The sequence below is a fragment of the Parasteatoda tepidariorum genome, chromosome 7 (assembly GCF_982258835.1).
Source record: "Parasteatoda tepidariorum strain Cologne lab strain chromosome 7, Ptep-v5.0, whole genome shotgun sequence".
NCBI classification, from domain to species: domain Eukaryota; kingdom Metazoa; phylum Arthropoda; class Arachnida; order Araneae; family Theridiidae; genus Parasteatoda; species Parasteatoda tepidariorum.
In genome coordinates this window covers 30,632,555-30,704,643 of record NC_141761.1, presented here as the reverse complement: position 1 = coordinate 30,704,643, position 72,089 = coordinate 30,632,555, and the positions used below count along the sequence as shown (strand labels likewise).

Here is a 72,089-nt window from a genome sequence, read left to right as displayed (position 1 = left end):
GGTAGTCGTTATCGTTTCACTATCGTTTTCTAATTTTAGTTTCTAACTCTTGCTGGTAAATAAAAGAAAGAATATAAACGCTCTTTTATAGTTAAATATATATCGATAACAATAGTTTATTAATTGGGAAATCTAATTTGAATATATTCTCATATATAATTTTAATTTATTCTCATATATTCTCATCGTTTTCTCATTTTGTGTGTTTTATAATAATTCTTGCCGGTCGCTATCAAGCAAGCTGATATTTGACTACTACTGTTAAATTTTTGCAATCGGATGAAAAGAAAATTTCCTCAAAATAAAATAAAAAGTTTTTTATTTCCTATGAGCGCACAATCAGTCTTCCCTATGAGCAGACTTAGTGCGTTCTCCAGAAGCGGTATCCACTCTTTCAGGACCACCACAATGGGTGAGATACCGTTGGCCATGCTAATTTGGACGTCTAGTTTCTGACACACTAGATGGCATCACCGAGACTCTATTTGGCTGCTAAATTGCACTAGGAATTTAATTTTGCCGGAAATGCCAAGAGCCAATAAGGCACTCTAGGGATCTTTTACATGCCGCATAATCACACGACATGGCCGCTGAGGATTTTCTGCATTTCGAAAATCCGGTGTCTGGGCAGGAGATCGAACCCACAGACTTGGTCTCAGAAGGCCGACGACAAACCAACTGCTCCATCCAGCCACATAAAATAAAAAGTATATGGAAAACAATGAATGTATTGAAATAAGCTCTAAAAAAGAATTCTAATTACATGTAAAACAATTTATTTTTAAAGCGAAAAGTTGATGCTACGCAGCCGTGATGTCACTGACTGAAATCAGAAGCTCAGAGTGGTGCGTGTCTCTTCAAAGGAGTGACTTAGCCCTTCTATTCACTCTTTAGCCCTGGTTTATACTAGCAACGATTTACGAAGAATCTTACGTATCAAATGGTTCCATAAAATTTGTAACGCAGAAAGCAAAATAGAAACCGATTGATTTAGAAAAAAAAACGTAAATGGAAATGGATTGGTCATATTCTGCATAAACCTAAAAATTTTAAAGTAAAACAAGTTTTCGTTCGGAACCCTCAGGGCAATAGAAAAAGAGGAAGACGTAAAAAATACTTAGCTCAGGATGTTTGAGAGTGAATTGCAAAAAGTAAAAGAAACATGGAGAGAGGCATAATATCTGGCCACAAATAAAGTAAGCTATTTATGAAAGAAGCACTATGCTCCAACTCTGAGTGAAGAGGAATATGTATGTATGTAAATTTACCGAAAGCATATATCAGGAAACGTCAGCAACGTAGCTATATTTGGTGTAAATATTCAATGCAATCCAGCAAGTTTTTTGTTGTCAAATAAATTTTCCGGCGTGGAAGACACAATCTCAAATTTTCAAATTTTCTTAAAACTGTCGTCAATATATTTCAGTAGGTTAAAACAGGTTTTGATCAGAGTTAAAACATGAGATTATATTAGGTTTCCTCCCCTATTAAGCTTCAAAAAGAAACAGGGGGCTCCACGATAGATACACCGAAGAGTCATTACATTATGACCACTCTCCATCTATAACAAAGAGCTCGCCCAGGTTTTCATGGTTTCTCGCCCAGGGACAATGTTTTCATGAGGCACATTAGGACCCATAATCCTCATAGAACAATCCCTGACGTCTGTAAGCTACTTGAACATAGTTGCAGACCAGGTTCACCCATTCATGACAACTGTTTTTCCTGCGGGGGATGATGTTTACCAACAGGACAATGCACCATGTCTAAGGGTCGAATCGTCATGGATTGGTTCGAGGAACATTCCAGTGACTTTCAAGTCATGTCTTGGCCCCCAAATTCACCTGACCTTAATCCAATAGAGCATTTATGGTCCTACTTGGGAAACCAAATTCGTGCTGCCACTCTACCCCCTCGCAATGTGAGGGAATTGTAGGACCAGTAAGTGAGCGCTTGGTACCAGATACCTCAGATTACCTATCAGCACCTTGTGGAATCAATGCCACGGCGGGTGCTAGCAGTTTTGAGGGCTAAAGGTGATCCCACATGTTATTAACAGGTAGGTCATAATGCAGTGGCTCTTCGGTGTATGTCCGTATGGTATATCCGTATATAAACGCGATAAATAAGTTCATTATCGAGAATTCGAAAAAGCATCCATTGCTGCACATTGCTAGAACCTAGGGCATAAATTCAATTTCGATAATGCCAAAATTGTTCTCATCATAGTCTTAGCAGCGTACCTTGATATCCTGGAATCTTGTTTTTTCCATATGAATGCTGATTCCCTTTTTAACGACATTAGTTCCCCACCACCTTTCCATAGTAAGTGGAAATGTATTTTATCTGAATTTGCTAGTCTCGGCCACTCTGGTTTTTCTTGTTCTGTTTTTCATCTCTGGTTCTCTCTGCTACTGCGATTTTCTAATTTTGATAATCACTTTTATTGTTCCAATTTTCATTGGCAACTTTAAATTTTATATTTAGAATTACTTTTTATTCTTCTCATTCAAGTCCGATATGTCTTCAAAATGGGTGACTATTTTTGAGAGCGCTTGAAACATGTCGACTGTAATTTCCAATTTGTATTTTTTTGAAGTTTCTAAACAAATAACAATTCATTTAGTTATTTTTTTTACAAAAAACATGGGCTTCTTCAATTTTTTTAATTATAGATAATACCAATAAAGTCGATAGTGAACTCTATTAATAAAATTCATATAATTTAATATTATTTTCATCCACTAAAAGATTAAATAGTCTTCTTCAATAGTTATACAATTTTAAAAAATTTTCATCTGAACTTCTATCAAATTTAATAAATGTAAACTTAGCGTAAACTATTTTCTCCTTTAACTTTATATAAATCTTTTAATTTTAAGATTCTGTACCAACACAAAAAAAAATATATATATTTAAAAAAAGATAAGGAAAAAATGTGGAAGTTAACAATGCCTGACCCGACCTTCTAGTGCATGAGAAATGAGGTTATTTAGAATTGCTTCGTTTCTAAGAAAATAAAAAGCTTATGTGTCTAAAAAATACAATAACGAAGAAACAGACAAAGAGAAAAATAACATCATTAATTTCTTTTCTTTTTTCCAGATAACCAAAAAATTCTTCCATATACTTTACGATAATAATGCACTTTTTCAGCATTTAGGCTTTTTTTAAAGATATTGTTAATGGGTTTCGGGTTAAAGAGGCATTTAACGTTCGTTATTAAAACTCGTTATTTTATTTTATTCCATTATTTCGATCCTTTCTTTTGTTGAATATTTGAAAAATAAATTCCTTTTTTTTTCTTAGTTTTTCTTCTCTTTTATTTTTTTGCAGTTATTCTTAATAAACTTTTTCCTTAACGTACGAAAATAAAATGTCTTTTTTGTGTAACGATACGCTTGCAGCAAAACAAAATAAAATCGCATAGCCATTTTATGTTTTTATAATTGACAACGCTAGTTAGACGGTAGCCTATTATCTGTTTCCGTATATATTTTTATTTCAAGACATTGGATTTAATTCGTTTTATTCTTGCCATAACTATTGTACTTCACAAAATATTCCGTAATAACCATTTTCAATGTACAGTCAGTAAAAAAACGGACTTTCCAGAATAACTTTTGATCTAATGATCGGATTTTCGCGTTCTAGAACTCAATCAAAATGGTTCGAGGAGGTGACTTCAAATCTACTAATTAATAAGTGCAGACGATATTAAGTTTTGAAATCAGACACAAAAACGTTCTTTGAATAAACAAACCTTTTTTTCGACTGTTTCGGATTTCTGATTTCCAAGATATAGGGGGAAGCCTCTATCATGGCTTGCTGGTTTAAATTTCTTCAAAGACGGTTTGATTTAATACAAGTCTTAGTATCCCACCCAACCTACACCCAATACAATACCTACAATACAACAATACCTACACCCAATCAGCATATAAACATAATTTCTATTATAGACTTCGTTTCAATCAAACACTTTCAAGAGACAGGAAGTAAAAATTGCGTTTTATCTGGAGTTTCTGGAACTGTTGCTACGATATGTGCTATTGTTTGTTTATCCGTGACTGAAGAATTTTCACTGTCCTCCATATCACTATTAAAGCTGCTTGATATTAAATCACTAATTATTGATAAATAATCAAAGATTCATCACAACATTGGATGAAGGAAAAACCCAATTTGTGTATATGAGAAAAACAGGTAAAAAAGGAGTTTGCTTAAAAGAAAATCGCTTTTAGTAGGGAGCATGGTTTCCCCGTACAGACGGCAACGTTGAACACCTTTGAAGCATCGAGTCAGTTGGGTTATTAATGATGGTCTGGGGTATTCTGTTCCACTCCTCCAGAAGCGCTCTTTCCAGTACTTGGAGAGTTTGTATGGGGTAGGCGTCCAACAAATCGTCAGTCTAGAATGTCCAAAACATGCTCGATTGGGTTCATGTCCAGAGAACACGCTGGCCAATCTATTCGTATGATTCTTTCCTCTTAAAAGAAATCATTTATCAAGTGAGCATGATGTGGTCTGCAATTGTCGTATATTAACATGAAGTCATCGCCAATTGTTAGAGCGTACAATAGGTCTCAAGATCTCATCTCCATATCGGTGACAGATCAGAGCTTCATTTCAAATGATATGGAGATCGATGCGGCCATTAATGGAGTTGCCAGCATAGACCATCACTCCCCCACCGCCAAATTTTACACTTTCGTGCACGAGCGCAGTATTGTTTCTAGTGCCACGTTCCTCCAGATGAAAATACGCCTATTATCAGGATGAACAGAAAAACGGGACTCTTCAGAGAAAAAAATATATTTTTTTCATTTCCAATGGCAAGGCATATTACATTTGTAAAAACAAGCCAATGCGAAATAATGAGCAAGCAATTACAAATATGGAGAAAAGAACATTGCGCTATTTATTTTTCCTCCACTTCACATGCCCACTCCATGCGGGCGCGACGGTGACTTGTCGTTAACGTAACACACACCATTGGTCTTCGAGCATACAGATCTGCAGCGTGAAGGTGGTTTCGGTCAGTTGGTGTCAAAACTGTGGTGCCAATAGCCAAGTAAGGGTGTTGGTGAAAACGAGTGGCATTCATATTTCAGTGTCTCTGAGACGTTAGCGTTGCATAAAGGTCTTCATTGGACGTTGTTGCACGTCTACTCTTTTGCCCTAATCTTCGACCTGCATTTCCAGTCTCCAAAAAACGGTTCTAGATCCTGGAAATCACACTTTGTGATACTCCAACGGCTTCTGCTACTTTGGCTTGTGTTCGACCCCCCTCTAACCACCCAACAACCCTCCAAGCTTGTGATTCTGTTAAATGACTTCGTTGAAAGATAGCACTCATCGAAACAACGCGCTTACTGAATGTTGATCATTCTTTTCCACTTTGTGTATCATTAAGTTAAAAGCCAAATTAAATTAGCTGCCTCTAAAGCGTCATCTTCGACGTCAAACTCAAAATTTGTATGCTGCGAAATTTGAAAACATGAAAAATTTGTATTTAGGAATCTCTTCTTCCATTTTACCAACATTTTTTTACCATTTATTTTCCTATACCGTTATTTTATACAAGACTTACAATATCCTTTAATTGTTTTAAGCAGTTTATATTCTAATTGTTTATTTAATTGTTTATATCTTAATTGTTTTAGCAGTTTGTATAAGAACTAAACTGAAGTGAAAAATATCGGTAAAATGAAAAGAACTCTGAAATTGTGCTGTTTTTTTATTAATTATCTTTATTATTAAATACTATGGGTGATAGTCAATGAATGCTTTCTTTTTGTGAAATCAACGCACAGTTTACGTGTTATTTCTATTTAAACGTCAACAAGACAACGAATCATTCTGCTTTTCACTAGAAGTCGATATCTGGCATCTGCGAACTTTAACAATCGAGAACAAAATTTATTGGGGACAAAAACAAACACATATTAATGTAGTTTATCTGGAGTATCTAAGGAGTGCAGGTATTTTTAAAGACATATTACAGGTATTTTTAAAGACATATTACAGATTAATACATATTTTATTTCTATTTAATCTTCAATGTTAATTTTAAATTCAAGACGTTTAAATATATTCAAGGCGTTTAATTTTATTAAATTTTAATATTAAAACTTTTTAATACAAACTATTAACATTAATAACTAATTGTTAACATCGTTTTCGGCTTATTCCTATAGTATACGTTACACGGTGGATTTGGCGACATTGGCAATGTTTTGGAAGGAGATAAAGTATGCAATCTGTAGTTGCAGATTTGATAAGATTCAGATGGTTATCTTTTTTCGTCATTTTGCATTCGCATTTTTGGAATTCATGGTGGTTTTGAGATTGAGCTTGAGATTTGTAGATTCGTGAGCTTAAAGATGGGCTTACATGCTTTTTTCATGGTATGCTTATGCATTTACCATATTCAGGTAGTAATTTTCGATGCGTTTGCTTACACTAATTCTTGGCGAGAATCGTAGACACGCAATTTCGACGTTGCCAACAGTTTGGCTACAAGAACCAACGCGCCATTTCATTGTTTGTGACATTTTGCAAAATCGCACCAACCGGGCCGGGATAGCCTGGTCGGTAGGGCGCTGGGCCCATATCCAAGAGGTCGTGGGTTCGATCCTCGCCGGCCGAAGACTCCCCGTGTAGTAAATGGTGACTGATGCACGTTAAATCTGTCGAGTCTCAAAGTCCTCCATGTTCCCACAACAAATCAATACCTCTGGGGGTACTGATCCAGGAGTTTCCTTGTCTTCTGGATTGGTTCAAAATTACAAGGCTACGGAGTTGAACGTAAGTTGTCGTAAACCCATGAAATTGGGTCGGCTGTTCAACGACGGTTATAAAATAAAATAAAATCGCACCAAGGGTGTAACGTATACTAAGATTTTACCTCTTTCTTAAACACGAAATTTAAATTCTAAGACTTTATATTATTATCTTTTAAATATAAATATCATAAATCTTATTAAAAATAAACGAGTATTAATCGGTTGTAATCGGTACCTTTCACTAAAATTAATCGGTTGAGCTAAATTCGCCAAAAAGTAGAACACTGCCACTATTTCAGATTCATTTTTTTTTTTTCTTTTAACTAAAAGAAACTTAGGTATTATTTCAATAGGCGATCTACCTGTGTAATAGAAATCTATTTTTTAAGCGTTCAGTTACTTTTTTTTTTAGTTTTGTTCTTGTTTTATATAAATGCGTAATAAAATGTGTAATTATTTTCATGGTTTCGCTCATTGAAGTACACAATAAAATAACGCTTATACAACAAAATAATATGACTTTAAAAAAAATTTATGCTAATAAGTACTCCAAATAAAAATTTAAAATTAGTTTCTTTGTTTAAATGATCTAGTTATTCAGTCTAGAATTTATCGTAAGAAACTTTTCTTTTACATTTCACAGCTTAAATGAATTCCTTAGTGTAATTATTTATAAACTTTATTGCACATTAACATACGTACTAACATTAATATGTTCTCCCGCCAAAAAAATAAATAAATAAAACTATAATGCCATCTCAAATAATGCACAGTGTACAAGCATTTCTGAGCTCTTTTGATCTTTTAATTAACTTTAGAAGGATACCTAAAGTTTCATTAACTTCAAACAGTCTTCATCAGAGGAAATTAAAAGTCCTCATAATTAATTATCACTCTCTTTTAAATTCGTAGAAACGATAAAACTTACTTCTCATTTAAACATGTTTTGAACTTTAAAGAAGTTCTAAGAAGAATACACAAAAGTAGACTTTTTTCAGACAATGGGTGCTTAAAAAAGAATTTACAAACAAAAGTAATTCACTGATAACAATTATATTAAAATTTCATATCAGCTTCAATTTTATTTATATTCTTTAATTATTAGCTTAAAATTGTAATTATATTCTAAAGTTTTATTTTCGCATTGCATTTCATATTTTTTGGATATTCTAACTTTTTTCCTCTCTTTAAAAACTTTATAATTGTAATTGTTGTTGTTGTTGACGTATGCCTGTTTAGGCAGAGGGGGTGCGATTGTTCTTGTCTTCCAGTGGCGCCATCTATGACCAAAACTTCGACTTCTGCCACACCATACGTCGCACCTGTTTATAGAGCGGGCCCATTCATACATCCATTCATCCACAGATCATAATTTTCACCTGAATCAGAGAACGATCGATCTCCAATTCAGTACCCCCAGAGGTATTGATTTGTTATGGGAACATGGAGGACTTTTGCGACTCGACAGATTTAAGGTGCATCAGTCACTTTACTACACGGGGAGTCTTCGGCCGGCGGGGATCGAACTCTCGGACATGGGCCCAGCGCCTTACCGACCAGGCTATCCCGGCCCACAATTGTAATTGTGTTTATAACTAATGAAAGCGAATTATATTTTCGATGTAATGAAAACGCGATTGTTTCGATAATTAGTATCTTCATGTTTTGTTTAGAGACTGGTGATAATACTTTATTGCTTCAAAACAGTTGTTTCATATACCGCATTAATGTTTTGCTATAATACAAAATATATTCATATTTTCATGTTACCATTAAAAATCATGCTAAAAACGTTATTAACACTAGAAAGACGGAAAATTAGTATGTACCTATATTGCCGAAAAGCAGTCAAAATGACTAAATTGTGAATGCGTCAATAAATTTGTTTAAAATTAATTTTTAACATTTTTTATATTATTTGCAATTATGAAACGAGTTATTAGTAAATATTAACAATAAAAAAACTTATATGTTGTTCAAAAAGGCACAAAATTCTTAGAAATTGTGTCATTTTATACGTCATTGTTTTTCGAATTGAAATTAAAAACAGTCAAAATGACTTCCTTAGGCAATCTAGTGTTAAGTACGTGTACATTGCCCAAACTAAAAAACAGACCACCATAAATAACTTTTGATCAAATGATCAGATCATCACGTTCTATGATTTAATCTTAAAGGCTTGAGGCTGAAACTTCAAATTTGCTAATTAATTAGGGCAGACGATATTTTAGTTACGAAATCTAACACAAAAGCGTAATTTCTCTGAATAAGCATACTTTTCAAAATGTATGGGGCAGTTGCAATCTGGGAAGTATGGTCCAAATAATTATGTTAGGAGATCCAAAATTTGGACACTTTAATATTGATTTTACTTTTTGTGTATTTCTTCATATCTCGAGAACTTTTTAAGCGAATTAAAAAGAAATTTGTCCAAAATTATAAATATCGTTTATCTAAACATAATTTCGTGCAAAATATAACTTTAAATATTCATTATTTGATTTAAAAATAGCGGAAACAATTTTTTGCATCATTTTAAAGAATACAATCTTGAAAGGCAATTTACAAAATTTAAGCGAAATCGGTCAAATAGTTGTTGAGAAAACGAATTTTAAAAAAATTTTATTTTTAAAATTCAATTTTCAAGAACTATTTGGCCAATTTTGCACACATTTTATATTTTGCTATTTAAAATTGCATTCTGTAAAATGATGTAAAAAATGCATACAATGCAAAATTTTTCCCACTATTATTAAAAAATTAATAAATTCTTATTAAAAGTTATGTCTCACGTAGTATCTTTTTGAATTTTATATTTTGTGCAAAAATTTTTTAATTAGCTTAAAAATTTCTCGAAATGTGATAAAATATGCGAAAAGTAAAATTAACAGTAGGGGTCCAAACTAATTTTAGACCACTCTCCTGGTGGGACTCCTATTTTCACTATATTTACCTGACTGCTGCTACCCCCTATATTTTGGGGGTCAAAACCATAATCAGACGAAAAAACACACGTTTATTCAGAGAAAGTACGTTTTTGCGTTTGACTTCGTTCAGTGCCATACATAGACTTAAGTGCCCCCCCCCCCCCGCAGCAAGAATTACAAATAAGTCATATCTTAAACATGACATTTTTAAAAAGCATTATAATATGAGACAGGAACGCCTTAAACACCTTCGGATATTTTAATTTATAATAATCAAACTTTAATTTAAGCTATTTTATAAGGAATTGCGACGCAAAGGCGGGATTTAGGAAAAGTACTAAATTGGAACAATATATACACTTACTGACTAATCACATTGAAATGAAATTTATTTCAATAATACTAGGAATATCTTACAATGATTCTATTCAAAGTTTAGTTAAGGGTTTTGTTTTTATTTGTAAAGTGAATTAGAAACTATGTTATAAAATATTAAAGTCTTTTTATTGAAATTCATATAATAGGGTGCACAGATGTCTTGAATGAAAGGCCACGTACCCAAGTACTTAGTTATACTGACAGCAATTACGACAATTTTAATACAAACATAAGAGTTTTTGACTCAGTTCTTTTTCTCAGTCAACTAAGTAATATATTTGCATAAAAATAAATTCTTTTAAGTACTTATAATTCATTCAAAGCTGAAGAAAACCAAACTGATACTTCTCGAAATAAAAATATTTCCTATTTAACAAAAAAAATATGTATATATTTATTGAAAAAAATATATAAAAATGGGAAAAAAGTGATGGTTTTTTATCACATCACGTAACACAAAAGTGTACTTTAAAATATATTAACTGTAATGTTCTTGAATGAGAGTAAAAAATAAAAATATATATAAATATTCAAACATTTTAATTAAAGAAATCTTATGGAGTCTAAAATAATTTAATGTAAAACAAACGCATTATACTTCAAAATAAGATTCAACACTCAGTTGAGATTAAGTTCCCATGCATTTTTTACCTTAAAATATTTATATTTTTTGAATTATAAAAGATTTTAAGAATGTTAAATCTTAAAGCAGTTTTTTAAGTACTTTTTTAACTTACCAAAAATTAGAAACAAGGATCAATAACTGTAAACAGTTTTAAAGTCACATTCGAAATTTATAACAATATTGTATTAGAAAAATCAAAATATCTGAAAAAAACGAGGAAATATATAATATCAACTGCAAAATAAATGAATAAATTAAAAATATTATAACAAATAAACTACGTCAAAATTAATTATTAAAATACCTGATTCAAAAATCGCAAGTCGTTATAATACTGGATTAAAAATATCAGGATTTTCGAAAAAACCTGTGGAAAAGCCTAGCAACAAATGTTGAAAGAACTATAAAATAAAAAAAATAAAAATAAAAAAAAATCTATTACATTTGTGATGAAAAAAAAAAGCTCACATTTAAATGTACGTTTCGAGAGTCGCATTCATACATACTAAAAATATTGCTGTTGGGACAAAAAAAAAAAGGATATAAAGATAACTTGGATTTACGATGAAATTGACATAAATAAAGCACGTCAGAAGTGATTACTATTTGCACGATTTGAATGTCGCGAGTCGTTAAAATAACGCGATCGGGATGTTAAGATACAGGTGAAAATCCGACAATGACTTCCTAAGTTACTTAGATTAACTATAAATATGAAATGAACTTAAATAAAGTGCTTCAAAAGTTATTACTAAAATGCGAAATATACACATTATAATTTTGCCGTATTAAAATTTTTGGTGCTTTTAAAACTTCGGAAATTCATAGTGATAACCACCGAAAAAAGCGTTTGAAAAACTACATTGATTCAGATTTGGTGCTTCAAAAACTTAAATGCGCTATTTAAATTATTTTTTTATTTTTTTTATTTTTTATTTTTTTTTTTTTCCAAAATAAATTATAACAGTTTTTTTATTATATTCAGTAGCTCCTGCTAGCCGTACATCAAGAGCTAGAGGGCTGCAGGTTGTGCACCCCTGTGTCTTATTTCTGGATCGTGCGCCACCCCCACACCACGGGGGTTGTAGTGGTGTTATTTACGCCACTGACGGTAATTAGCATATTTTAGGTCACCCCCTCAAACTATTAAGATTGAGTCCTAGAACATAAGGATCCGATCTTTAGATCAAAAGTTATTTAGGGTGGTTCTTTTTCTCATTTATTTGTTTATTTTTATTTAAATTTGTATTTTATTTATTTATTTATTTTTTTTTTTTTTTTTTTTTTGCGCACCGTGCATACACTTTACATTATGCTACTTTATAATGAGACTAGGGGGACTTTTCGTTGCCTCTTACCAACACCGATAATTGTTTCGCAATAATTGTTGTTACTTGGTAAAAAACAGTTTTTTCTATGAAAGTTGAAATTATTCTCCTACAATACAAGTACTAAAGGAATTTCATTTACTTACACTTTTGCTCCCCTCTTTCCTCATCCAAATACTTCCCTTATGATTCTATCAGATCTGTTAGTGAACATAAGTATTTTTTTTAGGTAATGATTTTTTTAAAAAACATTTAAAAGTAACATTTAAATTTACGTTACAACAAAAAAATTTAAAAAAAAACATTTCTCTTAAGTTAGGAAACAATCAAAATCGAAAACGTAATAATGTCAGTATAGATAAATACTTTAAATTAGGGATACAAAAATATTTATCGAAAAACATTACCTTTATTCTTTTTATTAATTTTATGCTGATGATAATCTGAACGATATGGAAATCAAAGAGGGAAAACTAAAGCCTATCATGTAATTTTCCGGCCAATGAAAATCGACTGACAACAATCGAAATCTTTGTCATGTCATTACGTTTTTATGTTATATAGAGAAAAGTATAATTATTAAATATTAATCATCCTAAAAAAAAAATAGTAACCTGATCTCATAATAACTTATTGCTTTTACTATCTTAAAAATATACATGTTGCCTTATCAGTTCGTGTATTCTTCTTTAGCGAAAACATCATATGATATGATCATGAATCAGCATTTGCTTGCTTGCTTGATTTATAAAAACTGGGAACTTGGGCCGCGCAGCGGCCCCTATCCCATACATCATGAAATTACAATGAGAAAATACAATGAGGTAAAAACATTTTGAATTTAGCAACATTGGGGTAGCTATAAAAATGTCAAGCATTTTGCTTGATAAATTAATATCTAGAAATTTACAAATTTAAAAAGTGATAACAATTTGAATTAGGCAGTCGTTGAGGTAGCCAATACAAAATTTGCAAGCACTTTGCTTGGATAATTAAACATTTGAATATAAAATACTGAATTGACACATATAACATGATTTGAGATATATACATAAGTTGACGTAGATGAAAACAGTAAATATAACATTTGAGTATCGAATCAAAATTGATACATGTTGACATATATATAAATGTAAACATAATTTGTGAATCAGCATTTATAGTATTCAAATATCTTAGTCATTAATACTAAATTAATAAAAGTTATAACGGTATTTACCGGTAAATTTTTATTTGTCTTTAATTTAGTGACATTTACGAGTTATATTAATGGGATAATGTTCTTATCTCACAAGGTTTTTACTCTCCTTAAATTTTGTTTTTTTTTTTAATTGGTTTTACTTTTCCCTTTGAACTTTATTTTGTTTTAAATGGGTTTTTGCCTTAACCTCGTTAACTTTCAATTTTTTCAGTCTTTTAAACTTGTTCTTAATCTGTGTAATTTAACATGAACATGTTCAACTTTTGCATATTTTATTATTAATTATCCATAACATTTACAGATTGTTATTATGTTTTATCTGCATGTCCTTGCTGTATATTTATCATCTTCTTATTCAATTTATATATGATACTCAGAAACATGTTGCTACTCTAAATTTTTAATTGTGCAATATGAATCTTTCTTTATTATGCACTTTATTTTATTTTAAAATTGTACAATATTATTGCTTATTATCCAGATTTTATTTTACCCTACTTTTTTAGTCATGCAGTGCCTTATTTACCGAAAGATATCCTTTCCCAAATTTATATTTACTCTATTTTGTAAGCATCCTCTGTAAACCGAACTGTGCAACCGAAAATGAAATGCGAATTATTTTTTCATGTGTTTTAGTGGGCGTAACCAAGACCTCGTTACCGAGTGGGCGTTACTTAGCAGCAAAATCAAGCCTTAGTGAGAGCAATGAGTTTTTTGAAGAAGAAAAAAATGTAATTGGTTGAATCTGTTATGGTAACATTATAAAATTATTAAGTTCAAATTTTAATTGCATGGTAAACTACAGAAAAAAAGGGTATTTCAAAAGAGAAATTACTGCCCAAGATATTTCTTGACAAAAAACTTTGTTATTTTATTAAAAATAATACTTTTAAAACTCTCCTGTGTAAGCTTCCTCACTCTTTTTTTTTCTTTTTTTTGAGAAATGTAGGTGGTGATTTGAGGGGAAGAATTGAATATTTTTTATATTTTTTACTTATTTTTTTAAAATTTATTTATTTTAAAATTTATTTATTTATTTATTTATTTATTTATTTTGAAATTTCTTCTCCTAAGAATTAAATTTCGCATCTGACATAGCTACTTAATAGAAAACTAAATCAGTGAGACATTTTTTATGCATTTTTTCACGCTGATCCAAATGAGACTATATACTCAAGACAATAGAAAAAATAGTTCGAAAGTGTCAAAAGTTTTTATGTATAAAAAGCACTGCTTTTGACACATACTTATGTATACACTTTAAATTAGCTATGGAGAAACTGCCTAAACATGTAAAGAATACATTTTCGGATTTAATATTTCACTCTAAATTGAAAAAAATCTTTCCGAAAACGATTGGACTAATTATTTAGAAGTTGTAAGTCCAATTTTGTTGTTACATTTATTTACCCATCTTACACTGCTATACAAACGATTAAGGTATTGTTTCTTACGTGTTTTTCCCCTTTAATCAAACCAAACACAAATTAAAAGAGCTAATATTTCGTGAGTTGCATTTTTATTTATTAAAAAAACACTGTATTTGAATTGCACTTATTTAGAAAAAAAAAACTTTATAACTTTATCAGTCCTATCATCTCGCAATTGGTCAGAACATTACATATTCGGATAGTTCCTATATAACAATGTAAAGTGTATACATAAGCAGGGCCCCGCTCTAAATATTTTACCACCTCACCGGTAGATGCATAATTTTTGGTAGATGCACAGCATAACCAATTAGTTTTGAGTCCAAATACTATAACTCTGAAACAAACTACAGTAAAATAGTTTCCTATACGAAAAAAATTAAGCCTAAAAAATGTTAAGATTTGCATTTGGCGAAGACGTTCGAAAATTTGCGAATACTTTTGATAATTGGATAATTTACTGGCTAATAATTTGAAATCCTTAGCGTGGGCCCAGCATAAGTACGAATCAAAAGTAGTACCTTTTATGCATAAAAACTCTTGCAACTTTTGAACTAGTTGTTCCATTGGATTGTACATTGTTTCATTCGATTCATCTTAGCAATGCCTCACTTGTTTAGATTTCAATACCAGATAGACACAAAATTAAAATTTGTACTCGTTATACATGAAACTCATATAATTTCTAAACTACTAATCCAATAATCTTATAATTAGTTTAATTCAAATCAGCGTGAAAAAGTGCAACGAAAACTATACATCACTTGACTGTCTAGAAGCAACTCCATTATTCCCTTCGAATTTTCCACATTTCTCTCAAACAGCTGAGAAGAGGGCCGGGATAGCCTGGTTGGTAGGGCACTAGTCCCATGTCCAAGAGGTCGTGGGTTCGATCCTCGCCGGCCGAAGACTCCCTGTGTAGTAAATAGCGACTGATGCACGTTAAATCTGTCGAGTCTCAAAGTCCTCCATGTTCCCACAACAAATCAATACCTCTGGGGGTACTGATCCAGGAGTTTCGTTGTCTTCTGGATTGGTCCAAAATTACAAGGCTACGGAGTTGAACATTAGTAGTCGTAAACCCAAAATTGGGTCGGCTGTTCAACGACGGTTATAAAATAAAAAATAAAATAAAACAGCTGAGAAGAGGGCCGGGATAGCCTGGTTGGTAGGGCACTAGTCCCATGTCCAAGAGGTCGTGGGTTCGATCCTCGCCGGCCGAAGACTCCCTGTGTAGTAAATGGCGACTGATGCACGTTAAATCTGTCGAGTCTCAAAGTCCTCCATGTTCCCATAACAAATCAATACCTCTTGGAGTACTGATCCAGTAGTTTCGTTGTCTTCTGGATTGGTCCAAAATTACAAGGCTACGGAGTTGAACATTAGTAGTCGTAAACCCAAAATTGGGTCGGCTGTCCAACGACGGTTATAAAATAAAATAAAATAAAACAGCTGAGAAGGAGGCGAACCGGGTTCGAATCCCAGTCGATATGAATTCCGCATCCGACTTGCACCGACCACAGTGCTGACGTGAAATATCCTCAGTGGTAGACGGATCATGGGTCAGTGTCCCCTTGCCGTCAGGCTTACCGTGGGAGGTTCTCATGGTCTTCCTCTCCATGTAACGCAAATGCGAGCTATCTCCATCAAGAAGTCCTCCACGAAGGTAAATTTCTCTTAATACTCGGTCCAGGAGTTCCCTTGTCTTCTGGATTGGATTCAAAATTAAAAGACTACGGAGTTGAACATTAGTAGTCGTAAACCCATAAAATTGGGTCGACTGTTCAACGACGGTTATAAGAACAGCTGAGAAGCCTTGGTGGCCTAAGGGATTGAGCACTCACGTCCCAATGAGGTGAAAGGGTAGAAATTCGACCGATGACAACTTACTAATGGATACTAATGGCAACTTTTTTTGTCAATTAAAAATCCCCTCATTTGACTTTTTGGCTAATGAAAGTTAACCCTTTATATCTCAACATCTCTGATCTTAATGAAAATTACTCATACATTAGAATACATCATTCTAAGCATGTAAAAAATAATAAAAAAATGTACAACATAAAATTAAAAAAATTATTGGAAAAAAATTTATTATTGCATTTCTGCAACCTTATGCAAAATGACAAAAAAGTGCTTGTTGCATTCCTGCACCATTGCGAAAAATGGCACTAAGATTGAAAGATTCCAAAATTTTAATTCATATGAAAATTTTTAAAACAGTTGTTACTTTTGTTGTAACAAAGTCCTACACCACATTTCTCACAAATAGTTTGTGTAAATCCTTTGCATTTTAGGTATTTGCATTTGATTCTTTTGTTAGCCCAATTAAGTCAGTGCCCAATTTTATCTTGGCGCACTGGTTTGGGCCGACAATCACCGAAATCGTCCTTCAAAATTTGTTGGGGCAAAGACATAGGCTTTTTGTGTATGTTGCAGATATGCAACAAGGTGATATAAAGGGTTAACCTGTTTAACCAATGAGAAACTGTTTTAGGTATAATTTTTTTCTTATGTTGTATAAAATGTTTTCTCATTAAATCATGCCGTAATCGATTTTACGAAAGCTTCATCAACCATTCATATTGAATAGAAAATATGTGCTTCTATAAGTATTTCTAAATATATTTAAAGCACTCTTTACTGCCGAAAAATAAATCGATACAATTAACTTAGATGAATCAATCATGATTGATTAATTATTTAAACAATGACTTTGAATGACTAGAAGAAACATTTCCCAATTTTCATAGTGTATTCTGCTCTACAAAGCAATATCCATTAATGCGTTATTACCCACCATTAGTATCCGCAAATTCTTTCAAAAGAATTTTAAATGCCCGATTCTTTGTTTGGTGGGAAAATAAAAGCTAGACCTGCAATGCATTGAGTGTTAATATTCTAATATTTTATCAATAGGTACACAATAAAATAAATCACTTCCACACAATGCATTGTGAATTAGTGTTTAGATATTTTATTTATTCATTAACGTGAAGCACTCCAGTACGATAAAGTGTGCATTAATTTTTTTTAGGTTTTTACTAATGTAATTCACTACGGCACAATGCATTATACGCAAATATTTTCATATTTTATTTATAGGTATTCACTAATGTAAAAAACTACCACACAATGTAACTTGTGCCAGATATTAATATTTTATACATAGGCATCCAATAAATTTAAACACTTCCACAAGAGATATGAATTTAAAAACTACAAATTACAATGTAACTAATGTAAAAAACTACCACACAATGTAACTTGTGTCAGATATTAATATTTTATACATAGGCATCCAATAAATTTAAACACTTCCACAAGAGATATGAATTTAAAAACTACAAATTGCAATGTAACTAATGTAAAAAACTACCACACAATGTAACTTGTGTCAGATATTAATATTTTATACATAGGCATCCAATAAATTTAAACACTTCCACAAGAGATATGAAATTAAAAACTATAAATTGCAATGTAACTAATGTAGAAAACTACCACACAATGTAACTTGTGCCAGATATTAATATTTTATACATAGGCATCCAATAAATTTAAACACTTCCACAAGAGATATGAATTTAAAAACTACAAACTGCAATGTAACTGATGTAAAAAACTACTACACAATGTAACTTGTGTCAGATATTAATATTTTATACATAGGCATCCAATAAATTTAAACATTTCCACAAGAGATATGAATTTAAAAACTACAAATTGCAATGTAACTGATGTAAAAAAACTACCACACAATGTAACTTGTGCCAGATATTAATATTTTATACATAGGCATCCAATAAATTTAAACACTTCCACAAGAGATATGAATTTAAAAACTACAAATTGCAATGTAACTAATGTAAAAAACTACCACACAATGTAACTTGTGTCAGATATTAATATTTTATACATAGGCATCCAATAAATTTAAACACTTCCACAAGAGATATGAAATTAAAAACTATAAATTGCAATGTAACTAATGTAGAAAACTACCACACAATGTAACTTGTGCCAGAAATTAATATTTTATACATAGGCATCCAATAAATTTAAACACTTCCACAAGAGATATGAATTTAAAAACTACAAACTGCAATGTAACTAATGTAAAAAACTACTACACAATGTAACTTGTGTCAGATATTAATATTTTATACATAGGCATCCAATAAATTTAAACACTTCCACAAGAGATATGAATTTAAAAACTACAAACTGCAATGTAACTAATGTAAAAAACTACTACACAATGTAACTTGTGTCAGATATTAATATTTTATACATAGGCATTCAATAAATTTCAACACTTCCACAAGAGATATGAATTTAAAAACTACAAACTGCAATGTAACTAATGTAAAAAACTACTACACAATGTAACTTGTGTCAGATATTAATATTTTATACATAGGCATCCAATAAATTTAAACACTTCCACAAGAGATATGAATTTAAAAACTACAAACTGCAATGTAACTAATGTAAAAAACTACTACACAATGTAACTTGTGTCAGATATTAATATTTTATACATAGGCATTCAATAAATTTAAACACTTCCACAAGAGATATGAATTTAAAAACTACAAACTGCAATGTAACTAATGTAAAAAACTACTACACAATGTAACTTGTGTCAGATATTAATATTTTATACATAGGCATCCAATAAATTTCAACACTTCCACAAGAGATATGAATTCAAAAACTACAAACTGCAATGTAACTAATGTAAAAAACTACTACACAATGTAACTTGTGTCAGATATTAATATTTTATACATAGGCATCCAATAAATTTCAACACTTCCACAAGAGATATGAATTTAAAAACTACAAACTGCAATGTAACTAGTGTAAAAAACTACTACACAATGTAACTTGTGTCAGATATTAATATTTTATACATAGGCATCCAATAAATTTCAACACTTCCACAAGAGATATGAATTTAAAAACTACAAACTGCAATGTAACTAATGTAAAAAACTACTACACAATGTAACTTGTGTCAGATATTAATATTTTATACATAGGCATCCAATAAATTTCAACACTTCCACAAGAGATATGAATTTAAAAACTACAAACTGCAATGTAACTGATGTAAAAAACTACTACACAATGTAACTTGTGTCAGATATTAATATTTTATACATAGGCATTCAATAAATTTAAACACTTCCACAAGAGATATGAATTTAAAAACTACAAACTGCAATGTAACTAATGTAAAAAACTACTACACAATGTAACTTGTGTCAGATATTAATATTTTATACATAGGCATCCAATAAATTTAAACACTTCCACAAGAGATATGAATTTAAAAACTACAAACTGCAATGTAACTAATGTAAAAAACTACTACACAATGTAACTTGTGTCAGATATTAATATTTTATACATAGGCATCCAATAAATTTCAACACTTCCACAAGAGATATGAATTTAAAAACTACAAACTGCAATGTAACTAATGTAAAAAACTACTACACAATGTAACTTGTGTCAGATATTAATATTTTATACATAGGCATCCAATAAATTTCAACACTTCCACAAGAGATATGAATTTAAAAACTACAAACTGCAATGTAACTAATGTAAAAAACTACTACACAATGTAACTTGTGTCAGTTATTAATATTTTATACATAGGCATCCAATAAATTTCAACACTTCCACAAGAGATATGAATTTAAAAACTACAAACTGCAATGTAACTAATGTAAAAAACTACTACACAATGTAACTTGTGTCAGATATTAATATTTTATACATAGGCATTCAATAAATTTAAACACTTCCACAAGAGATATGAATTTAAAAACTACAAACTGCAATGTAACTAATGTAAAAAACTACTACACAATGTAACTTGTGTCAGATATTAATATTTTATACATAGGCATTCAATAAATTTAAACACTTCCACAAGAGATATGAATTTAAAAACTACAAACTGCAATGTAACTAATGTAAAAACTACTACACAATGTAACTTGTGTCAGATATTAATATTTTATACATAGGCATCCAATAAATTTAAACACTTCCACAAGAGATATGAATTTAAAAACTACAAACTGCAATGTAACTAATGTAAAAAACTACTACACAATGTAACTTGTGTCAGATATTAATATTTTATACATAGGCATCCAATAAATTTAAACACTTCCACAAGAGATATGAATTTAAAAACTACAAACTGCAATGTAACTAATGTAAAAAACTACTACACAATGTAACTTGTGTCAGATATTAATATTTTATACATAGGCATTCAATAAATTTAAACACTTCCACAAGAGATATGAATTTAAAAACTACAAACTGCAATGTAACTAATGTAAAAAACTACTACACAATGTAACTTGTGTCAGATATTAATATTTTATACATAGGCATCCAATAAATTTAAACACTTCCACAAGAGATATGAATTTAAAAACTACAAACTGCAATGTAACTAATGTAAAAAACTACTACACAATGTAACTTGTGTCAGATATTAATATTTTATACATAGGCATCCAATAAATTTCAACACTTCCACAAGAGATATGAATTTAAAAACTACAAACTGCAATGTAACTAATGTAAAAAACTACTACACAATGTAACTTGTGTCAGATATTAATATTTTATACATAGGCATCCAATAAATTTAAACACTTCCACAAGAGATATGAATTTAAAAACTACAAACTGCAATGTAACTAATGTAAAAAACTACTACACAATGTAACTTGTGTCAGATATTAATATTTTATACATAGGCATTCAATAAATTTAAACACTTCCACAAGAGATATGAATTTAAAAACTACAAACTGCAATGTAACTAATGTAAAAAACTACTACACAATGTAACTTGTGTCAGATATTAATATTTTATACATAGGCATCCAATAAATTTAAACACTTCCACAAGAGATATGAATTTAAAAACTACAAACTGCAATGTAACTAATGTAAAAAACTACTACACAATGTAACTTGTGTCAGATATTAATATTTTATACATAGGCATCCAATAAATTTCAACACTTCCACAAGAGATATGAATTTAAAAACTACAAACTGCAATGTAACTAATGTAAAAAACTACTACACAATGTAACTTGTGTCAGTTATTAATATTTTATACATAGGCATCCAATAAATTTCAAAACTTCCACAAGAGATATGAATTTAAAAACTACAAACTGCAATGTAACTAATGTAAAAAACTACTACACAATGTAACTTGTGTCAGATATTAATATTTTATACATAAGCATCCAATAAATTTCAACACTTCCACAAGAGATATGAATTTAAAAACTACAAACTGCAATGTAACTAATGTAAAAAACTACTACACAATGTAACTTGTGTCAGATATTAATATTTTATACATAGGCATCCAATAAATTTCAACACTTCCACAAGAGATATGAATTTAAAAACTACAAAGTGCAATGTAACTAATGTAAAAAACTACTACACAATGTAACTTGTGTCAGATATTAATATTTTATACATAGGCATTCAATAAATTTCAACACTTCCACAAGAGATATGAATTTAAAAACTACAAACTGCAATGTAACTAATGTAAAAAACTACTACACAATGTAACTTGTGTCAGATATTAATATTTTATACATAGGCATCCAATAAATTTAAACACTTCCACAAGAGATATGAATTAAAAAACTACAAATCATAAATCGCGTTTAAAAAGTGTGTATTTAATCGAGATAATTTGGTGCTCAATGCAAGGGTTATGCCTTAAAATTGGTATTTTTTCCGTTTTTCGGAAGATAAACAAGACAATACAAGAATGGACATCTGATTTTCTTTTCTTCGTGTTACATACTACTCCGTTGCTTCAAATGGTGGTTATTTTAAAGGAATTGTTTACATAATTTTTTCTGAATTACAGAGTCAATTTTTTGTCAAACTCTGAAAATTGGTGAAAGTAAATGCTTTAGTTTCTGAACGCAACATTTCTTCTCTTCCATTTTAAATCATCGGTTATTTTTGGTACAATTAGTTTAAGATTTATGCTTATAAGAAGCATGCATGGATATTTTACTTCTAAAGTTGTTGCCATAGAAAAAATAAACTGTCGACAATTTTGAATTCAGGTTTTAAACCTTAGCAGTTAAATTCTTTTCCGATCTGTTAGTCAAAGTATTAAAGTCAAAGGATGTTTGGTTTAACTATTAATCTATAATAAGTATGTAAAGGAGTATAGCTTGGAAAATTTTTATCGATTTTCTAAAAAACTGTATTAAAAGAATCATTCTGAAATAATATTGACATTTTTCTTCCATTATTATTATTAAAATTTGAATATCTATCATCAGTTTAACTGGTGCTCAAGTATATTTGAAAAATCATTTCAAAAACAAACTACCTCATTAAAAATATATTTAAATATTTATTTCGTTGAAAAAATTATAATTCAGGGAATTTGATTCTTATTTTTTAAATTAATTTGACAAACCAATATTAAATATCAACTGAGAGTCAGGTAATAATCAAGTAAACAAACCATTTAAAGAACTTTGGAGAGAAATACACTGCAACTGCTATTAAAGAATGAGAAAATTTCATAAAAAATCAACTATTAGAGAAAGAAATTCAAATGTAGTACGCCATTGGTTTTTCTACTTTTTCTTTTGTGCTTACTCAGTATTTTGTCTGTCCTTGTTGCGGAACGCTACTTTGAATCTTTTATAACTCTAGAATCATTGACGTTAGAATTCTGAAATTTGAACATCGTCTACGAGGAGAAATTTTTATTATTGGAAAAGAATTTTTTTTCACTTTACTTAAACATTAGGAATTGATATAAATAAAACTGTAAGCGATTCTGTTTAAGATTTTATTGATCATTATTTAATGTTTAATTATTTTTTACAAGTTCAGTTATCAACGTGAATGGCTTATGAATTAGTGTTACGTCGCTGAATCGGCATTTCTAAAGTAATCTGAAACCACAGGTTTAATTTGCTCATAGAACATGCTAATGAAACGTGTTTCAGGGGGGGGGGGAAATATGGTGTGATTTGTTTCAAAGACTTAATGAATTCTACGACAGAAAAATCTGAAATAAAATTATTTTAAAAGTTTAAAAAAAACTACACTTTTTTAATAGGTTTGCAAGAAAACTTTATAAATAAAATATTGCTTGTAACTTGTAAGAATCGAGTTTATAAGGTCTCCACAAATTTTTCATGTGTTAGATTAATTTTATGTAAAAATTTTGCAAAAATGTGCACTTATATCAAAATGTGCTTTTATGTTAAAATGTATTCTAGCGAATTTCTTATAAAATGTTTAAAGAAATCTGATGATAAGGGGATAATTTTCGAATAACAATAATAAATATATATAAACCCCAGACATCCATTAAAAATCTTATAAGGAATTCTTACTACACATTTTAACTTAAACTTTACATAGAATGAACATAATTCATTGAAAATAAGGGCGAGGCTACAATACTGGATTTTTAAAAGTTACATGCAATATTCTATTGATTACTTTTTCATGCAGACCCACAGAAAAATTATTTTCTTTCAATTTTTTATGCATTTTAATCTAAATTTTCTATAGATAGCAAAAAGTCATCGATAGATTCAATTAAACCATAGATTCAATTAAAATAAAAAGCATAAAATGACAAGTTATTTCTAAATAAATTAATTGCTCAACAAAACTTATAATTTAGTAAATAAATACTATAATAATTTTATATGTTTATGATTGATTCGCGTTGTCATATGAATAGATCAATATAGCTAGTTCCTTAGAAGCCTTGAGTAGATATATGTTTATTTAAACTTATTATTCACAAATTTCAAAAATTCAAATTAATAGTATCTTTTAAATTATTTTATAAGCCTCCAAATAAATTACATAAAAACCGAACATAACAGATGATTAAGATCTTATCTCCTGTCACAAAAAATAATGAATACAAATTGTTTAAGGTGACGATCAAAAAGCAAATTAAGAGTTCCTTTTTTCACTATAAACACGTTGTTTAATAATTGTCTTAATTCGATATAATTTTTTAATATAATATATAATTAATATTTCATAAATTAACGTAAGAAGTTCCTATTAAACTATTAAAATATTTTTCTAAAAAACTTATTAAATATCAACTTTTTACCATTTTTGAAATATTATTTAGCTAAAATTAATTAACCAAAAGAATAAAATAATCACATAAACAAAATGTCGAAAAAACAATAAAAATTGATAAATTTTATCACATATTTTCCTAAACATCCTCCCAAGCTTATCGATTTCCTTTAAATTCTCTATGAATTTAAAAATTCATTTTTCATAAATAAACTACATCTTCATGAATCATTATTTTTTTTAAATAATATTAATTTAATTTGACTTTAATGCACCGTCTCAAAATCAGCTGGCCAGTTTAATTACAAACTTGTATTATTCTCTAAAAAAGGCACACGCTATGACTTAATTCATTTCGCAGGAGCACTTGTTTTAAATTTAATACTGTTTATAAGTTATTTAATTAAAAAAACACACTTCGACGTGTGTGGAAACTAAAATGTGGTAATTGAATTTTATTAAATAACTCAACCCACTCCGCTGCTACAGGTCGGCAATAAAAGTTTTTTTTTTTAATTAATGAATTTAAACTTTGCTGAACTATTGTTAACCAACCACCATTTTTTGCCACAATTGACTGATGAAATTATGAGCGAAGTAATAGAAAAATATAAATTTATAACAAAACCTGATAGGGATAGTAAAATAATATGCCTCCAAGTTAGAAACGTTACAAATGTAAATGATAATTAGGATATCAAAAACAGTTTCATTTTCTATAATATTTAGATTACATTAAAGATTGAACATACTTACGGTCTATGTATTTTCGTAGAGGATGTAGAAATTTCTATTTCTCTTGGTTATAGCTCCCTTTCATATCCATGAGAAAGCGTAGAACGAACTTTGAGATCTTTCGAAGGGACATTATTAGACAACTTCACACTGATGAATCAACAATAGAAACCGGCCTACACTCCTAAATACTGGAAAATTTCATAAGGGTGATACAGAACAATGAAAGAAGATTATTAAGCAAGGGCGACAACATCTGTCATAGATACTCTCTTTCTCCCTCTCTCTCTCCCTCTCTCTCTCCCTCTCTCTCTCCCTCTCTCTCTCCCTCTCTCTCCCTCTCTCTCTTCCTCTCTCTCTCCCTCTCTCTCTCCCTCTCTCTCTCTTTCTCTCTCTCTTTCTCTCTCTCTCTCTCTGATTCCCTCTCTCAAACATGGAACATCATTGCACATTCACCCTTAAGTCCGAACATGTCACCCAATGACTACCTTTTGTCCAAAACAGGAAAATTATTAGGCCGTGCAATAAGGTTTAAGATGAGGTTTTATGCACCCCTAAACATAGCGAAGAGTTGGTGTGACATGGACATACAAAACTGTCACAGTATTTACAAAAATATATATTTACCGAGTGCCGATTATGAAGGAAAATAGCCGAATGCTCAAACTATAAAAATAAATTAGCAGTATTTAAAAAAAAAATTGAGGATGATTTCTATAAAAAATAGAAATTTCCAAAAGATGAGTGACCTGACTTTTATGAATACTCTCGTAGAATTAAATCAGAATTGAATTTTAGAAAATTAACTGTTTCACAACGTTTCAACACTGGATAAGTTATATTTAGCCATCACAGTTTTACATACTGTTACGGTGGTTTAAAGACACAAACTACTACTTATCATTTTAAACCAGTGATCGTTTATTTTATGCATATATTGTCGAATTAATTTACATACTTCAACTATTTAAAGTACTCAAATTAATAATACTTTAATCAATAACAAATTGAAATAACAAATCAAATTAATTTAAAATACTTTGATTAATAACAAACTAATTGGCATGGAGAGAACTTACCCATACTGATGTTCATTATGAAAGTTGGTGAACCTCTAATGACTCGGTTCTACTCTCTTCTCATTTGTTGTCTTTTTTTTTTATGTTTTATACTATATTTTTTGTTCTATAAAACTATTGATAAATTCTGGAAAGGTCACTTAAGAAATCAAACCTGGACAATAGACTTGTTATTAACCCTTTTCGACACGTATTTCTTAACTTTAATCAAGAGTGTTTATTTGTATTTGCTAAGGTTCTATGTACTAAAGGAAGTTTCCACAGTATTTTAAATCTAGTCAATTATTTTGCAATTTACGATAAATCTATTTTAAATGTTTTATTGTGATTCTGAATTAAGTGACGATAAGCGTAACAATACTTATGTACTAACATAAGAAGTAGGCAAAAATGGCTGCAGTCTTGACATTTCAAAGGCAGCAAGAGAATGACAAAGAAAAGAATACTGACCTCAGAGTCGTTGAGAAGAATTCTAATCTAAGAAGGGCAAGTTACTGCCGCACTTTTCAAAAGAGGGAAAGAAGCTTCAGGGCTAAATTACTGCACCAGGCAATGAGTAGCTTTTTGTTTCTTTAATTGAATTTATAAACATCCTGCGTTAAAGAAAATATCTAAAAGTTTTCAATTCCAGAACGCTGAAGAAAAAGTTGGATAAATAGGCTTAAAACAAGACGAGCAATGTGAACTAATTTTAAAATTTGTACCCCAATTAGAATGAGTTTAATTGGTAACGTAATGATTTGTAACTGATAAAAAAAAGAATGAATTTCAGAATAAAAGATGTTTTTTTAAAAGTAAAGACCACAGTAGTAATAAAAAAATATTTTTTCTAAGAATTCAAATTAAATTGCATTTAAGCAAACTTTTAATCGAACTTATTTTTATGAAATGTATGGACAGATGTTTTGAAGGTTGAAGGTTACTATTATTAGAACGGCTCCTGTGGGAAAACTTCATTAATTTATGATTATTGACAACTAGCTCTCTCTGCTGATTGCTTAGTATACTTAATAAAATTTGAAAATCGCCATTTCGACCAAGAGTTAATTCATACTCAAACTATTTTCTTATAGAAGCAAGTACGAAATTACCTATTTATGTAATGTTTCCTTATAAATGAGTATCAGTGAGGCATTAATAGTGTTTTAATTATTACTGAAATACTTAAAAGTGTGCTTGATAAGCGTTATTTAATCATATTAACAATCAAAGGTAGACAACGTTAAAATGATACTAGGAATAAACTATCCAGTATAGTTACCAAAGGTAGACCGTCATTAATGATACTAGGAATAAACTATCCAGTATTGAACGCGAATTGTACCATTTACACATCAGTGTGCCTAATCTAAATTCAAATTTTGACGCAATGGAAAAATCGTCTTGGAATAGGGCAACCAAAATCTCTTCAAAACATAGTTTAAACCTGAATAATAAGTTGAATGAACTCATCAAAGTTAATGATAAAAAACCTGACGTTAGTTTGCCTGTTGTTAATCAAAATTCTGTAGTTAATCTCTCAAATACCACTCTTACTGATGTTCAAATTAATGCTTTAAAACTTAACAATAATTTTGCTATTTCAACTCGACCTTCATTACCTAAACTCATTGCTCCTATCGAAAGATCTTTTAAATTCAGTAAAATTAATGATGCTCAAAAAGATTCTATCAGACACCTTATTGCCAATACCGTAGACTTCAACTCAAAAATATCTAATTCAAACCTTAGCCTTTCCTCTAAAGTAATTCTTAAAGATATAAAGTCCAATCCCGACTTAATCGTTACCAAAGCTGACAAAGGTGGTCAAATTGTTCTTCTAAACAAAACAGACTATTTGGAGAAATCTAAACAACTTATTCTTGATGGTCCTTATAAAGAAATTCCCAAAGATCCGAGCACTAAAGAATTAAATGTTATAAAATCAACTATTAAATCCTCTATGTTAATTCCCAATAGACTTAAGGTTGTTTTGACTCCCTCTGTTTCTCATTGCGCTAGATTTTATACTTTACCTAAGGTACATAAAGTTGGCACTCCTTTTAGACAAATTGTCTCCAACATTGGTACCTCGTCTTACAAACTCGCAAAATTTTTAGTTTCTGTCTTCTCCCCTCTCCTTGGTAATAATTCTTTTACTACCAAAAATTCCCTTGAGTTTGTTAAAGAAGTTAAAAATCTAAAACCTAATGGTTATTTGATGGCCTCATTTGATGTAAAATCACTGTTCACTAATGTTCCTGTTGAGGGGGCTTTGGAATGCCTAAAACTTAGACTTTCGGAATATCATTTTTCCCAATATGAGGTCGATGAATATGTTAACCTTACCCGTGTTTGTTTACAACAAAATACTTTCGCGTTTGACAACAAATTTTACCGTATGACCAATGGTCTTGCCATGGGAAATCCTTTGAGCCCTATACTTAGTGACATCTATATGCATTATTTTGAGAGTAAACTATTCAAAATCTTAACTTTCCCCTTTTATAAAAGATACGTTGATGACAGTTTTGTTTTGTTAGAGGATAATAATTGTAATTTAGATCAAATCCTTAATGTTATGAACAGCATTGATTCTTGCATTCAGTTCACCTTTGAATTAGAGTCTGATCAAAAACTTCCTTTCTTAGATGTGCTTGTGACTCGGAATGATAATTCATTCCATACTACTGTCTTTCGTAAACCTTTTGCTGTTTCTCTTCCCCCTTACTACAAATCCTCCCACCCTCCCAACCAAAAACTTGCAGCTTTTCGATCTTTTGTCTACCGTGCGGTAAATATTTGTTCTAACAATGATCTTCTTGATGCAGAATTAAATTACATCAAAGCCATTGCTCATGACAGAGGTTATTCTCCTAACATTATTGATAATATTCATAAAAACTTAACTAAACAATCACATGCCGATAAACCTTCCAAAGAATTTTCTAACAATTTAGTCATTTTACCCTATTTTCCTAAAATAAGTCGGCAAGTTGCTAATATCCTAAAGAAGTTTGATTTTAATATTATTTTCAGTCCCATTAATAAGATAAAATTTTCTAATCTCAAGCAGCCCATTGACAGTCAAAGTAGCTGGGGTATATACCAAATTAATTGCCAATGCGGCCTTTCATATATTGGCCAAACTAAACGTGCCTTAAAGTGCCGTGTCAAGGAACATGAAGCTTATGTCAAAAAACAAGAATTTAAACACTCATCTATTGCCCAACATTGTTGGGACTCTAATCATAATTTTAATTTTTCCTCCTCTAAAGTCATTCAAAATTGTTCTTCAATATTCGATTTAGAGTCTTATCATATTTTCAAAAATTCCAAACTGTTGGTCAATGACCTATCAAGTGTTCCTTATATTTCTCCTGTTTGGAAATCTATGATAAAAACTAACTAACCCCCCCTCTTTGTTTCCTTGCTTCTTATTCGTCGTCTTCCGTTCACCCTCCCCTCCTATTGGCCGTTGCTCTAAACCCTCTTGTGACGTCATCTTTCTATATATATTTACTCTGTTCTCTCATTGTTTTCTGTTGCACTGATGAAGGTTGCCCTTTGAGCATCCGAAACAGCTGTCTGCTTTTAATAATATTTTTGTGCTCTTTAACGTTGTCTACCTTTGTTTGTATTTTAGCACAAAGGTCGCCCACTTGTGTATTCATATTAACAATGATTATATACTTGATTGATACAGAATTTAGGACCGTTTACCATAAAGACTGCTTATTGCCTTCAACGAACTAGCTCCAGTAGCTAAGAAGGACTGGTTACTAAAACGAATTTATATTTAATTTGCAAACATTTCACTATTCGGTTAAAACATTCTCGAGATATGGCGAAATGCGCAAAAAATTAAATTTATATTTCGGAGTCCAAATTTTCAATCGTTCTTCTGATCAAGCTTTTGAAAAAAGGAATCTCCATATCCGTTGAAAAAAAGGGTGTGTTTACTGAGAGAAGGTACGTTTTTGGGTTTGATTCCATAGCTTAAAATATCGTCTGTTCTAAGTAATTAGTAGACATAAGATAAGGACTTGGAACCCTTGAGATTGAATCCTAATACGTTCATTAATTCAAAAGTTACCAAAATTATCCGGGTTTTTTTCACACTATAAACACACTAATTCTCGTAATATTTTTCCTTTGTTATGAAAGCAACTAAAAAGGATTTTTTAATGAGCTTGATTGTGACCGCCTGTATACCACTTAATTCATTATCTACATTTAATCTTTTGTTGTCTCTAGTGATTCAAGGGCTGATACCAGCACATAACAAAACAAATTAATCGTTTACGATGCTAAATAGATATGAAATTTTGAACTTAAAGGACATATTCTTGTTACCCTGACACAAAAGAATAAGAAAAATCATGCTTATGAATACAATTTAATTGATTGTCAACGGTTTGAAAAGCATTATTTTTATTGTAGGCATTGCATGTCTTCTTAGTGGAAAAAAAGATATGCCATTTGTTTTATACGTACAATATACTAGCCCTTAAGTACCTGTAAATCTTCAGGGACCACATTTCGATGTAATTATACTATGTACTATGTATACTTATGTACTATGTATACTTATGTATACTATGTACAGAAACATATGATATTCATAAAGTTGAAACTTCACAGCTGTTTCATCGAAATTTCAAGAATAAATTCCTTTAAATATATACCATTAGGAGCTTAAAAGAGGTCGAAGCTCGTTGAAAAACGACGATTCTTAAAAGCTCATACTTCAGTTGCAAATTTCTTCTTCGTATTATTATTATTTAACTTCGTTAGCTTCATAGCGTCCGTAAATAGACTTAGAAAATAGACTATACATTAGACATAATATTAATTTTTAAATAATGAGCAGATTTAAAGGCGTTACCGGTCAAAAATACAACTGCATATTTTTTTTAACCTTGGCTGTAACGTACAAATTTCGTCACTTAGTGTGTAGTAGTATATTTCTTTGATATAAATGCATGGAACATTCAGAATTTCAAATTAATGGAACTAAAAGATTTTAAAATATCGTATTTAAAATTTGAGTAAATAACGAGGAAATACATTTTGACGAATAACGCCCAACAGACAGGTCGTGGCATGTTGATCTATGAGAGAATATTCTATAAATATCAAAACTTCAAGTCCATTTAAGATATAAATACGATTCAAATCTTTTTGAAGAGATTTTTTGTACCAAATATTTTTTTTTATTTTATATAAAAATCCAAAGTTTGATAAATTTACTAATATTTGTCTAAAAATACATTCGGGAAACTTAAGAATAGATATTAAACATAATTATCAGTGTTGGAATGACAAATTGGAATTCAACGTTTTATTCTAGCCTACAATAATAGAAGAGATATTTTAAGTTTTTGACATTCTTTTTTAAATTTCTCAAGAAATGCTTAAAGGATTATTTTATAAATTCAGAAATGTTCATGCGATTTTTCACACTTAGCAATAATATTTAAAGCTTTTTGGAAGGTATGGAAGATCGATGATAAATTACAAAAGAAAACAAGTTTTTTTGAAAACCCTAAGCCGGAAAACCGAGCAAAAAACTGTTCGTTAAAAACTGCTCACGTTATGAGTATTTAAGCTAGTACTTTTATACTGAGGATGCATTGAAATAATTTAGAAAGTTTTTCTTAATTTTGTAGAGAATAGTATTTGGCAACTAATAAAAAAAATTTATTTGAATACCTTAAAAATTTAAAAAGTCTCAAGCAATTTTCTAAATAGTTTTTGTACTTTTTTAAGGAAAGCTCGGAACAATCAGCGGCTTTCTAATAAATTATATTTTATATCATAAGACAAAATTTAATAACAAATGAAAATATCTTACAATAATCGTCTGGAAACAAAAATATTATGGTACAAAAAAAAGCATGCAAAAGAAAACATACTTTTAGGGGAATGATCTCCCACAGTGCTGGTCTCATTTTTCATAAATATTGTTCAATAATACAAAATGAAAATTGTGGAAAACCCCTTATCGATTTAAGCTTTCTTTTAAAAAATACAAAAACTACTACTAAAAATACAATATATATATATATATATATATATATATATATATATATATATATATATATATATATATATATATATATATATATATATATATATATATATACAGTACCCTTCCAAATTATTAGGGACACTTAAAATTTCTAAAGAATTGTCATTTTTCAAAATGTCATAACTTTTTAAAAAAAGAATCAATTTTCATGAAAATTTCAGGATATCGTGTTCAGGTCTTCTACTTTCACCTAAAAATTATTAATTTAATTTATCTCAATTTTTTTAAAAAGAGAAATGTCAAGTCTGACAAGTTGCTACTTTGTAACAAATTTTTTTGCATAAAAATTATTATTTACACATTAAAGTACAAGCCATTAACTTTAAAACGCGCTAAAGTAAATGACTTTACGATTTTTTATGACTGTATGAGATTTTGAAATTTTTTTGTCATTTATAGTGAAAACGAAATTATTGTGAATTCGAAAATTATTTAGTATTATTTTTTCGCAATTTTCTTTAAGTTTTTTATTTAAAACAATATTAAAACCACGAACATTATTTGTAAATTTGCAATAAAATTTTAAAAAACGACTCAAGAAATTTAACTTTATTACAAAATTCAAAAACTTTTTTACAGAAACAAATGTAATAAAATAAAATCTTAATATTTTGCAACATGTCCTTTTGCTTGTATAACTGCGTTTATTCTTCGCGGCATACTTTCAATGCAAGCTCTTGCTTTTGCAATAATATCTGGACTATTCCAGGTTTCTTTCACCAAAAATACTGGCACAACTCACTTTTCACTATAAATGACAAAACATTTTCAAAATCTCCTATCTCAGTCAAACAAAATCGTAAAGTCATTTACTTTAGCGCGTTTTAAAGTTAATGACTTGTACTTTAATGCGTAAATAATAATTTTTATGCAAAAAAATTTGTTACAAAGTAGCAACTTGCCAGACTTGACATTTTTTTTTAAAAAATTGCTTTGTTCAAAAGTGCAAATTTTTGCAAAAAAATTGAGATAAATTAAATTAGTAACTTTTATATGAAACTAGAAAACTTGAACATGATATCCTGAAATTTTTATGAAAATTGATTTAGTTTTGAAAAAGTTATGACACTTTGAAAAATGACAATTTTTTAGAAATTTTAAGTGTCCCTAATAATTTGGAAGGGTACTGTATATAAAATAATAATAATAGTAATAATAATAATAATAATAATCATTCTATGCATGAGCAATCACTCTATGTATTCTATTGCTGAAAATACTCCGAATTGTTGCTGAAGCAAATGGTTATTCATGACCTAAATAGGTTGTTATGGAATGACCAGATGTCCAGAAAGAAAAAAAATTGAGAAAAAATTTATCTCATCATCTTTGATGATCATCTTTTATTTGTGAGTTCTGGTATTGTCTTTAACCAAAACCATTCCTTTCGTATTGATTACTACATAATGCTACCTACAACACAGAGCTGTTACCCATCACAAGTTGACGAATTAACTCTGATACTGAAAGCTTTGACACTCTAATGCAATTTAAATTGTTCAATACAGGCCATACACCCAGCACCAGTATACTTGATAGATTATAAACTTATTATCATTATTCAACATTATTTTAAAAATAAATTATAATAGTTGCCGCTGAAGCTAAAAAGTAAACCAATATTGAGTTATTAGCGCGAACAAACTTAAAAAGTTATAAAAACAATCACTTAACCAGTATTTTTCTTTGACGCAGTCTTTCAAGAATTTTCACACTTTTAAGAAAATAAACACAAAAATAGACTTTTTTATTTATACAGCAAATATTTTTTTCAATAAAATTTCTTAAATGTAACCATTCCAGACAAAAACATTTTACTCCTACTCATTTCCTTGCAAAACTACTTTTTTACCGAGTTCTTTTGAAACACACCATAATTCCTCGATACAAATGAGAACTGTTGAAACTTTTTAACATTTTTTTTCTTTTACTCAAACCGATACACCTAGCATGAATTCATAGCAGCTCTAAATGCTAATACTCGTGTATCGTTATTATCAATGACTAAACAATGACTGTAAAACAAAGACGGAGAAAGAAAAAATGAAAACGAAGGAAGAAACGGAGAAGAAAAAAAGAAATCTAAATGTATCGTTGATGGGTATGTCAATCATTAAAGAGCACTCAGTGTCTGCATCAAGTGCAGTCAGGCTGAAAACTCAAGTGCTTTTACTACTTGGCACTTAGAAAAGCAGTTTTGTTTGAGAAGGGACCGTCTACAAAGTGATTTCGATATTTTTTATGCAAATGGGAAAAATGGTTTAATTGCATCGAGGAGAAATCTTTACACAAGAAGTTAGGTAATCTAAATATGAACATGCATTGAAACTGTAAAATCTGTGAGGTAATATCCCTTCGAATTTGATGTTGAAAAACTCCAAGAATAGTGTGCATGAATATGAATGTTTAATTTGACAGTTAGTTAAACTGACACGGTCACGACGCGATCTGAATGAACTGCGGTAGTAGTTCGAGTGTTGGCCCCTAATGCAAGAAATAAATATTCTAAATCGTATATACATCAAACATTTGTTATAAACTTTTGATATTGCATTCAAAACAAATAAATGTACTTAATTTTTTTTTTAATGATTTTGACATTTTTGCAGATATTGTTGGATTATATTACAAAACTAGCACTGTTTCAATTAGTAAAAATACCTTATTATAAATATTGTTACGTTTCTTCGTCAGTCGTCTTTATTCTCCAATAATGACATTCAGTTCTCTAGAGTAAGAGAGAGGTGCTATATTCTGTCCATAAAGATCTCAGTGGCTTTGTGTTTCATTTGGTGACAAAGAGTGGTACTTCTCTAAGCCAGTAGTAAGTTTCTGAGTCTTTTCAGCGAGCGTTCTGTTTAATTTATTCATTAGGTTACGCTAATCTTCACTCCAGTACTAAAAAGAAATAATAATAAAGTAAGGAACTTAAGTATTTACAAAACGCCGTTCATAAAGTCGATACTTCAAAAGCGATAGTGTAAATAAATAAAGATACTTTTGAATATTAGATTTCGAATCCACCACTATTGTCTAACCTATTAAAGTTGAAATGTTTAAAATGAATTCAAGTGATTAAATGAAATCAACGGAACAACAATTATAATAATATATTCTAAATTTTTTTGCTTTTATTTTTTATGTTTTTTCCAGATTTTTAACTTATTTTATGAGTTCCACATACTTGCAGCTTATGCACAGTAAATGAAACTTATTAATTTTCTTCGTTTTTCTCTTTTTATCCTTCTTGTCTTTATCGTGCTATATATATATATATATATATATATATATATATATATATATATATATATATATATATATATATATATATATATATATATATATATATATATATATATATATATATATATATATATATATATATATATATATATATATATCTTCCTTTCTCAATAATTCAAAGAGAAAATTATCTTAATATAATAAACCTTTACCTTGATTTTCTTTTCAAAAAATGAATTTAGAATTTGGAAGAAAGCTTATTCAAGATAAAAATAATATGCTGATAATAACCACATACAACTAACTCGTCAATTTAAAAATGTGTCACTAGGATAAAAACTTACCATTCATACTCACACTTTTTATTATTTACAAACGTTACACATTGAATTTTCAAACTGTATTTTGTGATAAGAAATACGAGTCTCCTTCTTTCCTTAACCCATATTGGACCACTCTCAAAGGGAACGATAGGGAAAACATAGAATTAAAACATGAGCGATACAAGGTACTTGCATACATAAAACAAAAAATTTTCAAAAATTAGGATTTTTTTTTAAAAGAATACTGGTTGTCCTATAAATGGGATAATGATCCAATTCAATCCCTATTTCACTATCAAATGTTAAAAATGTTGATTTTACGTACAAAAGAAAAAGACTTTAAAGAATGAATTGCTGAAAAACAATCTCAACATAGTCCAACATTGCACAATTTGCAAATTTTAACAGGTTTTCTCTTACAAGATTTAATTGACTTTGTCTTGACGGCCATCTGGTTTCTTACATACACATGTTCCAAATTTAGAAGACGAGTTCTTTATTTTTTTGCAGTACATCTCTTTGTTTAATGTTGTTTTCTTGAATTGGTTTCCCAAGGTAACTCAGAGTTCTTCCCTGAATTCATTAAATGCTCTCTATAGAAGTATGAATCATTCGAGAAAATGGTGGGTATTAGACGGTTGTTCTATTTACAGGACAATTTGAAAATACTCATCAAATGCTTGTAATATTCGCTTTTTCCATAGATATTTTTAATGTTTTGGACAACGCAAATGATCTACTGAAAACAGCGTATGTTTTTTTAATAAAAAAATGCTTTTATTCTTATTTAATGGATTAAAATCATGCCTTTTTTTAAGTAAAATTAAAGCATTTTTTTCATTTATTTATTTTTTAAATTCCATTTTTTTTTCAGCAATTTATTAAATTTAGTCTATTCAAATTAATTTCATACAAATTATACGTTGATTTTTAGCATTCTTTATGTATCATTCAACATTAATTTAACTGTCCTGTAAATAGCACAACGGTCCTAAATAGGTTCCTTACACGCATTCATTGATCCTTACTATTTTCATCGGGTGGTATTTAAATGAAAATTTAGAAGTACAATTCTCACACACGCTTAAGTTTAGAAAAAAGTTAAATACAATTCCTGAATGAAGCATTAAAATTGCAATAGCTTTCGAACTCGAAAAAAACGTGTTAAGTTTGCAAATAAAACAGCCCCTCTCAGGACTTTAAATTATATATGTTTGTTGCCCCTCAAATACATATATGTTTGTTGGTGGAAAGAAGCCTACCTGGTATTTTTTTACTTTAAAAATCGAATTCTCCTACAAACAATCAACTGGTTTTTTTTCCATTGTAGTTTTCGTACATTATTCTACACAGCTACGCAGTTTCAAGTTTTTAAAGCTCATGATTTTTGCGCAGCAAAACAAAATGTAGCATAAAGTTGAACATCCAAAAAAGTTACTGCAAGTTTTGCTATATTTCCATAAAAGGAGAAATATGGATCTGCAATAATAATTTAAAAATCAGTATTTAGTATCCTGCATTGTCTTAAGTTACACGCTTGCAGCTACAGAGCATAAAAACAAGATACGACATGCAAATCGACTAAAGGTAATCTTTGACATTAGAAGTGATACGTCACATTTTAGCCTGGTCAGCAATTATATTATTTCGGAATTACCTAATACGTTACTTACTCTGTTAAAAACAAATATCGTTTTTTCATTTCGTTTGTACTTAAAACTCTGAATCTGAACATCTGCTCAAAAACAAGAAGCAGATGTTTCAGTGTTCTAATGAAACATTAACTTTGAAGGAAATATTGTAAGAATGGCTTCTAACATAATAAGACAAATCATCTTTTCTTGATTTATTTGAAAAGTGGTACAATGCTACTTTTGTTCATTTAGAGACGACATAGTCTTAAAGTCAAATGACTGCAATGCTTTTCCGAAACTGCAAAACATTTGGTCCAAACTAGTTGCCACCCTTTTTGGTGTTAAGACAAACTAGTTTTTTTCGCTAAATTTCTACTTGCTTTTTAAGTTTCATATTGTTTTTATTCATATTTCTGTAGATATTTGTTCTTTAGCAACACAAGTTTTCATGCGCATTGGAATCAATTTAGTAATTTCTTTACAAAAATTTCTTCTTTACACATTTTAATCATATGTTCTCGCTAATTCAATCAATCAATAGTTTTTTGGACAATTTAATTTAAATTTTTGAGACATAACTAAAATTTGGTGCTTCAAACTGTATTTCTAATTAAAATATAAAATTGTTACAAATACTTCTATACATATAATAACATAAAGAATTTGTGTTGTGTGTCTGCAAACCACCGGATTGCGGTTAAACTGTAGACTCTAACGGTAGAGCCCGATTTTCGATTTTGAATCAAATTTTTAAATTCAGAGACATTTAATAAATAGAATTTTCTCATTGGCTTAGCGGAAGTCATTGCTTCAAAATAAGCCATGGATGATTTAGTTTTGTCAAATATTTTAAAGACAACACCAGTGGTGTTTGTTAGCTTATAGCTCTAATTAAAAGAGTTATTTATTGCGCGTTTTGCAATTCTTATTTCTTTTATTCGTTATACCAGGTTATCTGAAGGATCAACGTGACCGTGCTAGTATAAGTAGACTACGTCATCTGATTAATATTTTTAGGGTTTTCTGAAACCACGTGTTTATTTTGTTTATAGTTATGCTTTTGAAGCGGGTTTTAATTAAGCTAACTAATTTAAAATCAACGATAATTTAAATTTAAAAAATAGGTTTTGAACTCAAAGCAAAATGAAGGGGACAATTGTATCTACTAATTTGCTGAAGAAAAAATAATAAAATGCCAATATTATCATTGACGTCAATGATAATTAATTTTGGCAATATTTACTAATTGAAGTAAAAAAATGAGCCATATACTATAAAGGAAACTTTTAAAAAAATGGTACAAATTCCTGTAAGAGAACATTAAAAATCGATAAACTAATATTGATAACGATGCTTAATTATTTTTGGTACTAATTGAAATAAAAAAAGTAAGCTATGTTCTAAAAAGCTAAATTGATGGAGAAAATGCACTTATGTGTTACATAATTCCGTAAAAAGTCGCCATAATTCTATTGACACCAATACTGTACATTTTTATAATAAATTTCTTACGCCACTCGAAGATGTAATTGCAGGAGAAAATAGCTTAACTGTGGTAATCTTTCAATATCATGAGTTGCCTTGAGAAACAACACTATGCCAGGTAATACTGTTGACCTTTATTTTTCTGAAAATGCTAAAAATGTTATTTGATTAATCTAATAACGTAAATCCATCGAGAAAGGCAACAAATAATCTATATACATAATAAAATAAAGATTTTCTTGCTTATGTCCGTCTGACTGCGTGCAAACCTCATAGAGGGTATACCGTAAGCTATAAGACTGCGAGATTCAAAATGAATCTAAATGATGAAATTGTAAACAAATTAAGAAGCCGATTTTTGATTTTTTTTTAATTATATTTTAAATTCAGAGACATTTAAAAAATTGAATTTTCTCATTCTCTTAGCAGTAGCCAGTGTCTTAAAATAAGCTATAGACGAATCTGTGTTTCAAATATTTTAAAGATATCAATAGTTATACTTGCTATGTTATATTTTTAATCTAAAAAGATGCCGTTAGCGCGTTCTTTTATACTTAATTATATTTTTTTTGTTATGCAAGATTATCTGAATGAATTCGTTGAAGCATAAGCAAACTATATCATTAAATTAATATTTCTAAGGTTATTTGAAACCAATGTTTCGTTATGCTTTTAAAACGTGTTTTTATAAAACTCAGTTATTTAAAATCGAAAGAAATTCAAATAAAAACTAAAGTTTTGTACCGAAAGACAAAATAATTAGTAAAATGGAACTAATTCGCTGAAGAATAAGCATAAAAAATCTCCAATATGATTTCTGACATCAATGATAATTAATTTCGGCAAATTACTAATTAAAGTGCAATAATAAGCTATATACTCTAAGGTAAAATTTATGAAGAAATATTACCCAGTTCGTTTAAGAGAACGTGAAAAATTAGCAAACTATTATTGATGTCAAGCCGACCAGGTGACCAACTGGTTAGCGTGTCTGACTGCGGAGCCATTTGCCGCGGGTTCGAATCCTGCTCAGGACATGGATGTTTCTTTCTCTCTGTGTGTTCTATGCCCTCTCCTCTTTGTAAGAATGTGACCCCACCTATAAACGGGTTTGTGGTTGTGTAACGTGGGCGACGCTGCTCCACCGCCGTGGCTTCGCCACAGGTGCCCACTGGGTAACGAGAAGAGAGCAGCAGTTCTGGCATTTCTGTGGCCAATGGAACAAACCCCAAATGCCCGCCATTTAAAAAAAAAATTTAAAAAAAATTTTTGATGTCAATGATTCTTAATTATTTTTGATTATAAATACTGAAAGACATAAAAATATGCTATTATCAAACGAAAAAAATTAATGGTGAAAATGTTACGAGATATCATAAAAAGCCGGGATACCGTCAACGTACTATTCTTAGCACCAATTATGCTTAATTTTGATAGATACCAAATATACTCTTATATAGGTACAACGTATTTAAGAATAAATTTGATGCCCATTACAGCTGCAACAATGTTGTAAATTTTTATGATGGGTTTAATATATGTACAGGAGAGAGTAGTTTGGCTGTGGGAAATTTGAAAAATATTAAGTGTGGCCTGGAACAATAGCATTATGCCAGATCAGATAATACTGAATACAGTTTGCGTTTTTTTTTCACCCCGTACGAAGAACGGGCATTCAACTAGTTTTTAAATACAAAACTATTACTATTACTAATACATTTTTAGGTACCGAACTGAAAATATCTTTCAAAAATCATACAAAAGTATCAAAATAATTATTGATCGAAAAAATTAGAGGAAATATATTTCTAAAAATGTACTTGCTTATTAAAAAAAAATATTTCTCTTTTAATAAAGCCCTTAAATTGTTTCCAATGAGTATTAAGATATGAGTTGTCAATAAGCAAACACACAAAAAGGAAATAAATAAATAAAATATAACAGTAACAAAGTAATTAAAAAAGTGACTACATGCATTCTGAAAACATTTTATTTATCTCAACACCAAAAATAGGAGGAACTTTTTCCTACCAAATTTTTTACATTGTATAAGTTTAATTTTTGGATCCCTCTTTTTGATATCAGAAATAATTTGGAGGTGCACTACTTATATGATAAGATAAAACCGATGCGCATGGACATATAAAAGAGGCAAAATAGATTTTTAATAGGTGGGGTTGGGCCACTGTACAAATAAAGCTTTCATATAGCACTATAAAAACAGAAACTTAAAAAACAACTCTAAAGCACTCGTTGGTTAATTAACAACGAAATAAAGCGGTATATTGATCTGTCTGCTAAGTATAACGGGTTCTAGTCATGCTTGTTTTTGGATTGGACATCGATGATTGGATAAAAATTCAATGAGCTTATATCAGCTACATATAATCCTTGCTTTTCAACCAGAAAGGCAGTCTTTGCAAGGTGACTTCAGAAGAGTACGTTTCTTACATCAAAACCGTAAGTATCCTTTTCATGTTACTGAAAGCTTCAATTGTATTGCCAATAGTCACAGCATCCAATTACAGTTTTTAAAAAATAGGTGAGGCGAGAACTTGAACTTTTTATTCATTTTCTAGGATGAGACGGAACATTTTTACGTATAAGATATTTTGACTATTTAAGTTATTATATTTAGCTCTGAAACTGATAAGTGTGTTATTTAAAAAAATTTAAATTAAGAGGAAATTAAAAGAAAGTATTTTGTTAGCATTGTAGACCGGAATGTGTAGTGGTCAGGGAACTGACATCACATCAGAAAGCTCCTGTGTTCGAATCCCTGACTAGGCATGGATATTGCTCAATTATCTGTATTATCTGTCCTTACTGTGGGGGCAACATTGGCCCACCCAATATGGTGTTCTTGAATGACTGGCAAACAAATCTGCCGCTACTGATGCCTAATTGACGAGTGTAAATTGTGTGGGCATTGAAGAAAAAAAGTGTTAGCTTTCAACATAAATTAGATGTAATTTTTTATTTTCTTTATACGTTTCAAATCTTGATTCTTTCTGATTCTGTTAATTTCTGGTAGTAATAATCTATGTATTATTTAAAAAAAGATATGTGTGAATTAAAATGAAGTATTTTTTACCCTTAAACGTAAATTGGGTGCATAGTTGTTTTCTTTTTAAATAGTATGCTACAGCTCTTGATTCATTCTGATTTTGCTAATTCCTGGCAGTATGATTCTAAAGCATGTTAGATACGAATTTCAGTTTAATATCCTATGGAGATTCTAAACACGCTATGGATTCCAATAATTAACACGTCGAGGATTATTTCATATTTTTTCATAGTATAGAAAGATTCTAGCAAATAAGGATTTGATTAGACATAGTGAAGAAGCGTCTATCTTGGTTACCATATATTTCAGATTAAGGTTACAACCGCATTTTAATAGTCTCGAATGTTAATATGTCAGCAAAAATAAAAAAAGACTAGGTATATTTATTTAAATAATTATTGTGTCTGAATTCACTACTTAACTCCAAGAGGGAAATGAAAGTGTTGGTAAAATTACCGTTCTGCATGATTATGACATTTCTGGAGAAAAAAAAAGAAGATAATTCTGACAATAAACCGAAATATATGGTAGTTAAGCCATTACTCTGGCAATTTTTCAATTCATGCATGGTAACACACATAACCGGAAATTCTGGCTTTTAAAATTGTAGTTCTTATTAAAACACTTTTGTAAAAAAAGAAAGTTTTAAAAATTAGAAAATAACTAAGAAGTGAATTTAAATAATCAAATGGTTTTTTATGCCCTGATCTAAAGCATCATGATAAAATTACCAAATTTAACCACATTTACTAAATTTTTCTTTACCTACGGTAAAAATCACCGAGATTTTGGGCCCATTGAGATTTATTATATAATAATAGAATAATTTTACTATATTCTGATAGTTTTAACTTTGCTTTTAAAGTATATTGTCTCAATAACTTAGACTGGAGACCCCTTAATGTTTATCCCCCCCAGGTACTGACTATCTCGTTTTAACTCAAAAACATTTTAATCGAAGTGAAATATTTTTGGACAATTAAAAATTTGCATTCACAAAGATAATTTCATGAAAAATTAAACATTTACAGTAATTTATCATTTTTCATTATTTTATTTTACAATAATGAAGTAATTTGGAGTTGTAAGGTACACAAACTTGACGTAATTTTGAAATACGTTATTTTAAATGAAAAAAATTCAAAATTTTTATAAAATTTGTTGAATATTTTTTAAGTTATCAAATTTTAAAAAGTTGTAAAGTTCAAAATCATTTTTAACCCTTGGAAGCAACATGTTATTAACTAAATAAATTTCTCTCTCATATTGCTGTCACAGGTTTGAAATATCTTTCACAATTAAAAAGCAGTCAATTATAAACATTTTTTCTTGCATAAAACAAGTATATAAGATGAAAAAAAGCAAGCTTATCATTTAAAAAGCTATCTTAGAATTTTTTCTGGTTTTAATAACTGAAGTACTATATTAGTTTTTTATATGCAGAAAGAAATGTTAAAGATCAAGAACACGTACGCTATTTGAAATTAAACTATTAAATTTCCATCTTATGAGGGGTGTCCTATGTAAAAAAAAAATATCTGATTTCAATACTCTCATAGATTGCAATTAAACTACGTCATGAAAATTTCTACAGTATATATATATATATATATATATATATATATATATATATATATATATATATATATATATATATATATATATATATATATATATATATATATATATATATATATATATATATATATATATATATATATATATATATATATATATATATATATATATATATATAAAATAATAAAATACAGGAGGGGAAAAATTAAACGTTTATTTTCAAAAAGTTATAGTGCGGGAAAAATGCTTTATGTAAAAAGAAAAAAATTGAGATGAAAAATCAGAAAATTGCATTGTTGCATAATTTATGGTTTAAAAAAGTAAAATAAGTTAAAATACAATTATTATTTCCATACTGATTAGTCATGTGACTTGTTTGAAAAATAACCTTTTTATTTCCAAATTTCTTGATTTTCCTTGGCTTATCAGCGACCACATTACGTATCAAAATTAATAATTATTGTACAGGATTTTGAATATCACAGAACTTAGGCCCGAAATAATAATCGTTCAGAATAAATAATCGAAACACGAAGAATTTTTTTGAGGCGGTCTTCAAGAGAAAATCGGATTCCAATTTAAACAAATATCAAAGGCTCCAATATTACTAAAGAATATTCCCAAAGGAAGCCTAGGACACAAGAGGAAAAATAGAATGCTTGAACAACAACCCATTTTTCTGAATATTAGAATATTTTTCATTTTCTGTTGTATGAGATTTTTTTGACAACTCTTAGATACTTTCGTATCGCTGATTTCAAATCTGCAATTGGTTTTTCTCTCCAAGCTACAGACTTTATTGTACAAGACGAAATGTACAAGTTAAAAAACGATGTATGTACCAAGGATTCGCGTTAATGTTGCGATAATTTTCTAGGTGAGTTAAGGCACACAATCAATAATAAAATTGCACAGGAACCCATTGGCGGGAATGTCGTCGTACCCCACTAGGGATCCATTTAACAGTTCATTATAGAGAAGCAGTTCCTTGTATGAGTTTTTATGCAATTTTAATTCTGATCATGTGCCCTAACTCTTAACGCAAGATTTACGCGATTGCTTGATATATAAACCGTATTTGAGCATTATTTTACAAAAAGTAGACTAAAAGTGTTATTTGGAAAAAAACTCTGTAGCTAAAAATGGACAAGCTAATTTCAGTATGAATGCAACGATCAATTTTTCCCGAGTGTTTTTCAAGCAGTATATAGACGTGTTAATTTAACGTATTTTAGTTTTGAAATTTCCATAACAAGTTTAAAAACTTTCTCGCACGACATTTTTTATGTATAATTCTTCGGTTTAAATAATGATATTAATGCCAATAATCAATACGGCAAATAAAAGTACTCATCTTAAATATTAATATCATGATTCTAGTAGTACTGGGTAAGGATACAACAGAAAAATTTCCCCTGAAAATCATTTCAGCTTACTCTTAGCGTCAAAATTCCTTTTTGGTGTCATTAAATATCTTTCGTTTATATTTCGTTTATTCCATTATTTTACGTTTAAAATTATTGTACACCACAATACTCAATCATAATAAGCGGTTAGTTTTCCAAGTAATCAAAAAACACATTTCCTTGTATTACTGGATTCACAATTTGAAGTTAATCATCAATTACAGCGATAATTGCACTAGTACTTGAAAACATTTGATCTCTCTTATAATGAATTACTCATGCATGCATCATTTTAAAATGAATGTAGCTATTTTTCTATCAAATTCTCCAAAGGATTGGACTAAGATTATTTAATCTTACAACAACTATCTCTATTGACAGCAGTTAGCCATCTAGAAAGCAACGAATACTCCAATGATTATTTAGTGCAGTTGATTGAAATAGTCTGCCCATACGTATCAGGTTATTTTTATAATTTTTCAAGTACAGTTTACAGCGATTTACAATCAGATGCATAAAGTGAAGTAGATTCTAATTTAAACGCGTTTAGCTTTCGCCAAAAATCTGTCGCTATCACAATTGTACTAAGTTTTCATTTTAGTAGTAATATTTTGTCAGATTTTTGGTAAGCAATTATTTGTTAAACTATTTTATAGTTCAAGTGTAGGGTTAGTTTGCTATATACACCGAAGAGACATTACATTATGACCACCCTGCTATGTAATAAATAGAAATTTATTATAGTTTTTTTTTTCAATGCTTTTAAAGATAGATTATTTTTCTGTAGATGGCACCACTATGGTGAAGTTTAAATTCAATCATAATAATGATATTTTTGTTTAGAAATTTTGAATTAGTCGTTTAAAATGGGATTTTTTGGGGTGAAATCTGGGTAACTAAATTTATTAATATTTATTGAGGATGGTATTATAACTTCTATAGGGTATTTGTGGGTTTATGACTGTTTTTTCTCAGGGATCTTTTTTTTTGGTTCTGACGTCCGCCGGATGCGGGATGACTCTGGATTTGGTAAACAGGTCAATCTAGATTCTTGCACCTTGGTGAAGGGAGGATAAAAGAGAAGTGAAGAGTGTGGCTAAAAGGAGTAACCCGGAGGATACGGAGTTTGTCCGCAGGATAGGTGGTCCGTGACAGCACCTCGGAGAAGGTGGATCGTGAACTTAAGGAAAGCTAAACTGAAGTCTCTAGCGGGAAAAACGACCGTGATTAGCCGAAGGCCGATATATCGAGACGGTGGGCCAAGTTCGAATGTATCTATGCTGGAAGTTCGGTGTTCCTCTTCTGCATGCCTAAGCCTAATGAAGTTAGAATAGCTGGAGAAATTTTGAGATCCTAGCCGAGGAGTTTGCCCAGGAGCTCATCTACCATTCCGGTGGGCATTTCCAGAGGGCGAACAGTAATTTCTTTTGGGAGAACAATGAGTATTTAAGTGTGATTTATAGACATCATAAACCAAGTCTTAAGTGTTTTTAGTAATGTTAAATGCAGTTTTTATTTCTTAAATGTCTTTTTTAAACTGTATGAATTGAAGGTTATGCTTGAGTGTTTTAAGGTTGCAGGGAATTTTGTTCCTCCGTGTCAAAGGCTCTTTCCACAGCTTAGTTCCACGCTTTATTGGACTATTTTAGCTGGGAGGTTTTGAACCGCCCTTCAATACATCATAGACCTTGCGCTAAGTGATTTTCATCTTTTCAGATGTTTCAAACATCATTTTGGCGGCTACCTGCACAATGATGACGAAGACGTGAAAATGGTCGTGACCTTTTGGTCATCAGAGCAGGCGCCAAGTTATTTGGAAGAGGGTATTCTAAATCTAGTTGCTACGTATGATGAGTGATTAAGCAAATGACAACTATTTTGAAAAAATGAGAAACGCATGTAGAATCATAATAGATTTTCTCAGTGAAAATTTTCTTTCTTTCGGTTTTTACTTTTTAACGTACCTTACTTAAAAGAACAACCCTCGTAGATACATATATTATAGAGTTCAAACAGTGCGAAGAAAATTGAAACAAAATCTGCAGATTTAAGCAAGAGGAATAAAAATACGGCAGTTTTCTTCTCAGATCATAAGTAAAAGAGCATAGATATGTAAATAGAGCGTACATATGACTGCTTAAAGACCTGGAACTAAGAATCTTCAGCACCGTCTCTCTATCAAATTTTTCAGCGTCAAGTAGAAAGGGAGCTATTTTGAATTTTCTAAACAGCGAAACAAGTGATGCTTCAAAACCTAATTAATGCTGGAGGTCGCAATAAATCAGAGGAATTAAGAAATGAGTTATTTGTCTGTTTAAAAGGAAAACGAAAAATCTCTGCAGTGTGTTAAATGCTTAAATTTACGAGGGCAACTCAAATTAATGACTGTCAAATCATACAGGGTGTTTATAAAGTCCCGAATCCATTTTGATGTTTAATAACTCATAAAATAATAAAGATAGATTAAAATTAATAACATAAATTGTTAGATAGACTTAAAAAGTTTCATGACCCTTGTCAATGAACTTCCACGTGTGCCTCTTTCGTCGCACGGGGAATATCAAGTCGATAGTCAATTTCACGCCAGGTAACGGCAAACATGTCGGCATCCACAGAGGCCACTGCGGTTATAATTCTGGCTTTTAGGTCATCAATGTTCGACATGATCCTCATGTAAACATTGTCCTTTATAAATCTCCAAAGAAAAAAGTCCAGCTGCGTTTAATCAGGTGATCTGGGTGGCCAAGGAATTGGACCTCCTAGCCCAATCCATCTTCCTGGAAAATGGTCATTCAAAGAACTACGAACGATGATACCCCAATGATGTGGTGCACCATCTTGTTGCAAAAAGACATGTGACTGAAGCTCTCCTAGCTGTGGAAATACGAAGTTTTCCAACATGTCTAAGTATACGACTGATGAGACCGTCTTTTCTGTAAAAAAGAAAGCTACCTGGAGTGAAATTGACTATCGACTTGATATTCTCCGTGCGACAAAGGGGGCCCACGTGGAAGTTCATTGACAAGGGCCATGAAACTTTTTGAATCTCTCTAACAATTTATGTTATTAATTTTAATCTATCTTTATTATTTTATGAATTATTAAACATCAAAATGGGTCCGGAACTTTATAAACACACTGTATATTATTTAAGATATAACTTTAGATTGTTAATTTGCCTTTATCTAAAAAAGTTCAAAATTTTGCTAAATTTTCAAAATTTCGTTGTTTTTTAAATTTTTTTAAACTTTTAAGGCTCCGCGGAAAATGAAAATGTTGAAACAAAATTCTGAAATTTCAAGAGTATTACACTAATCTGTATGGAATTTTTTAAGATTTAATACCTTTCAACTACCGAAAAAAAATGTCGCTTTACTCCTTCCTAAACACCTTACAATAGCGGTGGAAATAAATTTTGCCACTGAGGTTTTTCTAGTTTTCTTTTTTCACCGTATTTTTCCTTTTCTGCTCCCCTCTCAGCTACAGCTGTTTCTCTAGTTTTAGTTTTTCCCTTGTTTTTATTTTTTGTTGATTATTTAAAATCACTTTTTTCCCCCTTATTCTCTTTTGGCAAATTTTGAGAACGGGCACCTATTTCTAAGAGCTTGAAGCATGTTAACTTTATTAAAATTTTCATACTTTTTTAAACAAATAAATTTTTTAAATAAGAGAGTATACATTTGTTATACTAATAAAAATTTTAAACAAATTTTAGCAAATCAGATGAAAATTGAAGAACTTGAATAAAAAGAAGTTTTGAGAAAACACAATTTAAAATTAACGAAGGCCTGTATATTATTACAGGGTTTATATGAAAAAGGAAACTTTGACCCCCTGGAAAATGTACTTGAAGTAATATTTTGTTTAAATGTATTAATCGGAAGATAGTGATAAAAATGGTTTTATGTTTTTCCCTAGTGACAGTTACAGTGATAATATTTTGAAATTTTCGAACAGCAACACCTGAGTTTTCTAATCGAAATGTGATCGTCTATGTTGAAAACTTGGAAAAGAGTTTTGATTCTTCTTGCATGAAAGATTTCATTGTCATAGGCAGCAAAAAAAGAGAAAGAGACAGAGTTAGACAGACAGAGAAACATTGACCATGTTGTAATCAATTATTTGTTCGTAGATAAAAGATGCGCCCGGCGGTTTTTTGCCCGGTCAGGTTATAAGCTTTAGCATTCGCCTTGCTATTGCATTATAAGGGACATTTTCATGTTGTTCCAACTCCATTTTAACTTTTTAGTGAGATAGGTTAAACAAGATTTTATTCATTTTTCTCTTATTGTAAGCGCATGTATTTCTGTAAATTTAAACTCATACTTTGGGGTGAATCATTTTAAATGGACATCCTTATACATATTGTAAACGATAAAAGAAAATGAGAAAATTATTTTTTTGTGATTGTATGAAAAAATTATTATTAAAAAAATGCATGAAAAAAGTATGAAAAATTATTAAAATTATTATTATAAGGATTCTCATTATCTTTTTTATTGCTTTTCTTTTTTAATATCTCTTTAACAAGAGATGAATTAATACTTCTTTTGAAAAACTCAATGAAAAAAAAAGATTAAACTCGATAAAAAATATTTAATTTTATTTTTTTTCAATAAAAGAATATACATTTCAGCAATAAAACATTTGCGTTTTCCTTTAATATTTTCTGTCATCTTTATTTTACTTATTTATTTGCTTTATTTTATGATATTTATTTATTTGCTTCAATTTATTTTATTTATTAATTCGTACATTTATTTAGCAAATAATTTAGTTGTTTGCCAAAAATATGATCATCAAGCATAATTAAAAGCTATATTAAATCCTGTTCAGAAAGAAGTTCTCTTAAACCCTTAAGGAACTGAAAAACGTGTGGAATTTCTTTCATTAACTAATCTAATATTAACAAATAATTGTTTCCTTTTTCAGAAATTGATTTTGATCAATATTTTATTTCTCTTTTTATTTTTTCCCTTTTCATTCCTTAAATACAGATCTCTGAAAATTATCAATTTTAAAAAGAAATCTTTCTGCTCACGTATATGTATTTTTCTTTCCAGAATCATGAAACTGACAAATTTCACAGAAGAATTCCAGAATTTTTCTACCGATTGCACTAATTCAACCTCAGACGACATCAATCATCATGGACTCATGTTCAGAATTTCAGCTAGTGCAGTGATTATATTGATAGCTTCGGCAGCGTTGTTTGGTAATCTTGCTGTTATAATTGTTTCATACAGGGAGGAAAAGCTGCGTAATCAGACTGGTAATTTTCTAATTGTCTGCTTATCAAGCCTTGACGTAATGACTTCAATATTTGTTATATTTCCTTCTGCTATCGCTATGGCTGCGGATTTCTGGCCTTTTGGCATGATTAATTGCCGAGCAAGTGCTATGTTCAATTATGTATGTGCCTGTTCATCATCACATACTGCTTCAATGATAAGTTTTGACAGAGCATTGGCTATTTTCTATCCTCTAAAATACCAAGCTATTATGACTCCAAAATTTATGATTGGCATTGTTACCTGGCTATTAAGTAATAGTGTATTTTTATTGATGCTTGTTGTGTTTTTTGTGTTAAGCACAGTCTCGTATAATTACAATGAGGCTGTGTGTGCAGGTGAGTTTTCAGATTACAGAAATCGATTTAACGTGTTAATTGCAACTACTTCATGCTTCGTTGTACCAGCCATTATAGTTTTTATTTCCAATGTGATCATCGTCAAGCAAATTAGAAACTCCTCCAAGGTGAGACCACGACAAATGATATCTCTTGAAACTATGAATTTTAATCAAACTCTTAAAAGAAGAAAAGACAAGGAGATGCGCAAATCAGTATATAGTATGATGACTGTAGTTGCAGTTTACTTTATATGCTTCACTCCATACTCTTTAACCAAGCAGGGAAAGGCCATCACTGGTATAGATGCACCAGACTGGTTGAAATTCATAGCTACAGTAACGATGTTTATTTCTTCAGCCACAAATCCATTTATTTACGGAATTTTACGTAAAGATTATCGAGATGGTTTTAAGAAATTTGCCCGATTATTAAGGGAAAAATTCTATTAATATTTCAATTGAAAATAAGTAAATCCTATTTCGAAGCAAACTTTTTAGATTATAAATAGGGGAAAAGCCCCCTGTTCACTGACGCTCACCAGCCCCGGTGATTGCTTCGCGATAATTGCTTTTTCTTAACACAAAGCAGTTGAAATTATTCAACCAAACATGTATGTATTAAAATGAAAACTTGTGCCACCACATCCTGCTTCCAAATATTAAAATTTAATATTGAATAATATTGAAAAATGAAATATTGAGTTTTTGAAATCTAACTGTATAAATAACATTTGTAATTAAAAGTATACCATTATTCTAACACGGGTGAAGAGTTCTCAACTGTAATCTAATGTATATAATTCTCTTACGAGGCTCCCAAATTTTGGCTGTATTTCCTTTCCACCAGTGGCAACGTTTGCTTTGTTTTGTTTACGTTACTATTTCTCTTACACGGTGAATCGCCCAATGATTGCCGCTAAAAGTGTCACATCTAGCTGACGTGACTCAACATATAGTGCTTTTAAAAACGGAAACTGAAATAACCAGAGAGCATCAGCTGCGGCAATCTCATACTATTAAGCTAGGCAGAAGTGAGTAGTCTTTGTCGATAGATCTCTATTTTAGTATTTTGTCGAAAGCGCTTTTTTTCGCTTTTATATATTACGAATTTATTGGACGATTTTTGATTTATATCACGAATTGTACTATAGCACATTTCTAATGGGTTTAACGAATTACATGTCATTTATTTGAATTCAAATTTATTTTAATGACTTAGTATTTACTAAAAAGATGTTGTTTTTTTTAAGAAAAGAAGTTTTTATATGGATTTGAATGATTGTTTTGAATTCTTAGAATTTTGTGCATTTACAATGTACCTAAGTTAGTAGCGAGCGAAGCGAGCTTGGTTTGCAAAGCAATTTTCGGGGGTTGGCGAGCGTTAGCGAGCAGGGGGCGCTACCCACTAGTTTGAAATATTTTTGCTTACCAAACGGACGGATATATTTTAAATACAATGTTTTCACTCATGACTTTGTGCATGAAACTAAAAGTTAAGTTCTAAGTCATTAAACGAATCAGTTTAACCGTAATTCATATTAGTATATTAATGCAATTTGCACCAAAAAAAAATAATTTTAAAATGCTTAATAAGCTGAACACTGATTTAAATAACTTTATCTTAAAATGCAACTTAGAATTAAGTTATTTTAATAACAATAATAATAATAATAATAATAACAATCCTCTTAAACTCTTAATTTAAGGAACAAAGAAAACTGAAAACGTAATAATATTAGTACAGGTAATTTCATGTAAATTAGGGATAAAAAAATATTCATAGGAAAAAAATACCTTTATGACTTATATCAATTTCACGCCGATAACAACCAAACTAATATGAAAATTAAAGTGAGAAAACTGGATCCTACCATGTGATTTTTCTGGCCTATAAAAATGCACCATCAACTATGGAAAACTGTGACACCATCATTAGATTTTTATATGTAGTTATAAACCTGTTTTTTTACAGAGAAACCTAATACAACAATGCTTTAACAAGTATTGGTGGGATAGTCTGCTAATGTGTTCTAAAAAAAGAATAAGAAAGGGAAATGTTTAGATATCCCTTCTTTGCTATTACGTAATTGTTGGATTTTAAATTCATGGTTGTTTACAAGTTAAATGAACAGTGAGCTTAAACAATTTAAGTATACTGAATAACATTTGATATACTCACTAAGACTCAATCTTATGGTTCGAAGGCCAAACTTTAAATAACCTAAGAAATTAGTGCAAATGGCATTATCAGTTGCGAAATCATACAATTATTTTTTTCTGAATGAACATACCTTTTTCAGCGCTTTTGGAATCTTGGCCTTCAAAATATGTAGGGTAATCGCAGTGTGAAAAATATGATCCTAATTGTTTGGCCAGAGAAGTAGTCGAAAGTTTGGACTCCTTTACAAAAAATGCAATTCTGTACTTTTTTTTTTTTTTTTTTTTTGTTGCTCTGTTAATTTTTTGAAAAGTCATGTTTATTTAAAGGAAGTACTTTGTGTCACATTTCGTGAATCAAAATATTGTGCGTACTAATTAATTAGCATATTTCAGTTTTAATCCTCGAACTATTAAGATTGAATTTTATTAAGTGAAAATCCGATCTCTGGATAAAAAGTTATTCAGGGTGTGTCACTTTTTTGTGAATTGTACATTTATAATCTCTATTTTTAACACACTGTTATGAAATAATTAAAATCCATCTACAATTAACTAGAAAATAAAGCTTTGAAAATAAAAAGTAGTAAAGTTATGATTCATTTAATTTAGAACAGTCCATTTTATTAGTTTACATTAAGAACCATTTAATCGTAATTTTTATTACTTCTCTATAAAAAATTTAGTATTCAGTTCAATATAAATGTATGTGCATGCTCATTTATATTTCTTCCAACAATGTATTAAAATACTAAAAGAAAATTAATACTTGTTTGGATTTATTTTTCAAAAAAAGCATGATAGCATCATCTCGAATCCGATAGTAATTCTGATAAGACAGTTGTTGAGAACCGATCGAAAGTTTTATAATGGTCGTTGAACAGCCGACCCCATTTTGGGTTTACGACTATCAATGTTCAACTCCGTAGCATTGTAATTTTGAACTCAATCCAGAGGACTAGAAAACTCTTGGATCAAGTATTTGGAGAAACTTGCCTTCAAGGAGGACTTTTTGAAGGAGCTAACCAGCATTTGTGTTTCATGGAGAGGAAAATCACGAAAAAAAAACCACGACCCTTGCCACCCGGCTTGGGTAAGGGGATATCAGGGACTAATATAGGGGATATATATCTATGGCCTATCTGCCTTTATATCTATGGGGGATACTAACCCACAGAGGAGATTTTATGTAATCACTGAAGTCGGTCTGTCTAATCTCCGATCGAAAGTTTAGGGGGGGGGGGAGTTTTTAGGTACTGATGTTCCACACAAGAACTTCCGATATTTACTTATTTCCTGCTGCGAGATGAATTTTGCTGTGCCACAGAAAAATATGGAAAGAAATTCCCCTGGAATATGAACGCATAAAATGGCAAACATTCAATTGTTAAAGCAAACAATGGCGAGGCTTCTGTTTTCAAAAAAAAAACGAACTTGTAGCACTTTCTGGCTGAATCTGTGCTGTTCCGCTCTGCAGTAATAGACTTTATTAATCGTCGACGATTTATTTAGGTTATATATGAGGAAATCACAGAATTATTATATGTATTCATATTATAGATCTAACGTAAAGTTACGAAATTGAAATTTAATTTAGCACTTTTTTATGGGAATGAAATAAAATAAAAAACTCTCCACTTTGGAACTATAAATATGGTTGTAACCTTAACTGAAAGTAAACAAGAATATGACCGAGTTATTAACGTATAATTGCAACATTTCTGCTCGTTAAATTTTCAATTTAAGCCGATTCCTTCCAATACGAATGGCTAGATGGTCCTACTGCAAGTAGAACAAAAACAAACTCTAAAAAAATGTTTGTGATGACATTAAGAGGATTGTTCTTAACTACTCGTCCGTGATAAATATTTAAATCCATATACAAGTAGGTACATAAAATGCAAAGTATGTGAAGTAGCCAGGCATTATTTTCCCAAACTTGGAAAAATGGAAACACTTTCCGACTAAATGTGTACAGCCCCCCTTTGTGGTAAAAGATTTAACTACTAATTGAAAGAAGTTTATAATTTCCTTTTATTATTTTTAATTGAATTTAGGAAATTTATCATATATTTATTTGTCTTGTTTTAACTCCATAAACTGTGGGAGATTTTTTTTGTCAAATTTTCTGAATAAAACGATTGATTAAAACATAATCTCTATTTTAATAGTTTGATATTATGAAACATGCCTGTTTGAAAATTGTTGTTGCTTTCTCTAAGTCAAAATGCATTAAAATTATACGTCATTCAACAAATAATCGCAAATGAATCCAAAAATAATAATACATTCAAAAATAAAATTTTGTGTTTTATTAATTAATCAGCATAAATTACAAAGTGCAAAATGGTTAAAAAATTGATTCATTTAATCATGGGTTGAAAATGCTTTCTTCAACTAAAACACCCGACTCTTATAAAATTGATTTCCTGGTCAATTAGAATAAATTTAATCTAAAAATGTAGTACTTAACTAAACAAAATTTCGAAGTTTGTTTTTAAATGATCTAGATACTTGTAGCTGTATACTCCATTGCCTTAATAATAAAGCTTCAATTATTTGTTTCTAACGAAAAACAGGCTAAAAATGCCTGTATTGCGCCATGTTTAAAAAAAATTAATGGCCCAAAATTAAAATTAATCGTTTTATGATCTTATGAAAATCATCCGAATTGTTGCTGTTGCGGAATTGTTGCAAATGGTTATCCAAGAATTAATTAAGAAGCTGTGGAATGAAGAGACGTCCGGAAAAAATGGGTCAGAAGAAAATTTAATCTATAATCTTTGCTGATCATCTCCTCTGTCGCTTTTTATTTGTGAGCCCTGGCGTTGTCTTGATGAAAAATAACTCCTTTCGTATTGATTAGCATATAATGCTACCTATAACACAAGCGCTGTTACTCTTCATAACTTGACGAATTAACTCTGATTCTGATAGTTTTGTCACTCTGATGCAATTTAAAGTTATCCAAGGGTAACGAGTATGAGGGTAACTGTTAAAATTAAGTGTACTACTAAGTATAAAATAAAATATCACACAGTTCAAGAAATACTTGGATATAATTTAATTAGAAGGACATGAACATATAACAACTGCACACAGCAGAGAGAAGAATGTATAACAGCACTTAGTTGGTTGGTGTTGCCAACAAGAGAACCATAAACCTTTAAAACGATTAAGATTACTCTTTTGATTTTATCACAACAGTAACGAGTGTTCGGACTCCTTGGCTAAGGTAGGCAGAGGTGCCGACCAACCTTGCACCACCATCACGCTTGCAGACGCAAATGCAGTTGCACGACACAGACTTCTACCCCATTCCTTCAGGAAACCCCTCATTACTGACTTTGATTGTTCCCGATTCTTAAAATCAACAATTACTAGACTAAGAACAAACCACTTTAAAGGGATGAAAATTCTTCCCTGCGAAATAAGAATTCATATCTCTGCAAGAACTGCACCGATGTCCAATTTACCCCGGATCACATTCTCGAGTGCCCAGCCCTTACCCCATATGTTTCACAACTGGGTATGGTGCCACGGACTTCAGAACTTCGTAAGATCCTCTGCAGTAATGATGTATTGGAGCTTGCGCATGCTGTTTTGAAGGCACACGAGGCCATTTAATTGTCCATGGACACGATTAAAAAAAAATAGTTATCGCTAAAGCTAAATAGTAAACCAATATTAAGTTATTAACGTGAAAAAACTAACAAGCCACATAAACAACTACTTAACTAGCATATTTCTTTGACACAGTACACTTATGAAAAGAAATAAATGAAGAAAAAAAAATTTATCCATGCAGGAAATATAACTTGATAAAACTTTTGCTTAAATAAACCACACCAGACCAAAACATTCAATTCTATTCATTTCTTTACAAAACTACTTTTTTGCCGAGTTCTTTTCAAACACACCATAATTCCACGAGAAAAAGTGAGAATTGTTGAAACTTTTTATACTTTAATTTCTTTTACTCAAACCGATACACCTAGCAGGAATTCATAGCAGCGCTAAATGCTAATACTCGTGTATCGCTATTATCAATGACTAAACAATGACTGTAAAACAAAGACGGAGAAAGAAAAATGAAAACGAAGGAAGAAAAGAGGGGGAAAAAAGGAATCTAAATGTATCGTTGATGGGTATGTCAATCATTAAAGAGCACTCAGTGTTTCAGCAATTTGAAAAACTCCAAGAAACTCCCTAGTGTGAATGAACATGAATATTTAATTTGATAGTTAGTGAAACTAACAAGGTCGCGAAGCCATCTGAATGAACGGTGGTAGTAGTACGAGTGTTGGCTCCTAATTCAAGAAATAAATATTCTAAATCGTATATATATATATATATATATCAAACGCTTGTTATAAACTTTCAATAATGCATTCAAAACAAATAAATGCACTTTAATTTATTTATTTTTACGATTTTGACGTTTTTGCATATATAATTAGGTTTTATTTCAAAACAAGCACTGTTTCAATTAGTACAAATATTTTATTATAAATATTGTTGCGTTTCCTTATCAGTCGCCTTTATTCTCCAATAATGACATTCAGTTCTCTAGAGTAGGAGAGAGGTGCTCTATTCTGTCCATAAAGATCTCGGTGGCTTTGTATTTCATTTGGTGACAAAGAGTGGTACTTCTCTAAGCCTGTAGTAAGTTTCTGAGTCTTTTCAGCGAGTGTTCTGTTTTATTTATTCATAAGGTTACGCTAGTCTTCAGTACAGTACTAAAAAGAAATAATAATGAGGTAAGGAACTTAAGTATTTGCAAAAGGTCGTTCATAAAGTCGATACTTCAAAAGCAATAGTGTAAATGAATAAAGATACTTTTGAATATTAGGTTTCGAATCAACCACTATTGTCTACCCTAAAGTTGAAGTTCGTAAAATAAATTCAAGTGATTAAATTAAATCAACGCAACAACAGTTATGATAATATTTTCTAAAATTTTCAGCTATTATTTCTTATGTTTCTTTAGATTTACAGGCTTATTTTAGTTCCACATACTTGCAGTTTATGCGCAGTAAATGAAACTTATTACTTTTGTTCGTTTTTCTCCTTTTGTCCTTTCTGTCTTTATCGTGCTATATATATATATATATATATATATATATATATATATATATATATATATATATATATATATATATATATATATATATATATATATATATATATATATAAACACAAATTAACATGAAAAACATGAATAAAATAAAAAGACTAAATTGTAGAGAAACAAGAATGGTAAAAGCAATAGTCGTTATCAAGACACAGCTACTGCTATAAATGCGATATTTCTGAATAAAGAATAATTATCCTAAGATAAAAATTATTCTTTATATAAGTCGATATCGCAAAAAACATATAGTTGAAAAGTTATGAAATAAAAGAAAAAGTAATCAAACATACCGGCGTGTAACAAGGTGCGGTTTTAGATTTAAAAGTATAATAAGTAAACAGTTAGTGAAATTAGCGAAGAGGTAAATATTTGAAGTGGTGCTTGAATCGAATAAAATAAATAAAAATATATATTTGATCGAAGTAGAAAAACTTTTAAGTAAGTAAAATATTAGTGCTGCCATCTATGAGAAGAATTAGTAAAAATTCGGAAATTAAATTATTAAAACCCAAAAAAACATTCATTTCGATCCTATCATTTATAGGGTAACTTATTTAAAAGTCAGAGCCTGCACATCATATGGATAGAAAGCCGTTTATAGACTTTATCCTTCATTCATACAATCTTACGTAATTTTAAAGAATACACATTCTCAAAATCATAGGGTGACTTATTTAAAAGTCAGAGCCTGCACAGCACTGCATTCATTAGGGTGGTTCTTTATAAACCAGAGCCCATTCCATTTATACAAAAAAAAAATTAATTAAATATTAAACTGTTTATTATACTGGATAATTAAAATAATCGAATTATTATTAAGAGGCTACAAATTATTAAGAAGTAACTAATTTATTTTTTTTAGCCAATCCAGTATAAAAGGTCATACATCCAAACTGTTCCGTCCAGTGACTTTAGAAACAGTTTATCATAGTTAGTTCCTACCTAAAAAAAATCAGATCTCATTCTAAAAGTAGATAAAAATAGATAAAAATAAGTAAATAAAAATAAGTAAATAAAAGTAAATAAAAATAGATAAAAATAAATAAAAGTAAATAAAAATTAATGTCCAAGTTTTTAAAGATATTTTTAAAACAGAATTTTAGAAAAGAACTAGGAAAATGGCTATTAATTAAATCGTTTTTATATTTATCAGTATCTATTAAAAACTCGTTATAGTTAGAATCATTCCTGCGAAATCTATGAATTTGATTGGTAATAATATTAGAAAAAATTTTTTGGCTAAGTTATATGTATATATATATATATATATATATATATATATATATATATATATATATATATATATATATATATATATATATATATATATATATATATATATATATATATATATATATATATATATATATATATATATATATATATATATATATATATTGATTTAAGTATAATTTATAAATTAATAATTCAAAGAGAAAAATATCTCAAAATAATAAACAATTATCTCAATATAATTTTATTTTCTAAAATTTGGAAGAAAGCTTATTCGATATGCAAATAGTTTGCTGATAGCAGCCACATACAACTGACTCGTGGTAGATATCTGAAATTAAATTCTGCAACAATATCTTAATCAAATTCCATTAAGTTTATTTGTTAAAAAAAAAGTAAAATTTATAAATGTGTCTCTAGGATTAAAACTTACAATTCATGCTCACAATTTTTATTATTTATAAATGTTATTTTTTTTATTAACGTTTTCATAAACGTTTTATTATTTATGTTTCATTCACCTTTGATTTAACTGTCCTATAAATAGGACACGGGACTAAATAGGCTCCTTACACGCATTCATTGATCATTACTATTTTTATTGGTGGTATTTAAATGAAAATTAAGAAGTGCAATTCTCACAAATTCCTGAGGTTTAGAAAAAAGTGAAATACAATTCCTGAATGAAGCATTAAAATTGCAATAGCTTTCGAACTCGAAAAATAAAACTGCCCCTCTCTGGACTTTAAATTTTATATGTTTATTGCTCCTTAAATCCATATACACTATCTAGCCATTAATGACCGGACACCCCTTGAACGGCAGGTGGACTCGTCCTGGCGGAATAAATACGGAACCTGGGGTGGGGGAAAGACCATTCGCAAACAGGCGACGGCCATACGAGCGTTAACAGTGAAAATGAGTGGACGGCGAGAGCTGAATGAGGCGGAAAGGGGCATGATCATAGGCGCCCACCGATTTGGTAATTCCATACGTGCCATCTCCGACAAGTTTCAGATACCACGGTCAACAGTTCGTGACGACGTGTTGAAATGGGAATGAGAGGGAGTGATGAAACCGCAGTCCCGACAAGCCCAAAATAATGTCCGACAGGGATCGACGATCTCTTCGACGTGTAGTGAAGGCAAACCGACAAATGTCGTTAGTCACTGTCACTACCAACTTCCGGACTGCATCTGGCAGTGTTGCCAGTACACGTACCATTCGTCGGGAGCTGATTGCACATGGATTCCATGGACGAGCAGCAGCACATAAGCCAAACATCTCTCCATCAAACGCCCGCCACCGATTTCAGTGGTGCAGAGCACGTCGCAAGTGGACAGTAGAGCAATGGAAAAGCGTTATGTGGAGTGATGGGTCACGCTACATGTTGTGGCACTCTGATGGACGGGTGTGGACCTGGCGAATGCCCGGAGAATGGTACCTACCGGAGTGCATTGTCCCCACTGTGAAGTTCGGCGGTGGAGAAATTATGATGTGGTCCTGTTTCTCATGGTTTGGCCTTGGACCCTTGGTGTTAGTGCGCGGAACCCTGAACGCAGAAGGGTATAGAGACATCCTGGACAATTTGGCGCTTCCCACCCTGTGGCAACAGTTCGGTAATGGCCCGTTTGTGTTTCAACACGATAACGCTGCCATTCATAAAGCACATGCCATCACGGACTGGTTTGATGAAATGGGGGGGCAAGAGCTTGACGGGCCATCCAAAAGTCCCGACATCAATGCAATTGAGCATCTCTGGGATGAGTTGGAGTGCCGGTTGAGGGCCAGACCGCAACGCCCCAAAACCACCACTCAACTCTTCGCCATGTTACAGGAGGAATGGCGGGCAATACCCGCCGCCGTGTACCAACGCCTAGTGGATAGCCTGCCTAGAAGGGTTATAGCTGTGATTCGGGAGCGTGGCGGCCCTACGCCCTACTGACTTGATACTAGCACCTCATGTACCCGAAATGAAGGGTGTCCGGTCATTAATGGCCAGATAGTGTATGTTTGTTGGATAGTGCTTTAAAAGTTGATCTTCAACAAGCAATCAACTGGTTTTTTTCCATTGTAGGTTTTGTACATTATTCTACACAGCTTCGTAGTTTCAAGTTTTTAAAACTCATAGTTTTTGCGCAGAGAAACAAAACGTGACATAAAGTTGAACACCCAAAATAGTTACTGCAAGTTTTACTATATTTCTATAAAGAGAGAAATATAAATCTGCAATAATAATATAAAAATCAGTATTTAGTACCCTGAATTGTCTTAAGTGACACGCTTGCAGTTACAGAGCATAAAAACAAGATACGGAATGTAAATCGAATAAAGATAATCCTTGACATTCCAAGTGTTCAAATACGTCACATTTTAGCCTGGTCAGCAATTATATTATTTCGGATTTACCTAATACGTTACTTGCCCTGTTAAAGACAGATCTCTTTTTTTTTCATTTCAATGGTACTTAAATCCTTGAATCTGAACCTCTGCTCATAAACAAGAAGCAGATGTTTGAGTGTTCGAATGAAACATTAACTTTAAAGGAAATATTGTAAGAATGGTTTCTAACATCGAAAATAAATCATATTTTCTACATTAAAGCTTTATTTGAAAAGTGGTACAATGCTACTTTTGTTCATTTACAGATGATAGAGTCTTAAGTCAAATGACTACAATACTTTTCCGAAACTGCAAAAAATTTGGTCTAAAGTAGTTGCCACCCTTTTCGGTGTTAAGATAAACTTGTTTTTTTTTCTCTAAATTTCTATTTGCTTTTGAAGTTTCATATTGTTTTTATTCTTATTTTTGTATTTGTTCTCTAACAACATAAGTTTTCATGCGCATTGGAATCAATTTAATAACTTCTTTACAAAAATTTCTTCTTTACACACTTTTATTAACATTTTCTTGCTAATTCACTCAACCAAAATTTTTTTGGACAATTTAATTTAACTTTTTGGGTGATAACTAAAATTCGGAAATTAAAACTGTATTTATAATGAAAATATAAAATTTTTACAAATACTTAATTACATATAATAACATAAAGAATTGGTGATGTGCGTCTACAAACCACCGGATAGCAGTTAAACGGCAGAATCTAAGAATACGAAATTCAACATGAAGCTGAATGAGTAGGGGAGAGTGGGGTCGATTGTAACATTTTTTACTTAACTATTTTTAACTAATAAAAACTCCAATATATTATTAGTATTAATTGATAGACAAGTAAAGTAGACTATCCTCTACTAGAAAAAAAATAAATACCTTATTTTAAATGTTATTATATTAGTTATTAACAATTTTTGACAGTCGTGCGCTTGTTACAATTGTCCCCACTTACGGGGTAAATTGTAACAGTTCATAAATTCTACTAAAACATAATTAATTATACATACTATCATAGTTGTGATATATTTTTTTTATTGATCAGAATAGTAGTGATATTTTAGGAGTAAAAATAATAATGAGCAGAGACCTAAAGGGTTAAACTTTTAACTTTAACGGGTTAAAAATTTTAATTAATGCTGTGAAAGGTGACAAATAAAATAATGCATATGCAACATAATACAAATGATATGGGAAACTATTGGTGGTTCTTAAAGAGTTAAGTAATGGCTTGTAATCATAAGATTATACAAGAAACGAATGAAATTAAAATAAAAATATGACCACCGAAGCCGACGTCTTCAGGGGTTACCGGCATCGGTAGCCATTAAAAACAAAACCATTTCTAATTGAGGGAGAAGCAAATGCTTAAAATATCTCCCTCAGTACCCCCATGGTTTTGTATAGAGGTCCAGGAAAAACAAGATACATTCAAAATAATTAACAAATTAAGAAAAGAAAATCAATCAAAATCATCAGAAAAAAAAATTCACTAAGTCACAGGTCAAGCATCAACTTCAGAAGCAAGTAGAGGAAAAGAAAACACTAAAAACTGAAAAACCAACGCCCCCTATTATAATGCGCAGAAGAAGTTTAAAATGAAATGGAAAAGGTCAGGAGAAAGAAATACGTAGACAAATTAATAGAATGCTTAACTGGGGCTGCTCAGTTAAGACTAGAATTGCGCCCTGTTAAAAGAAAAAATTATATAAAAACTTAGAAACTATCAATCATTTTTTTAATTAAAAAATTAACATTGCAAAAATTAAAAGGAAAATCATTTTTACTCATTTTTTATTGATCAGAATAGTAGTGATATTTTAGGAGTAAAAATAATAATGAGCAGAGACCTAAAGGGTTAAACTTTTAACTTTAAGGGGTTAAAAATTTTAATTAATGCTGTGAAAGGTGACAAATAAAATAATGCATATGCAACATAATATAAATGATATGGGAAACTATTGGTGGTTCTTAAAGAGTTAAGTAATGGTTTGTAAACATAAGATTATTTATTTTCAGCTGTTACAATCGTCCCTTTACTTATTGTTGCAATCGTCCCCAAGACGCCATTTCAGCTTCATTTGTTAAAAACAATGCTAGTCAATTAACAAATTGATTAACAAATTAATCATTGAAATGTAATTAAGGTGTCCACTTACATATTCGGTTAATAACTTTTATTTGTTTAAACAAAATTACTTTGTTACAATATAATATTCTAATATCAAAAAAAGTACTTACGTAGCGTGAAAATATCTTTTGTGATGTAACTCTTTCAAAATACATAAAAATAGTTGTCATCAGGGGTGTACATGTAGATTTATTAAATTCACCTAGTGCGCCACCTAGGAACCAAATCTAGAACCCGACACTCGAAATTTTTGCTCTGTTACAATCGTACCCTGTTACAATTGACCCCACTCTCCCCTACAATTGCAAACTTTTTATGAATCCTGATTTTCGATTTTTAATCAAATTTTCAAATTCAGAGACATTTAAGAAATAGAATTTTTACATTAGCCAATGAGAAAAGCCAATGAGATGTACAAAATATGCTATGAGCAAAAAAGAAAAATTAATGGAAAAAATGTACTTCTTCGCTACGGAATACCATAAAATGCCGGGATACCTTCGACATTCTGTTATTAACACCAATTATGCTTAATTTTGGTTATGGGCACTATTGGCCTTATTGTAACAGGTTAAGTTTTGATAGATACCAAATCTACTCTTATATAGGTACAATGTATTTAAGAATAAATATGGTGCCGATTACACCTGCAACAATACTGTACATTTTCATGATAGATTTATTATATAGATGGTTATGTACAGGAGAGAGTATCTTGGCTGTGGGAACTTTAAATATCCTGAGTCGCCTGGAACAACAGCATTATGCCAGATCAGATAATAGTGAATACAGTTTGTGTTTTTTTCACCCCGTACGAAGAACGGATATTCAGCTAGTTATTAAAACAAAACATTATACTATTACTGATACATTTTTAAGTACCGAGCTGTAAATATCTTTCAAAAATCATACAAAATTGTCAAAATAATTATTGATTGAAAAAATTAGAGCAAATATATTTCTAAAAATGTACTTGCTTATTAAAAAAATTATTTCTCCTTTAATTAAGCCATTAAACTGTTTTCCAATGAGATATGAGTTGTCAATAAGCAAACTCACAAAAGGCAAATAAATAAATAAAATATAACAGTGAAAAAGTAATTAAAAAAGTGACTACATGCATTCCAAAAAATGTTTATTTATCTCAACACCAAAAATGGCAGCAACTATTTCCCACCAAATTTTTTACATTGTATAAGTTCATTTTTTGGCTCCCTCTTTTTGATATCAGAAATAATTTGGAGGTGTACTAATTATATGATAAGATAAAACCGATGCGCATGGACATATAAAAGAGGCAAAATCGATTTTTAATAGGTGGGGTTGGGCCACTATACAAATAAATCTTTCATATAGCACTATATAATACAGAAACTTAAAAAACAACTCTAATGCACTCGTTGGTTAATTAGCAACGAAATAAAGCGGTATATTGATCTGTCTGCTAAGTATAACGGGTTCTAGTCATGCTTGTTTTTAGATTGGACGTTGATGATTCGATAAAAATTCGATGAGCTTATATCAGATGCACATAATCCTTACTCTTCAACCAGAAAGACATTCTTTGCAAGGTGACTTCAGAAGAGCACGTATCTTCCATCAAAACCGTAAGTATCCTTTTCATGTTACTGAAAACTTCAACTGTATTGCAAATAGTTGCAGCATCCAATTAATGTTTTAAGAAAATAGGTGAGACGAGAACTTGGACTTTTCATTCATTTCTTTGGATGAAATGGAACATTTTTACGAATAGGATACTTTGACTATTTAAGTTATTATCTTTAGCTCTAAAACAGTTAAGTTTGCTATTTCAAAAATATACATTAAGAGGAAATTAAAATTAAGTATTTTGGCAGCTTAGCAAACCGGACTATGTAGTGGTCAGGGAACTGACATCACATCAGAAAGTTCCTGTGTTCGAATCCCAGACAAGACATAGATGTTGTTTCATTATCTGTATTATATGTCCTTACTGTGGGAGCAACATTGGCCTACCCAATATAGTGTTCCTGACAAATCTGCCTCTACTGATACCTAATTGACGAGTGTCGATTGTGCGTGCATTGAAGAAAAAAAGTTTTAGCTTTAAACATTAATTGGATGCCCTTTTTCTTCATAATTCGTTTCAGATCTTGATTCTTTCTGATTCTCTTAATTTCTCATAGTAAGATTCTAGGTATTATTTTTAAAAAAATATGTGGGAATTAAAAATAAGTATTGTTTACTTTTAAACTTAAATTGGGTGCATAGTTTTTTTCTTTTTTTACAGCATTCACAACAACTCTTGATTCTTTCTGATTCTGTAAATTCCTGGCAGTATAATTCTAAAGCATGTTAGATACGAAATTAAGTTTAATATCCTATAGATATTCTAAACATGCCGTGAATCCCAATAATTAACATGTCACAGATAATTGAATGGTTTTTTTAATAATAATTTTTTTTCATAGTATGGTAAAATTCTGAAAAATAAAGATTTGATTAGACATAATGAAAAAGCGTCGATCTTGTCTAAACTATTGATACCATATTTTTTAAATTATGGTTACCACAGCATTTTGATAATTTCGAATCTAAGTATGTCAACAACAAAAAAAGGTTAGGTTTGTTTATTTAGAAAATTATAGTGTCTGAATTCAATACTTAACTCATAGAGGGAGGTAAAAATGTTGGTAAAATTACCATTCTGTATGATTATGACATTTCTGGTAAAAAAGAAGATAATTCTGACAATAAAGCAAAATATATGGTATTTAAACCATTCATCTGGCAATTTTTCAATTCATGCATGGTAACACACTTAACCGGAAATTCTGGTTTTCGAAATTTCAATTCTTATTATTACACTTTTTGTGAAAAAATAAATAAATAAAACAAAAAAAACTGAAAAGTGAATTTAAATAATTAAATGGTTTCTTATGCCCGGATCTAAGACATGAAGATAAAATTACCAAATTTAACTACATTTATAAAAACATATTTTATTTTCAATTTTACCCAAGTCTTTGCCAAAGCGGTTAGGTAAAAATCACGAAGCTTTTGGTCATTCCCATAGAGATTTACTATATAATAATATAATAATTTTAATATATTATGATAGTTTTAACTATACTTTTAAAATATTGTCTCAATAATTTAAACTGGAGATTAGTGAAATTCCTTAATGTTTATTTTCACGTTTTGAGTATCTCTTTTCATCTCAAAAACATTTTAGGCGAAGTGAAATGTTTTTGGAATAGAGTAAATGTTTATGAAACACACCACCTTTTCATTGATTTTAAGGCTGCCTAAGATAGCATCAATAGAAAAGCCCTCATTGTAGCCTTGAGCCAATTAAACGTGCCTAAAAAGTTATCTAAGTTGATATGTCTGACACTAAATGAAACCAAAACTAGGGTCAAAATACAGAATAATCTGTCAAGCCCAATGATAATAAATAATGGTGCGCGACAGGGGAATGTATTGGCATGCCTACTCTTCAATTTAGCATTCGAAAAGCAATAAGAGATTCCAACATTAACACCAGAGGGAATATTTTTAATAAATCAGTAAAACTGTTGACCTTTGCTGATGACATAGACATTATTGCTGGAACACCTATAGCACAAAGATAGGCTTTTATTTCTTTAGAGGAAGTGGCTTTTAAGATGGGCCTGAGAATAAACAAGAACAAAATAAATATTTGCCCTGTACTTAAAACAATCTTCAACAACACCCACTGAAAAATTGAAAAATGTAAATTTGAAGTTGTGGACAATTTCGTTTACTTGAGTTCCGTAATCAACAACTGGAAACCATACTACAATGGAGATTCACTATGGCCAATAGATGTTTTAAAGGAATTCGAAAATACATAAAATCTAATGTAAATCGAAATATAATCGTAAATCGTTTTATTATATAAATATCTTTTAAGAACAATTTTAGCATATGCTTGTGAAAGCTGGATCATATCTTGTATGGATGAGGTTATGTTACGTACCTTTGAAAGTAAGATCTTGAGAAGTATTTTTGGAGGAATTCAACAACAAAAAATGGTGCGTGGCTTCGAAGAACAAATTTAGAGCTTTATCACTCATATAATGAATCTGATATTATTAGCTTTATTTAACGACGAAGAATAAATTGGGTAGGCTACGTTATCAAAATGGATAAAAATCGTCCCACAAAAATAGTTTTCATTGCCAGACCAGTTGGCACACGAAAAAGATGCAGGCCGAATTTGAGATGGGTAGATGACCTAAAAAAAGACTTTTTGGTCTTAAAAACTTAAAGCTGGAAAACTCTTGCAGGAAATAGGTTAGCCTGGAAAAAAATTTATTGAGAAGGCCAAGGCCCACCCTCAGCTGTAAAGCCATTGATGATTATGATTAAATATTTTTTGATAATTTGCATTTAAAAAGATAATTCCATGAAAAATTAAATATTTGTAGTAATTTATTATTTCTCAGTATTTTATTTTAAAATAGTCGAAATAATTTGGGGTTGTAAGGTATACAAACTTCACATCATTTTAAAATACGTTATTTTAAATGAAAAATTCAAAATATTTATAAAATTGGTTGAATATATTTTTAACTATCCGATTTTAAAAAGTTGTATCGTTAAAAATTATTTTTTACCCTTGGAAGTTATTTACTAAATAAATTTCATGGATATTGCTGTAACAGGTTCAAAATATCTTTTGCAATTAAAAGCAGTTAATGAGAGACATTTTTTCTTGCATAAAAAACAAGTATATTGGATGAAAAAAAAGCAAGCTTATCGTTTAAAAATGTATCTTAGAATTTTTTCCCGGTTTTAATAACTAAAGTACTGTATTAAAAAAGTTAAATGTTACAGATCAAGAACACGAGACTTTGGATCAAAACCCAAATTTCCATAATGTGTCAAAATATATGAGGGGTGTCCTATGTAATTGTATATATATATATATATATATATATATATATATATATATATATATATATATATATATATATATATATATATATATATATATATATATATATATATATATATATATATATATATATATATATATATATATATATATATATATATATATATATATATATATATATATATATATATATATATATATATATATATATATATATATATATATATATATATATATATATATATAACCTTTTTTTTCAAGTTTCCCGATTTTCCGTGGCTTATCAGCGGCCGCATAATGTATCAAAAAAATAATTATTGCTCAGGTTTTTGAATGTCGCAGAATTTGGGCCCGAAAGAATTTTTTCAGAGAAATTACCAGTCTGATGACGCAGTTTTTCCTCCCTGTATGAAACGATTATAACAGCAAGATTACCAAAAAACGCTGCCAAAGCTATCAATATAATCACTGCACAAGCTGAAATTCTGAATATAAGTCCATGATGATTGAGGTCGTCCGAGGTTGAATTAATGCAATCGGAGGAACAATTCTGGAACTCTTCCGTCAAATTTGTAAATTTCATGATTCTGGAAAGAAAAATAAATGTACGTGAGCACAAAGATTTCTTTTTAAAATTGATAACTTTCATGGATATATATTTAAGGAATGAAAAGGAAAAAAATTAGAAGAAAAATAAAACATTGATCAAAATCAATTTCTGAAAAAGAAAGCAATTAATTGTAGGGACGTCTAATGTTAGGTTAGTTAGAGAAATTCCATACGTTTTTCAGTTCCTAAAGTGTTTGAAAGAACTTCTTTCTGAACAGGGTTTAATATAGCTTTTAACTATGCTTGATGATCATATTTTTTCAAATAACTAAATTATTTGCAAAATAAATATATAAATAGATAAATAGAAAAGGCAAATTAATAAATAAAATAAATTAAAGCTAATGAATAAATATCATAAAATAAGGCAAATAAATAAGTAAAATAAAAATGGCAGAAAATATTAACTGAAAACGCAAATATTTTATTGCTAAAATATATGTTCTTTTATTGAAAAAAGTTAACATTTTAATTATTTTTATCGAGTTAAATCTTCTTTTCATTGAGTCTTTCAAAAAAAGTATTTTAATTAATTCATCTTTTGTTAAAGAGTCATTTAAAAAGAAAAGCAATAAAAAAAGGTAATGAGTATCCTTGTTGAGCAATAATCATTTTTTCATGCAATTGATTTTGTCATTTTCCTTTATTGTTTACAATATGTACAGTATGTCTATTCAAAAAGATTCACCCGAAAGTATAAGTTTAAATTTATAGAAATAAATGCTCTTACAATAAGAGAAAAAGGAAAAAAAGGAATGTCCCTTATCATGCGATAGAATGGCGAACGCTAAAGCTTATAACCCGATCTCTCTCTCTCTCGGAAAACTAACTGTTTAGTTATGATTGAGTATTGTGGTGTACAAGAATTTTAAACGTAAAATATTCCGAGGGAAAATTTATATGATATTTAGTGACACCAAAAATGAATTTCAATGCTACGATTAAGCTGAAATGATTTTCCAGGGGAATTTTTCTGTTGCATCCTTTCCCAATACTACTAGAATCATATATGAAGGATATTAATATTCAAGATCATTGTATTTATTCGCCGTTTTGATTATTGGTCCAATATCATTTATTAAATCAAAGAATTATACATAAAAAAATATCGAGGGAGAAATGTTTTAAACTTGTTATGGAAGTTTCAAAACTAAAATACGTTAAATTTACGCGTCTATCTTCTGCTTGAAAAATTGTCGGGAAAAGTTGTTTGTTGCATTCATACTAAAATTAGCTTGTCTCCCTCAGCTACAGATTTTTTTCGAAATTACACTCTTATTTTACTTTTTGTAGAAATGTGCATGTTTAAATACGGTTTATGTATCAAGCAGTCACGCAAGTGCTGCGATAAGAGGTAGGGCACATCATCAGAATTGAAATTGCATTGGAACTCATACAAGGAATTGCTTCTCTATAATGACCAGTTCAAAGGCACGGTAAGAATCAGTTCATAATAAGAAAGAGTCACTAGTGGCGTACGATGACATTTCCGGGTATGGGCTCCTGTGCAATTTTATTATTTATTATGTGCCTTAACTCACCACAGTTATCGAAATATTCACGCGACTCTTTGGTACATATAACGTTTTTAAACTTGTACATTTCGGTGAAAAATAGGCTAAAAATATTATTTAAATAAAATCTGTAGCTTGGAGAGAAAGAACTGACTGCAGAATTTAAATCAACGATACAAAAGTATATAAGAGTTGTCAAAAAAATGTCATACATCTTAAAATTAAAAAATATTTGGTCCCCAGTATATTTTTTTACCTTAATTACAAGTGCACCAATTCCTAGCAATTATGATAAAAATTATGCAATTATTAGTTGAACAATTTTATAGTTAGCCAATATTCAGAAAAATGCTTTGTTGTTCAAGCATTCCATTTTTTCCTCTTGTGTCCTAGGCTTTCTTTGGGAATATTCTTAAGAAATATTGGAACCTTTGATTTTTGTTTAAATTGGAATCCGATTTTCCTTTAAAAACCGCCTTGAAAAAAACATTTGTGTTTCAGTTATTTACTCTGAAAAAAATTCTTTCGGGCCCAAATTCTGCGACATTCAAAATCCTGAGCAATAATTATTTTTTTGATACATTATGCGGCCGCTGATAAGCAACGGAAAATCGGGAAACTTGAAAAAAAAGGTTATATATATATATATGTTATATTACATTATAAAAGGTTATATATATATATATATATATATATATATATATATATATATATATATATATATATATATATATATATATATATATATATATATATATATATATATATATATATATATATATATATATATATACAATTACATAGGACACCCCTCATATATTTTAAGATGGAAATTTGAGTTTTGATCCAAAGTCTCGTGTTCTTGATCTGTAACATTTCACTTTTTTAATATTAAAAATTAATACAGTACTTTAGTTATTAA

The 72,089-nt window shown here is 30.1% G+C and overlaps 2 protein-coding genes across 2 annotated transcripts; both read left to right on the top strand.

The window, feature by feature from the left end:
- The first annotated feature begins 28,467 nt into the window (after positions 1-28,467).
- LOC147806978 (uncharacterized) lies at positions 28,468-30,305 on the top strand. Its single transcript, XM_087167615.1, has one exon. It carries the CDS (start codon positions 28,598-28,600, stop codon positions 30,044-30,046), a length of 1,449 nt encoding a protein of 482 aa, XP_087023741.1. The 5' UTR covers positions 28,468-28,597; the 3' UTR covers positions 30,047-30,305.
- Positions 30,306-50,531: 20,226 nt separating this feature from the next.
- Positions 50,532-51,545, top strand: LOC122268827 (octopamine receptor beta-1R-like). Its single transcript, XM_087168728.1, has one exon. It carries the CDS (start codon positions 50,532-50,534, stop codon positions 51,543-51,545), a length of 1,014 nt encoding a protein of 337 aa, XP_087024854.1.
- The last annotated feature ends 20,544 nt before the right edge of the window (positions 51,546-72,089 follow it).

What these genes read in the sequence shown, in the direction of transcription:
- LOC147806978 (XM_087167615.1), top strand. Translation starts at nt 28,598, where the DNA reads ATGTTAATTCCCAATAGACTTAAGGTTGTTTTGACTCCCTCTGTTTCT.
- LOC122268827 (XM_087168728.1), top strand. Translation starts at nt 50,532, where the DNA reads ATGAAACTGACAAATTTCACAGAAGAATTCCAGAATTTTTCTACCGAT.